Below are 55,464 nucleotides of genomic sequence, written 5' to 3' on the forward strand. Positions count from 1 at the left end.
AGAAAAAATATGTTAAGGAAAAGCTTATATTATCTAAGTCAAAACAACATTTTGTTAGTGTATGAATAGCTTGGTCTATGTATATTTTAATTAAAATATGATAGTTTTCTCCTAATGAAAGTCATACTTCAACTTGACTGCCACTCAATTGAAAACAGTCTGTCGTTATTAAATAAGTTTAAAATTTATTAGATAGGTTTTACTATTAATATAGAAGTTATTAATACTATGGAAACTTGCGGTATGAATTAACAATATATTTAAACTAAATGATAATATTGCATGGATGTTTTTATAGAATCCATGATTGTATGTAATAAAGATCTTATGTTGCAATGCATGTAATTATCTTGCAAAATATATTTTTGCATTGGTGTATTAATACTTTGAAATAAAACCTTTTACCGTACAAAAGAAATCGTTCAAAATTTTCAAATATCAAAGTGTTCATTTATTCAAATAGCTAATTAGGAGTAATATATAATAATATGTCATGTGCGTTATTGTATGAAAAAAAAAAAGTTAGGAGCACTATTTATCAAGAAATCATGGACCTTAAAAAATAAATCGATGTAAATGGGTAAAGAAAATAATGGTTCCAATGTTTTTTTTTTTGCTAAAACATTATTCATATGTTAAATGCTCAGTATATGTATATCAAATTACTAAATTCAATTTTTCATTCACTATATAATATTATACTTTTATATGTATGTTCACTAATATAATATAAACCTATTGGTTCATCTAGTTTTTTTGGTTTTTACGGGCTATTTTACATATTAAAATAAATAAAAAATATTGTATTGTATTTTCGATACATATAAATGCAATTAAAATCATCGTACTCGGTTCTGGTGATTTATATTAATTTTTCATACCGGAATGATGGGAATGAATATCAACAATATCATAAGAACTGTTTTATGACGTATTCGTAAGACGAAGAACACAACAATATTTGTTTACTAAATATAAGCGTACAAATGTTTATATTTGAAACTCCTTCAAAAATATAATATTAATTATCTTAATTTTGGATTAATACTTTAAACTATTTCAAATAAAATAAAAACCTTGTAATAGTTTATGTTGTACATACTTTCGAGTGTATATTATTATTTCTAACAAAAGAATAACGTCGACAAAAATTATAAGCGTTACATTTTTGAATTTTGACTGGGCTCCTAATTTCTAACAAAAAATAATGATGAATATTAATGTTACTTTTAACTCAAACTAACCTATTATTTGAAATGTTAATCAAAATTTACAATATAATTTGTAAGTAAATAAAATCGTTTTCCGCTCTACACCATAACTTTTATTTAAGAATAACATTTTAGCTTTCAATTATTTGATGAAATTAAACATGTATTTTATACAAAGGTTTTTTTTTTAGTATTTATTCACCCGCCGTAAATATGTAGATGAGCAATCGATCATACTCAAAGTGGGTTTCCAAAGTTACAACATAATATTTTAAAAGATATTTACAGGTGAAAAGGAAATAAGCAAATAATTTGAAATGGCTAGTGGAAAGCTATACTACGTTGTTCATATGAGTACAAATGTACAATCACAAATCATCATCAACCAACCTTATCTCAAAGCCACCCTCCATAAGCTTTGTAAAACCCTGCATTTCTCACAAACAAACGTACGATGCTGATTCTGTAGAATCCCACCAGTGTTTCAGAGCATTTTAAACTAACTTTTTGTGAGAGAATCATTGATCACCAAAGTGCCTTGTAACCAGATAAACTGGTATTTTAAGAACACAGGCTTTTCCTTTTTTTTGGTTCCAGCCTCTTGTTTTGCTCTCTCCCTCATGCCTTAGAACGAAATCATTTGTTGTTCCTGAAGCCGCAGGTGTTTACTGAGTGCATGACCAATTTGTTTCCGCTCTTCTGGAGACAATGCTGCTATACGCTCAGCTAGCTCTACGATCTTGCTCGAAGGCTGGGGCCTAGGACCATATGAATATTGCTGCAAGAAACACACCTGCACAGACCATTTTACTTGGGTTACATTGGCATAATGAACATTCATGAAAAGTGATACTTCATGACGTACAACTCTGCTACCATACAAAAGTCAACCCAAGATTATTTCAAGTGACACAAAAAGAATTCTACGATTCTAAAAATCTACAAATCTAAACAACTCTCCTATGTTACATAAAGAGGACAACTTTAGATTTGTGGATTACTAAATGTTGTTGTTGATCAATGCAAAGAGAGCTAAAATCACAGAATGAGAATGATTATGCTTACATGATGAACAATATATGGTGGAAGAGTAAGCCTTTCACCTAACTGATATGGCGGAGTGCACTCAACTTAGTAAGGTAAGTCGGTTATCTCATCCAAAGTGGTTGAATCGTTGAAACGAATCAATAGAGGAGACTCGGGCAGTATAAAATTCTGATTGCGCCGAGTCACATAAGTGGTGAGACGGTGGACGTTGACGGTGGTTAGCATGAGCAGGCCTGAGCATGAGTGTTGCCTGAAAACAGAAAAAAAAACGAAACTATAATGAACATGAGTTAACCATAATACTGAGAAGAGGTTTCTCTTGTAAGATTAGTAAGAGGGGGAGTATGATGTTCAGGGATTGAGACTGACCTTTTTGGAGCAAAAGCGAACAACACATCAACAGAGTCTACGTGATCTAAGACTTTCCACTTTCTAACAGAGTTTTTAGAACCAGACATATAGTTCAAGAAGCCAGAGAAGCTAGGAACTTTTCAGGGGAGGTAGAACAATAGCGAAACCAAACTCATGATGCCTGTCTCAAGTCTATCTTTCAAACCATTGTCGTAGCTATATGCAACCGCTCGTTGGAACTCATCTAACTACATAGAAACTATACGATGAATCAATAAACGATTGTTGTTTTCATGGATTGAGAGGATGGTTTTCAAGGGAGGAAGGCTAACCTTTTATAGTTGCGGGTACACCGCCTTACAGAAGAGAAACTTGCATTCAATGTCAGATCTTGGTGGATGGAGTTAAGAAGGCCATAAAGGCAATGAATCTATAACTCGAAACGTTTTGGTCAATTAGAAAAGAAGATTAACCGAACAAAGCCCATGACACCATCGATTAAATGAAACAGTGAGTATAGAAGAGATGTACACGATTGAAACCCCAATGAACGGAATTGTCACGCTGACCTCTGTCTGCATCTCAGCCTCTCTAATGGCGGAGATCGAAGATTGTGATGAACCCTAAACTCCAGAACGGTGCGGATGAAGGGTCTTGCTTTTCACGATAGCGACATGGGTCCTCGAGGACATTATTGGGCCCAAACAACACACAGCGAAGCCCACATAAATCACGGAAGAAAGTTAATGAAACGCGTCGCCCCTATATTGAAAGACTTTCTGACGTGTCCTCAGCAGGAGAGACTCCAACATTTTTATATATAATTAGATATTCTGAGAATACATTTACTTTTCGTCTCATCTAATATAAAATATTAAATAATTAATAATCTATTGACAATTCATATAATGGAGTCATTTTGTGGAAGTATTTTTGCCGAAAACATTGTAAAGAACAAAGAGTGTCCACGCCTAAAGGAGAAGAACACTTCAACATGTAGGGAAAGTGGCAGCGAGAATGACATACATCACAAACTAACCTGGTCATATGAATGTTGCGTATCACCTCCAATTTGATTGGTTCAGCATCAACTATTTGCTTTAGACTAATTAAGTCTCCGAGTGTACATTTGATATGAAATGTAATACAACACTCATCACATCTATAGAACCATTTCTCTGAATTTAGTTCTTCCTCACAAATTTCACATAAGTATTGGTCACTCGTGTCTTTTCCGTAGCATAGAAACAGAAAATGATTCTTATCATATTTGTGTTTCACCTTATTTGGTAAGAAAGGACACTTAATGTCCAAAACATATCCGCACTCCTGGCAGCTCAAAATGAAAGTTGCCTCATCTCCACAAGCCTTACAAGTTTTATTGCCTGAAAAGTCGATGTACAACGGATGATGAGGATGGCTTTCATGAAAGAAAGGTTCGGATATAGAACCACATCGCATATCAAGGGTTATATCATCCTTAGTTGTGTACCGAAAACCCTGAAAGAAGTGTTGACAAACTTCACAAAGCCCTAATATTGTTTCCATTTTGTCACATGGGAATAGAGTAATCTCCATCTTGTAGAAGGAATCTATTTTTTTTTTTGGGAGATGGGCACATTTCTGATGAAGAATATAATTATCACACTCTGTGCAACTGTAGAATGGGCCACAAAATACAGGATATACACATGCTTCACAAACTATGCCTTCATCATCACCATCACTTTCTTCTTTGAGCTTCAAAACATGGTTTTGGTGACCGGAATGCTTTATAAGTCCCTCTTCAACCACTTCGTATGACTTGAGCTCGATATTAGTTTCTGATATACCTTCAAGCTCAATCCCATCCCAAATCCCGAACTTTGTGGCACATCTTAGATGAACTGCAAAATCTTGACACTTCAGACAAGAATAAGCTCCGCACGTCCATTTCATCTCTTTTTGACACACTCCACATTCCCAATCATCAGAATCAAGATAATGATTGTAATAAATGCGGTGGTCATGATGATTGATCTTTATGACTTGTGGTTTATCAACACAATTTCTATGGATCATGAAATTGCATTGAGGACATACATAAGGATTTGGGTCATCATCCATCCCACAAGCATTACAAACAAAACTTCTTTGCGGCATAAGAATGATTGGATGCTCATGAGCTTTAGGGTGGTGAAGACTGAAAGGAGGTGGTTTCTTTACACAGTTGATATCCACGCTGAAATTGCAAACTGAACAATGATAAAAGACGTTATGAAGCTTGTTCCCACACAAGCAACATTTTCCACCAGTGCGACTTGGAACACGCGTGTAACGCTTGAGAGGGTGTTGAGGATGGCAAGAATAGTTGATCTCTGATATGGATTCGGCACAATATTGGTGAAAACTCAAATCACATAAATTACATACAAAAGGAAACCGGTCATCAAGTACTTGACATAGATGACAAGTAAAGCTAACCATCTCAGGAACAAGGGATAATGGATGCTCATGGATCTTTGAATCTCCAATCTCTTTCTTAACTTCTTTTTTTACACATATCAAATCGATGGCAAAATCACATATAGAACAATAATAATACATTTTTGGCAAATTAATTCTACAAACTTTGCATTCTTCTTGCACATTATTGTTCTTTGCACATACCTTAATTTTCAAAGAATGTTGTGGATGATAGAGGTTGCAAATCTCTAGGCTAGAATTAGCACACTCTTTGTGAAAGAAGATTCCAGAACGAAAACAACGATAACCATCACCATAGTAGTTTTCACCAAGATTGCAACCATCGCATTTTAGCCCGCGAGTTGGATATAATGCATAAACTTTCTTAAGTATTTCCATAGATGATATAAATATATGTTTTTTAATTAATTAGTATTTTTAGAGTTTTCTTACATTTGATTTATGAATGATGAGAGCTTTCTTTATATATGCATACGTTCAAGTAGTTTAAAATATAATACTAAGATATGATCACCATATTATATTATTCTTTGTTTACATGAAAATTATACTCAAAGAATTTTGCTTGTGTTGACATTGATCATCATGATTTGTAAGACGCAAAGAATAAATTCTAGTAAGGTAACTATTTATTCTTAACTTATCAAGGAAAACAAACTATTCCATTTTTCAGGATGGAAGGAATGCCAAACGTGCATCATATTCTTTTTAAGAGTATATTTACACTCAAGTTATTCTTTGCTCATCTGTAGAGATGTCAATCATGGACCTGGTCCGTAAAGGACTGTGGCGGACAGTATTGGACCGGGATTTTGTAGGTCCGCAAGTTAGTAGGCCTCACGGGACGGGTTGTTGCGGGACTGGGCTTTTTCGGGATGGACTGAAGCAGGCCATGCGGGATTACAAAGACCCGTATTTTTTTCTTCTTAATTTCTTGTTTACTTGAAAAAAAGAGAGTGAGAAGAAGGTGATTCGTGTGACTTTTCCTGAGAAAATGAAACGACGATGACGATTCGAGCTCTGGAGATTACGATTCGAGCTCTGGAGATTACGATTCGAGCTCCGGCGATGATGATTCAAGCTCTGGCGGGCCTGACCCGCCGTGATCCGCTTGAAGACAATACCGCTGTTGTCCAGGACGTGACAGGACGGGACAGCCTGTTTGCCATCTCCATTTATCTGACAAAGAGAACATTCTGATTTCAAAATGGGTTTCTAACATAGGGGAGTTAAGACTCGGCAAAAATCTAAATTCGAAGAACTGAACCAAATTCGAAACGGAAAAGTAGTACCGAGCCCAAACCAAAATTGATAAAATATCTGAACGACTTTAAAATGTTTCTATCTAGAGAACCAGATCTGAATCTGACCCGAACGAAAGTATTTCGAGTACCCGAATGTGTCCAAAATACATTTATATACCTACATATTTTAATTATTTTAGATTTAATATATAAAAATATAGTAGATATAAGTTTTCCAAAATAATTAAAAAGATATAGAAATAGTCAAAAGTAAATCTCTAAAATAGTTAAACAATACTCAAAACACCAAAAATACTTGAAATATCTATTGATTTTCTATCCAGATATTCAAGCCAAACAAATTTATATGTTAAGTTTAGGTATTTTGGCATATCTTATTCAAATTTATATGTAATATATTATTTTGTTTTTGGATTTTGAGAAATTTGAAGTATATAATAAATTTTAAAATTTTAAAACTTATATAAACAGATTATCCGAACCCGAACCAAATCCGAAAAGATCCGAACACTAACCAAAAATTTATAAATACCCGAATGAGGCTGAAAGTCTTAACTCCGAAAACCTGAGACGCGAACCGAATCCGAATGGTATCCGGACACCACCCCAACGGTAGTTATGATACAGAAAAATCAGTATCAAGCTATTAGGGCTAAATTATTTGGTTGCCATGAAAAGTAGATATAAAGCCAATTATTATAAAACTAGGTGATAACCCGCACCATGTGCGGGGTAAAATGTATATAGCATTACTTATTACATGTTTACATATTTTTAAGTTATAAACACATGGAATAGACTTGTATTTTATTATATTCTTCTTCTTCTAAGTATTTAATTATAAATCAAATTTATTAAGTATTACATATTTATATTTATATGACTGTATAAGTTTTTTTCGTAATCACTGTTAAATTATGCAAAAAATTGCTTAAGTATTACATATTTATATGGTCGAGGTTTGTATCGGACCTGCAAATTAAAAATAAAATAATGGATAATATATTGGTTCAATTTTTAATTAATATCGGATCCAATATATGATAGTAAATTGGATAATAAATTCTTAGCAGATCTATTCTAAACCGATAGACTTTATTCTAGTTAAACTTATATAATTAAGTATCAGTAAAATAATTCAAACTTATAGAATTAAATATTAAACTAGATTTCGACCCGCACAACCGTGCGGGTGTTTATTTTCATTTTATATACATAAATATTTTTTACATCATTTATTGTATATATATTTATTTAACAAATTAATATATGAATTAAAAAAATATTAAATATTATTTTTGTATTAAATTTATATTCAGTTTTGACCCACCGACCTTCAAAACTAAGTTTTCTATTAGCAATATTTTTACATTTATTTCTTTCAGATAATATATTATTATATATACAAAAGTCTAAGATATGTTGATTTTTATACATGTATTATATAGTTTTTGAATGTTAAGTCGTTATACCATCGTATTATATTTTTAGCATAAATATTTTGTATTTATAAAACAGTTTTTACAAATTTATCAATTTAATATAATGTTATCATATTTAGTTCAATATAATAATCTCATTTAATATGAACTATTATTATTATAAAATGATAAAAAAGGTAATTTTTTTTTGAGCAAAAAAAAAGGTAATTTTTTATTTTATAAATGATAACTATATATATATATATATGTGTATATATATATATATGCATAATAATAGTTCATTGCTAATTACGAAATTAGTTGAAATAGTCACATAAAATTTTTGAAAATTAACATAATGCTATAATATTTTCAAAAGATTTGTTAAAACAATTATATATATATATGTATATATTTATATTTAAAATAAAAAGTTATCATGCATAAATGATTTGTATTATTAACTTTGTTGAAATACATGTTAATTTATATACATGTATTATATAGTTTTCTAATATTAACATGTGTTACCTACATATTACATTTCGAATATAAATACTTACAAAAAATAAAATATATAAAATTAATAATTTAATATAATTTAATCATATTTAGCACAATATAATAATTAATACTTTCTCTTTAAATGATTGATTATGATTATATATTTGATAAAATGATAGAATTTATATTTTAATATTATAACATATATAAATGTATGATATTATTTCATAACTAATTTCGAAATTAATGAAAATATTTACATATAATTTTGAAAATTAAGATCTTGTTTAAATCTTTTAAACAGACTTGTTAGAACTTTTAAAATATATATTTATATTTAAAATGAAAATATATCAAAATATATTGTAATTAAGTTAGTTCAAAGATTCTATATATTATTAGTTTTAATAAAATATATTTAATTAAAAATTAAAGGATGGTCCAAATTATAAAACAATACATGAAAGAATTCATTACTTCTAATTTAATAGATAATATAGACTATAATTAGAAATTTGAAGAAAATAGTATACAATTTTGTTTATAATAAAATATTAACTAACATTAATTTATAATAATATTAGAGTACTAATCACGAAATTAATCAATGATTCATTTTATAATAATATTTAAAATATCTAATATGATTTTGTAGATTTTTTTCTCAATATATTTTTATAATCAAAAAATAAGACAATTTTATAGGTGAGTTGTTATATATGTCAATTATTTAATATGTGATATCTTAATGATGTTATTATGTTAATTAAAATTAAATGAAATATATTTTTTTAGAGAAGGTCCATTTAAAAAAAAAATCACACATAAAGAGAAGTTGTGACTTCTGTTTTAATATAATAGATGTTAATAAATAGAAAACAATATAGGTCTTTTCATATTAAGTTATAGTTGGTTAAATATCTCCCAAAGTAAAAAAGAAAATCTCAGGAAGTTTTCTATATTATTACAAGATTGATAGATATATAATTTTTTTATTCGGATATATTTTAGTAAGTAATATAAATTTAAACGTTTAAAAAAATTTTAAGAACACATACCTATATATCATCTATAAACTTATGTATTAAAGTTGACAATTTTTTTACATAGATAATTATTATTTGATTCACAATTGGAAACAATCAATTGATACCAGTGATACTAAAGCACGTTATTGGTAACATTGTCTTTCATTTATACTTAGTATTTTAATAATTCCGGGCGAGTTCATAATGGTGTACATTAATATTTTCCTGCTGCAAAACATTAATGCAATAATTCATAGTATATTAATTATAGAACTTGGTCTTGTATAAATATACAATGGCAATCTTCGTAATTTTTCTAATAAGAGAAGAGTTTTTTTTTTAATATAGACTGTGAGAAGAGCTAAGGTGACACTTCAGCATACTAAACAATGTTACAACATAAATACTTTAAAATATTTTCTTAAATATATTTTAAAACTTTTCCTCAAAATATTTTTTTAAAAATAATAAAAACATATTTAAAATATATTTTGATGATTTAATCAAACTAAAACTGTAAAAATATTTTTTTAATCAATTCAAGTATAATACATATCTCTTAAATTTTGAAATAAAATTATTTATAAAATTTAATATGGTATGTAGTTAATTAAAAACATATTAAAATAGATATATATTTTAGTATAAATTTTTTTCAATGAAATTTTATAATCATATGATTTAATGATCATTTGTATCTTGGTATATCAAAAATTTAAGTCAGTGACCACACAAAATTTCAATGTGAATCTTTAATTTTTTAAAATTTATATTCGTTTTTAAAAATTTTAAATATATTAAATATGAAAAATCTATATATTTATTATTTAATAGTTTAATTTATTTTCATAATAGAAATTAAACAAAAAGATGAGAATTCACAAATTGTTATCAAATGTTTATTATTAAAAAGCATTAACTATCATATAAATTTTGGTCATATTAGGTAATTACGTAGCTTTAGTTTAAGGAAATAAAGAAGAATAGTTTTATAAATTACAAATTAATTTAATGGTTAATTAAATAAAATTATAATTTATATTTAGATGAACCAACCTATTTATCTATGAATTGTAAGAGTCATTCTAGTGATGACACATAGCAACACTCATATTAGGTAATTTCGTAGTTTAAGGAAAGAAAAAAGAATAGTTTTATAATTACAAATTAATTTTATGATTAATTTAATAAAAGTATAATTTATATTTAGATGAACCAACCTATTTTTCTAAGAATTGTAAGAGTCATTTTAGTGATGACACATGGAAACACTCAAATGTTGTAATGCTTCTCTTTTAATATATACACTAGACCTTGATCCGTCCGACCGGACGGGTATTTTATTTTATGTTTTTAATTTTTTTAGTTTATATTAAATGATGTATTTGTAGTATTTAAACATAAATTTATATTAAATTAATATTTGCAGTTATAAAAAAAAATTAAAAATTTAACAAAATATTATGATATAAATTTTATCCTAATTAAAATAATATAGAGGTGGGTCATAACTTTTTCCATTTTCAAAATCTTAGCATCCCTTAAAACAAAGAAAATAAATTTATAAATACATAAAATATATAAACATATTTGGAACTATAATATCTACTAAAATAAATTTGTTAAAGAAAAATAATCTTGCGCTGTTGTTGTTTATTTCTAGAGCTTGACCCGTGACCGTATAAATATTTGCTTTCACTTTAAATTTTTTCTTTGTACTAATGGTATAATATATATTTGTAAATTGATGTTAGGAGTTTTCAAGGCTCCTAAGACAAATGTTGTAGTATAAATGATTGTCGAACCAGTTCTGAGGGATATCAAAGCACCGAGAATGCAAGTACTCACTTAATCTAAGTGCAACCAATGATTTAGATGGGTTTTAAGTTATGACTAAAACTAAAAAGCAATAACAGAATGATACTTTCTTGACTAAGGAAAAAGAGAATTCATGGGCATAGGGATTAGACCTTGGGTGATCAAGTATCGAACTAAGGATGGCAAATGATCAATCAAACTATCAACCTTAAGCCTAGACACAATTCTAAGCAAGCTCTATGTCTAGATGAATCCTCATTTGCTAACACATCTCAAACATCAAATGTCTTTGGTTGAATAATATGAAAGCAATCATTACTAACAAGTCTATTAGCTATCTTAGCACCTTTAACAACAAATGTCTTTGGCAAAGTATACTAAAAGCCTAAGAGAGTTGTCTCGGGCATTTCATCGAACACCTTTCGGGTGAGAAATGTCTAAGGATCAACAACTGAGTGGCCAACTCATAAGATGCATTATGATTACTCTACTAGCAAGGAAATACGAATGATCTACACTAAAACATCCTAGCTCTAACCTAATCACCCTTAATCTCCCTAACCCATGAATTCAAAAGGTGATTACTCACTAATCTCCATGATTCCTCTTAAACCCATATTGGATTTCAGATTAATCATGTAAAGAAATAGATAAGAAATCAACACAAGAACATAACAATCAAATTCCAAGAGATGAACTTCTCAAGAGAGTTTTTGTGTATTTCTCCAATATAAAAGATAATCTGCCTCTGGTGGCTACAAAAGATGTTTAAAACATAGGTTTTTCCAAGTGCAAAACGTCCAAAATAAATTGCAAAAAAGTCCTTAAAAAATCGTGATTTTCGGCAGCAAAATAACGCGGAGCGACTTGCAGGTGTCGCTCCGGGAAGTCGCTCCAGGGCCGATTTTTGGTGTCTCCGGGCGAGAGGTCGCGAGCGATTTTGGTGTGTCGCTCCAACGGGTCGCTCTGGATCGGGAGCGACCTTGGTAGGTCGCTCTGAGAGGTCGCTCCAGGGTCATCTAAGACTGTTCGGAGTAATGAGAACGCGAGCGACTTCATGGCGTCGCTTTAGGAAGGTCGCTCTGAGAAGTGGGACATAGCGACTTCGTGATGTCGCTCCAGGAGGTCGCTCCCATGCTCGGTTCGTCCAATGGTCACCTTTTCACCTCTTTTGAGCTCCAAATAACCTCATGTGGTACTCCAGTACCTAATAGAGACTCATGTATGCAAAATGTAACCTAAACATGTCTAAATCCTAATCTATATGATGAAAATGCTCATGGATGAATGGATAAAACAATGTAAATATGCAAGATATCAACTCCCCCAAACTTGTTCTTTTACTTGTCCACAAGTGAACTTTCTAGAACTCATAGGGAGAGAGGTTGAAGGAGGGAGCACATAGCCAAAAGAAACACAACTAGCACACTCTCTTATTACACTCTAGCTTCTCTAGGTCTATCTTAACTCTTTTTGTTCTTACACTCATCATCAAGCATCCACACATTCAAATCAACCAACTCTCACATTCATTAAGCACAAAACATCAGGTGAATTCTTGCAAATGGTCAGTTGGTCCAAGTCATTTGGTTGGGTAAGGGAAGGCTTTTATTCAAGTGATTCAAGAGGTTCAAAACATATGATCTTTAAGGTGGTTTACTCTCAAAACAAGTAGCCTTGACATTGCACATAATATATCTAAGAAAGGGACCAACTCATGCATACAATGCTCAATCTCCATTGTTCTACCATTTTCCCAAACATACAAATCACACAATCATTTCCCAATGTCAAACCCAACTCACATCTCTCACCAAAAGATCCTAAGAACATCAACTCTTTCTCTTTGAAATCTACAAGGGATTTTTCACAACCTCAAAACATTTCTTAGCTCTTAACAACTTTGCTAGCCCCTTTTTTTTTTTTTTTTTTTTTTTCTTTTCTCTTTTTTTTCGTTTTTCTTTTTCCTTTTTTTTTTTTTTAGGCTGGGGGCCAAGACTTTTCAAAATTTGAGCTAGAGGCTTCTCTACTTATCCCAATAAAACAATTCACTTAAGCACAAAGAGTCTATTCTTTTCTTTTTTCATTTCTCCCAAATCATAATCACAACACTCACCCACCACCTATAGCTAGACAATAGAGTGCCCAATCTAGCAAGAATGAAGATCAAGCATTGTCGTTCCCGATACTCTCAACATTATGCACATGTAAGACTTTCCGAAGAAGGCCTTACTCATCAAACAATGAAAGCTTAAAAGGAGGGAAGGGTTTTAGGAGTGGTCTACCACTAGAGTTTGTCAAAATAAGATTGGCATAAAGGATGTGACAACTCAAGTGTGTATAGCCATGACTCAGTACACAAGGGACCATGAGCAAGAAGCATTAAGTTCGTTCAGTTCAAATAAGGTTGTAGTTGGCTTCAAAGATTGAGTTTCAGCAATCAACAAGTTTCAGGAAGAGTTTTCAAGGCTCGAAACATACAAGTTTTTTTGAGAGGTGCAAAAGCTACTCAGGTGCAACGTAGTGTTCTTTACAAGGCATTTAAAATCATTGCTCCTAATGCAAGTGAATGCAACCTATATGCTCTAGACTCCTAGAAATGCAAATGATGCAAACTAAATGATTGTTTTTTTTTTATATGCAAATAGGTATGCAATGCATGACTCAATGAAACAACATCAAAGCAAACATGATCAAATACTTGGTACCTCCCCCAAACTTGAGTTACACAGTCTCTGTGTTGTCAAGTAGAGAGAGAGATACCGAAAAGAAGACTAATATGCAAAAATAAAATGGTATATACAAGGGAGTGTGGTGGGTTACCTTCTATGGGGAATGAGTAGAGGGAGATGCTCCCTCCTTGTCGTCCTCAGGTGGTAACTTTTCAAGGTGCTCATCAGCAGGAGTGGCCATCTCTTCAATGTAGAAGGCTTGCCCGAACACAGTTGGTTTCCTCATTTTCCCTTTGATGTCAAAGTGGAGGATGTTATCTTTACTCAAATGGAGATCAATCGTGTCTTCCTTCACATTAACAATAGCTCCTGCTGTAGCTAAGAATGGCCTTCCTAGAATCAATGGGTCTTGAGCCTCCTCACCCATCTCAAGCACCACAAAATCTGTAGGTATCTCATACCTTCCAATCTTCACAGGGAGGTCCTCTAAGATGCCCACAGGATACTTCACTGAACGATCAGCTAACACCAGAGAGAGTCTACACTTCTTGTACTGAGTGAATCCAAGCTTCTTTGCAACAGACAAAGGCATCAAGCTGACACTAGCTCCCAAATCGCAGAGACTTTTCTCAAATACCATAGGTCCAAGAGCACAAGGTAGTGTGAAGCTTCCTGGATCCTCTAATTTCTCTGGAACATCAAGCCTCTGGATGATGGCATTGCACTCATGGGTAAGAATCATCATGCCTTCCATCTCCTTCTTCTTTGCAGCTACAACATCTTTCAGGAACTTGCTGTATTGAGGAATCAACATGAAAGCATCGATGATGGGCATTGCAACCTGAGCTTCACTCATTTGCTTCTCAAACAGAGCCTTGTACTTCTCTAGCAGCTGCTTCTTGAATCTACCAGGGAATGGAAGTTTGGGTTCATAAGGAAGAGGAACAAAAGAACTTTCACTTGCTGGAGTAACAACCTCACCATCCTAATATAAAAGCGGGTCCTTTTACTCATTACTAGTTTTTTTTTTAATATATGTGGATTAAAAAAAATATCTTAAAACATAAATCATATTTACGTTAAAAAATTAATTGATAATCTACCATTCTTTTATGTATGTACATGAAATATTAGAAATTTTATTATCTTGATGATTATAGTATTGTGTCAAAGCGACGAAATGACGATACTAGAGACACTAGTGCTATTTAGCAATAGAAACGATTGTAGCTTATTGTTGCTAAATAGAACAATTATGGTAACCACTAATCTCTAGCCAAGGTGTAGGTAGCTATTTAGCTACGGATCAACGAAATCCGTCTCTAGCTATATAGCTACAAATTGCTATAGTTAGCTACAAATTTAGTTACAAAGTTAAAACTATGTGTTCTCCCGCTATATTTGTAGCTAACAAAATTGGCTACGGAATTGTCTTTGTCGCGCCAATCCGTAACTATTTTAATGAATTCTTGTAGTGTTTTTCCTTTGAATTTCAAGATTATAGCAAATATCGATAAAATAAAGACCGGGAAATCAGATTAAACCAGAAATAACATGAAACGTAAAGCTGAGAATTTAAAAACCGGTTAAGGCTTTCAATGTTTTGGAGAACAATAACTGAAAACAAATTACAAAGACAATGACAACTGGAAAAGGATACATTGTCTCATCCGACACAGAATCGGGATGATGAGAATGTTATCAATGAGAAGAGGAGGCTTGATCACGCGCTGCATTAAGGCTCATGGCATGATCAGCATTGCAGTAAACAAAGCTCTTCTTACCAGTTCCTGTGGTAGTTTCCACAGTGGAGAATCCCAAGTATTCTTCCTCACACTTCTTCTGGCAGATATTTGCCATGTACTTGAACATCTCTTGGTTCTGGTTCAATGGCTGGTCTACGTATTTTTTTTATCGGCATCCACTATAACCAAAAACAAAACCATATACACAAGCTCAGGTGAGAGTAACTTTTAAATATTTTCTTGGCTCATCAACAACTGTGAGAAAAAGTTAGAAAGTTAATATTATATACCTTAGCTTCCAAGATCTCAGATTTTTGTTCAATGATTTCGTAGGAGCGTGGAGTTAAGGCACACAGGAAAAACAAATCCGATTTCTTTTTCAAGAATGCTTTGTGGCTTTGCCTATACGAGTAAAGAAAGAGTATAACCCAATCAGGAACTAATGGGGTAAGCCAGATCAGATGGTTGCCAAGTCAATGAAAACATAATTTACCTGAAAGACAACACTTCCACAAAATCTGCAACGATCTGAAGTAAGAAAATCCCATGAACACAAGTTTAAGAATAAAGTGGCAAGTAAAATAGTAAATAAAAGATCCTTAAAAAGATTTTTTTTTTCTTGGAAAGCAAGCAAGATACATACACCAGTTTCTTCTTCCACTTCCCTAGCTACTCCATCGCAAAATATCCTCGCCCTGTGGATTTGGGAAAGTTCTCGTTAGAGCATCTCCAAAAAAAACTCTATAACTCCAAATATAGAGTTTTTTGCTCTCCAAAAAGGAACTTCAAAACTTCAAATTTGAAGTTTTGAAGAGTGAAACTCCAAATATAGAGTTTCACTTTTCAAAACTTCAAATTTGAAGTTTCATCTTTTTATTTGCATTTTGGTCCTTACAATTATACATCATATTTATAATTCTTAAATTTTTTTTTTGTTTATTGTTTTAATCCTTAAAACTTTTATATCTCATAAATATTTCAAATTTGTTATATAAACTTAAGTTTTACACATGAAATTAAATAAAAAAAATTAAAACAAGATTTATAATATTTTAAAACTAGAATTAAACAACAAGAATATTACAAAAAACCATAATAAAAACTTATTAAAAAGACACATGAAGACATAATTATTACTCAAATTTAAATATTATAACAACACTAATAGTCTGGTAAATTTGCTCCGGAACCTCCAAAATCTCCAAAATATTGTTCAACAAATTTTGTGTAACCGAAGATGATTGTTGTTGTTGCTCTTGACGCATTTTTCGTATGATTCTTTCTTGTTCAGATCGAATGTATTCATGAATATTAACATCATCGATAGAAGCTAAGTTTTTTAGCAATATTTTATTTTCCTCTTTTATTTCTTTAAAAGCTAACTTTTTTGCTTATTTTGCAGTCGTAATTCAATCATCTCATGACCTTTTTCCCTGCTTGTTGTACTTTCGCTTAAAAGATCAAGGATTTTTTCATTTGATGATATCAAAATATCAGCAGACATATTATGAGGATATCCGGTTTCAACAATTTTTGGCTCGTAATCTACAAATAAAAAATAAAGAGAATCATTTCTTACTTCGAAATGCACTAGTTGATCATATATGGGAGCATTATGGAAATAATTTTATGCAATAATGTAATATTTGCTTGCAGTTTAATATTTAATTATGTACTTTTATTTATAATTTTATATTTTAGTGTAAGATTTTTTTTAATTAATATTTCTGTAATATTTATATATATGTATTAGTTATTTATAGAAGTTTTATGAATTTACATCAACTATGACAAATATAAGGATCATAGTGTAAAAGATAAATAATTTTGAAGTTAGGTTTGAAGTTTTACTTTTGGAGAAGAACACATTGAAACTTCAAATATAAAGTTTTGGAAACTTCAAAATAGAGTTCCTTTTTGGAGATGCTCTTAGAGGCAACCAAAAAAAACAATTAAAACTTCATTTCCAACGTTCTCCTTTAATTTCAAACTTGATATCATCAGTCATCTTTCCAGGGACCAACGTCACTATATGTACTACTTACTAAGCTGACTAGCTATGTCGTCAAAATAACGTTTTGTGGTGTAACATTAAATTGGGTTCACTCATTACTGTTCAATTGTTCATCGGGAGTAAAAGAAATGTAAATCACCTCGTTGACAACACCGGTAGGGAGCTTCCACACATTTTTATTTCTGAAATAGCCACTCTTTTCCTGGACAACGAGGACCTGCGCTTTCATCATAATTTAGTCAAAGTAACGTTTTTTGCAAAACCGAACATCATCTAGAGAACATGCTCTTTTTCATCAGTCCTTTTAGAATTTCAAAAAAGAATGGAACAATTTCCTCTTTTTTACCTCTCCAGTGTTTTTGTTGAGGACCAAAGCACCAACACCTACAACGTGAGAAGCATTGGCTGGGATTGTATCACGTGTGTTTGGGATCCAAGATACAAGCATCAAGTAATCAGGCTCCGCGTGGTGGTATCTAAATCCTTCCTCAAATAATCAATCACCAAAACAGAAACATCATATATATATAAACAAACAAACAACTTACCAAAAAGTCAAAACGAAAGCAAGAAAAGATTCAAAGTCATTTCATATAAAACCCTCTTACACTAACTGCAGCCTCTACAAGATTAGCAAATCGAATAGGTAGATTGATCCAAATCCCCTTCTTCCCCTGCAAATGTATAATGAAGAGTAAAAAAAAAAAACTCAAAAGACTTTTAACTATCAGCATAATCAAATCCTTCACGAGAGTTGTTTTGAATTTGAATACCTCTTGTCTCCAATGCGAAAGCGAAGCCCTAAGCTTTTCAGTGAAAACAGCAGCATCCATTGGTTCCGCGATGGTTACGGTAACGCCATCGTAGTTGTCAGGCTCGCCTTGAAAGATCTTACTAGCATCCATTGGTTCCGTGATGGTTACGGTAACGCCATCGTAGTTGTCAGGCTCGCCTTGAAAGATCTGACTAGCATCCATTTTAATCAACTCTCTTGGATGGTTTAGCGAAATATGCTCCAAGTAATCTAACGTCAACGATCGAATTGAATGAAAATGCTTCTGGGAAAGGGGTCGACCTTTATACCGGGATGGTGATGAGTATACTTTGCTTTGATTTGTTCCAGGAACTTTCTTTTCTTGACTAAGTGATATAAGAAATGTATAAAATATAGTACATTTCGGTTGAGGACTTATGGAGGTATGAGTCATCCATCATCTCTCATCTGCTAAACCAAGACGACCAAGGGGGTGATTGGTAGTTGCTGTAGGTGCTGTCCACAGCCCTATTTATTTCCACAGCACCAAATTCAGAGCAATCAAGCTTTAAATTTTTTTTTGAAACCACAGCTCTTAAAATATCCTACAGCTGTACAAGTGCTCTGCAGAGCCAAATATCCAAAGCAATTTTTTAGTGCTTCAATAAAATTCTACAGCAATAAAATCTAAAGCCACAGCAAAAAGTCTACAGATTTTTTTCTACAGTAAAATATTTAAAGCTACAGCTATTACCAATCGGACCCCAAGACATTCCCCAACAAGAACATTTTAAAACCCAATTGAGTATAATTGCGGATGTAGTTTACAAATTTCCTTTCTGAGAAAATACAAATTTTCCACAAACAAATTATTCCCCTATCTTATATATTAAAACAGAAGTCACAACCTTGATTCATGTGTGATTTTTTTAAAAAATGGACCTAATGAACCTATTCATAGAAATTCATACTATATTTTAATTCAGACTAATAATAAATATAATTTTTAAAATATTTTAATCATAGTATCCTTTGATATCTTTTCATTTTAAATAAAAATATAATTAATTTAAAATTCTAACAAATCTGTTTAAAAAGATTTTTACTAGATCTTCATTTTTGAAATTATATTTAAATATTTTCACTAATTTCGAAATTAGTTTAAAATATTATTATACATTAATATATTCAGTTATATAAAATGAAAAATAAAAAAATCTATAATATTTTAGTTATTATATAATCATAATCAATCATATTATATTAAAATTATTATATTGAGCTAAATATAATAAAATTGTATTAAATTATTAAATTTATATATTTATATATTTTATTTTCGTAATTATAAAATATTTATGTTCAAAAATAAAATCTAATATGTTGGTAAGATGGGTTAACATTATCAAACTATATAATACATGTATAAAAATTAACATGTATTTCTTTAAAGTTAATAATATAAAATCTTTGTAACTACTTTAATCATAATATATTTTCATTTTAAATATAATATATATTTATATATTATATTTTAAAAATTCTAATAAATCTGTGTAATATTTAAACAATAACTTAATGTATTTTAAGTTATCGTTTAGAAATGAAAATAAATAAATTATATCCTATTTTATCTACTTTTATAGTCATGATCATGTTAAAATATAATTATTATACTAAAATAAATATGATAAAATTATATTCAATTGATAAATTTATAAATTTTATTTTCATAAATATAAACTATTTATTTAAAATATAATATGATGATAGAACGACTTAAAATTAACAAACTATATAATACATGTCTAAAAATTAACATATCTTATACTTTTATATATACAATAATAAATTATCTAAAATGAATAAGCATAAAAATATTGATAAAAAGAAATCCAGTTTTGAAATACGGGTCAGAATTTAGCATAAATTAAATACAAAATATTTTTTAAATATATTTTCTCATGAATATATTAATTTGCTTAATAACTAAATGCAAATACAATAAGATAAATATATAATAAGAAGTGGCAAATACATAAGGTTTAAACAATTAATTAATTATAACATGTAAATTATAAAATTATTGTATTTGAAATAGTTATATAAATATTTAAGTATATGATTAACATTAAAAATATATACCACTTATGTTCTAAAACAATAATTTATGTATAGAAAAGTGAAAACAAACACCCGTGCGGTTGCACGGGTCAAAATCTAGTAATATATTAAAAGAGAAGTCACTTTATTGAGGTCTGGTGAAGTGTCACTCATAGATTAAGTTTCAAAAAAAATTATAATAATTTGATTCGTCGATTGTTTTTGATTTTTATTTATTTAAATTAGATCTAAAAATTTAAGGTAAGTCTAAAAACATTTAACATCACTTGTCATATAATCTAAAGAATATTACAAATAACAATTTATGGTAACTAATTCTCGAAATTGTAGAAAAATTAATAATGTTTTATTTATTATTTTTAATATTTATAAACTATAAAATATAATGAACGAATTTTTATATAAGATAATTACAATAGTTTTATACTCTACTTGATGAATTGTATTCGAATATAATTATATAATAACTATTTTAAATATTACAAAATCTAAAAATGTTTATTAATATGATTTTTAAATTATTTATCGTTGTTTACAGGATAAATTTATCAGAATTTTAAAATTATTTATGTAAAGTTATAAATTATTTATAATAATATAAATCCTACTATATATTGATTGAGAAGTCACATAAGTGATTTTTTATTACATGTTGATCATAAATGAACTCTTCAAATTGTTATAATTTGATTGACCGATGATTTTTAATTTTATTTATTATAATTATATTTAAAAGGAAATGATAATTCAATTACCACTTTCCAAATAATTTACATAATATTAGAAATAATTATTTATGGTAACTAATTGTATTTGTGTATAAAGTATCATAATAACTATTAATGTCTAATATTTCAATGCATGTTTTATAAATCATTTATAAAATTATACATACATTTATAAAATTATTTATATTGGCTTATCAGATGTTTTAAATTATTATAAGAGGTTCTAAGTCATTTATAGAAGCTTATACATTAATTTATAAAATGTATTTTGAAAATTTATCCTCTTATTACAATATTTTGATTTTTTTCATTTTTAAAGGTAAAATTCCTCAACTATGTTTACATAGTGTAGAAACCCCTAAACTAAAGATTTACTGGTAGTAATGGTATTTATGACCTGTTAAAGTTTAATTCATTAAATAATTTAATTCATTAAATAAAGTTAGGTTAGGGGATTTTTCGTTAAATACTTAGTTTGGAAGTTTTACCTAAAATAAACTTAGTTGAGGGGTTTTAACGTTAAAATTCATTATTCTTTCCTTATTATCTATTATTTAAATCTTTATAGTGGGATTTGTTTTATCAAAAATTAGTTGCAATCAACTGACGAGATATCTTCTTTCCTAATATCATGCATTTAATATTTAAATATATATAGCAAGATTTGAGTTACCAAAATTATGTATATATTATAATCAGAATATCTTAAAAATTTATTAGAAGATATTCCATCTCATAACTAAATTAAAATTTATTACAGGATATTTTATCTAATAGCTTCTCTTGAAAACTAGGTCATTTAGAAACTTAAACTAATTTTCTATATAAATATCACGCCACCTCCATTAGTTTCATGCATCTATCTTTTAAGTTTTCATATATTTTTGATCGTTCTAATTTAAATTCTACTTTTGTGATCTTGCGCAAGTGTATGATAATCAATAATTAACTCATATACGGGAACACCATTACTGGTAATTTTATGGAGGATTCTTTTTATGCATTTATTTTAGTTATCTTCCTCTCTATGTTGTATCTCTATCTATATTTTTGCATCAATAGTGATTCAACTAACAAAAAGAGACGACTCTGTTTATCCAGCCTGATCATCCCTTTCGAAAAAGGTAATTTTTTTTTTATAAAGTTAAACCACTTATCAAGAGTATAATATAAGATGTGTATGCTAATCAAGTGCAATTTATTTATTGTGCGTGATCCTCTTGGATACGTCTGAGAGCCAAAGATAATCTCGAAGCTTTTTAAAAACTTTGAAACTCATTGACGTTTGTTTTTAATTTGATTTAATATCAATATGTAACATTGAATCTTTCATATTTTTTTTTAAACAACTAATTCATTGCATTAATTAAAGGAGTTTAACCATTACAAGCCAAAGCTAAAGCACTCTTGGCAAGGCCATCTGCGGCCATGTTGTCTTTGCGAGGAATAAACCGAAATATTGAAACAGAGAGATAACAAGATAAATTTTGGATATCCTGCAGGATTCCACAAAGTTCCTTGATTGAGTCCCTCTCACTGATAGCTCTGATGATAATCTGAGCGTCGGAATTGATGAGTAGCTTGTTGAAACCGTAGGCCTGCACCTGTAGCAAGGCTTCCCTGATTGCCAAACCCTCTGCCACTAGTGGGGAGGGGACAAAGTCCTCTGAGGTTGATCCCTTCATCAGAATATTGCGCTCACAATCTGAAAAAATCCAGGCCAATCCAGAAACCTGTTCTGTCTCTCTCTCCAAGCTGCATCTGTGTGCACAATGACAGTATCAAAAGCTACAGCTTGAGTCGGGGGAGTAGGTTTAGATGGTAGATTTGCTTTGTTGATTTCTTGTTCCTGTTCTGATTGTCATTCCCGGGCGTCTGATATCGCTTTCGATAGGACCTCCTTTGCCTCAAAAGATCTTTTCTGGAAAATCTTATGGTTTCTGGAAATCCAGATGCTCCAGCATATCCATGGGAATAGAGATCCAATTCTAATACCTGAAGGTGGTAGGTTCAGGGTCTTCCTCAAAGTCTTCATGTCTGTTGCAAAATCTGTATATCTCATTACGTTCGTCACTTGGTCGATTGGGACCTGGTTCCAGATTTGTCTCGCGAAGGGGCAAGATAAGAACAAGTGGTTTGCAGTTTCTTTCTCCCCGCAGTGGATGCATTGAATATGTAATTATTAATTTAATATTAACCACATACATGTAACATAAGTATTATATAGTTGTAAATATATAATTATTAATTTAATATTAATGTTAATGCCCGCACATGCGTGCGCAGACGGTCCACCTAGTTTTATATAATTGACCAGCTCTTTTTTTTTAATATGAAAACTAATTATATTAACTGCAGTTGCCCGTTCAAAAAGTTCTTTAGTTTAATTAAAAAGGCCTTATAGATTGGATGTGTCAATTGACGAATAACATTGAAGACATGAATGAAAACCGTATACAACAAGGTACTTGCAAGGTTGTGGAAACAAAAAGAGACAAATTCAAACCCAAATTCAAATCTAAAGAACTTGGAAGATCATTCGTGTGTTACGACGGTCAATCAAAACATCGTAAAAGACATTTGGTTTTTATATGCCACGTCCAAATACTTTTTCCTCTTCTTCTTCATTGAACTCTTTTTTGATGAATAATTTACAAATTTCATTTATTTTGTGAGTATATTGGTCTTCTTCGTTTATAGATTTAACTATGGCAAACCAAAGGATATTTCGACTCTCTGTTGGAAACTAATTGTGTAAGACTCACATGTGCAGACACCTAAGATTCAACAAACGAAGTGAAGTATTCCCTAGCATTGGAAATAAAATTAAACCTCAGATTTAGCTAAGTGGTTCAGCGGTAAATAAATTAGCAAAACTTAAATCAATTTGCATATTTTGCAACACAAACTTCTTACTTTTCGTCTCAGATAGGAACAATTATCATTAAAGATACTTCTGATGCATCTACTTTAAGCGTAGAAGTGTGACTTTTAATCTCTCGACGGTTTCAATTGAATGTCTTCACATATGAAGACTGAATGGTTTCTGGGAACCCACCAAACCAGTATAATCATTAGGTGATCTAATCTTTAGTTTTTGCGTTCTTGTTAGGGTTTTTAATGTAAAAACCCCTCAAGTATGTTTCATTTGGGTAGAAACCCCTCAATTAATGATTCAATATATTAACCCCTAACGTTGTGTATCTTAATGAAAGAGCCCCTCCGTTAATTCAACCGTTTAAGCAATACGATGTGTTTTGATTATCTTGTAAACTAGTACATGATATTTTAATTAAGCAACACGAGTACACGACATTAGCTTAGAACAACATGTAGTTTAAGATTAGTCTAAGCTTACGACTTATACTATCTCAAGACGGAGATGACGAACCCTAGTTTCTCAAATTCTGAGATTTCCGAGTTTTAATTGTGAGATGTGAGAGAGGCGAATTCGAGAAAAGCTTATAGACTCTTTATATGTTCGTGTGTTCTGTGTGGAAATTGAAAAGGGACAGTGAAGAATCGTGGCAAACCGAAGAAAAAGGAAAAAAGGGTGAAAGATAAGTCTGTGTGAAATTTTCATGTTCGTGTGTTTTGTCTTTTTATAAGTTCTATATTTATGATGAAATTTTCATGTTTGTGTATATTCTAATAATTTAGTGACTTGATTGTGGATCATATATGACAAAATGTAAATAGTAAAAGATGAGTCTGATGACCTTTAACCGAGACCAACAACATCTCTACGACAACAACTTGGCCAAATGACACAAACAACTTGAGCATAAGACATAAACAAGGTACGAATCGTACACCACCAACAACTAAGAATAACAATTTGACCAAAAGAAACTAACAACACTTCTAAAACTTAGCTCTAATACTCTCCAAGACACTAATAATCTCTGCAATGTCTTTCTTCATATCAAAGTCTTTCTTCAGCTCCATCAATTTTCTTCTCTAAGAAATAGCAAATCACGTACAAGTTGATAACATAAGAATCTAAATAGAAAACATAAGAACCAAAATAGTTTTGTTTACTTCCCTGGACGGAGAAGAATGGAGAAAATTTACAAGAACCCTAAAATTTTCCAGATTTGGGAATTCTGGAAATAGATAAAAAAGAGATATGAAAGCTGTGACATTTTTGGTAATTCATTGAACGGATGCGTTTCTGATTTAACGATAAATTACAACTTTTAACGTCAGATAGACGGAGGGGTTGATTCATTAAAAAAACTGACTTTGGGGGTTTCTATGTCACGTTTTTAATTGAGGGGTTTTTACCCAAATGAAACATACCTGAGGGGTTTTTATGTTAAAAATCCTTCTTGTTATTATTGACAGTAGTGTCGCTGCGAAGTGCCCCAGTGGGCAATCCTGCCGTAGCTACAGTTTTTCCTAGGTGATTCCTTACGGCAAAACTAAGCTTTTTATGTATTCCATGCATGAACACATTCTTCCTTTTTTGGCGAGACATGTTTTGCATTCAAAGGTCCATAACCATATACCTTTTGAGCTTTGATCTTTGATTTTGCTTTAACAACCGTAAGAACATCATCAAAGCTATCATCATGTGATAAAGCTATAACAACGTGGAGGACTTTGATTCCTTTTCACTAGTTGCCAGATGCTCACCAAGTAGATCATTTATCTCACATCTTACCCACTTCATCATCATGAAGCACCCCTATGATCAAAGCATCGTTTGGTGGCTTCATTGACCTCAAATCATCCATAGGTAAGGATCATGTACATGATGGACAGTGTTGGTTGAGCCCAGGCCACAGACGGATAATTCATTAGTCGTAAAGATTTATAGGTTGATTGATGTAGATTTGATATCAAATTGACTTGTGTATTAACTTTGCCATACAAACGTATATATGCAAACCCTTAGGTCGGCTAAACCTAAGATACCAAGAATATTTCCTTTATACATTAGGAAATATAACATTACAATATATATGGCCAATACTCCCCCTCAAGTTGGAGTGTGAAGATCCTGAACACCTAACTTGGACAGTAGTTTCTGAAATTGAACTCTGCCTAGCGATTTGGTTAGAATGTCTGCATTCTGATCATTAGTGCGAATATGCTCAGTAACAATAGTGCGATCTTTGACTGCATCACGAACCGAATGACAGTCATTTTCGATATGCTTCATACGTTCATGAAAAACAGGATTCGCAGCAATGTGTATTGCAGCTTTGCTATCACAGAAGAACCTAGTGGGTGCCCTTTGATCGATGCCTAGTTCTTTTAGCAACCGTCGAAACCACTTTGTCTCACGCAACGCGGCAGCCATAGCACGATATTCTGCTTCAGCAGACGAATGAGATACTGTTTTCTGCTTTTTCGTTTTCCACGAAACCGGAGACCCTCCAAGCATGACAACAAACGAACTCAATGACCGGCGTGTGAGAGGACAAGACGACCAATCAGCATCACAATATATTGTGAGAGTAAGATCAGTATCCGACTTAAGTAAAACACCCTGACCTGGGGAACCTTTTAAATACCGAACCAGACGCAGCGCGGCTTCCCAATGAGCTATTTTAGGAGTTTTCATGAACTGAGATAAGATGTGTACAGAATAACAGAGTTCTGGTCGCGTGTTGAGAAGATAAATTAAGCAACCAAGTAACCTGCGATATCTCTTTGGATCCTCAAGAAGTGGACTAACAACTGTGGACAAGCCATGATTCTGCTCAATAGGTGTTGCAGCAGGTCGACATCCAAGATTTCCAGTCTCTGCGAGAATATCTAAAGTGTATTTTCTTTGTGATAAAAAAATACCTTCTGATCCTCAACAAACTTCAATACCAAGAAAGTACTTCAACTTTCCTAGATCTTTCATGGAAAAACAACGGCTTAAATAATCTTTGAACTTCTGCAGCATGTAAGCATCACTCCCACAGATGAGAAGATCATCTACATAAATAAGCACACGCAACTCTATGTTTCCACGAGTGTAGGAGAACAAGGATTAATCCTCATATGACTGACTGAAACCGAACCTTAAGAGAGCATCGGACAGCTTCTTAAACCAACAGCGAGGCGCTTGTTTGAGTCCATATAGCGACTTGCGCAATCGACACACCTTTCCTGGAAACTTATGACGAAACCCAGGCGGTAGCTTCATGTACACTTCTTCTTCGAGATCTCCATGTAAAAATGCATTGTTGACATCCATTTGATAGACTTCCCACTGTTTTGCAGCTACAAGACGAAGCAGTGTACGAACCGTGTTCATTTTAACCACAGGAACAAACGTCTCCGAGTAATCTTCACCCTCCACTTGCTTATTACCTTGCACAACCACACGGGACTTGTATCTTTGGATCGTACCATCTGCATTATATTTTATTTTGTAGACCCATTGACTCCCAAGAGCAGTTTTATCAGGTGGAAGATCAGTGATGTCCCAAGTATGCTGATCTTCAAGAGCCTCAACCTCAGTGATCATCGAATCCCGAAACACTTTTTGCACCACTGCCTCTTTGTAGTTCTTAGGTTCAGAAGCAGCAGTAAGTGCAGTCAAGTATGCTTTATGACCTGGAGAAAACTGATCATCAGACACAAAGTCACTGAGCGGATAAAATGATGTACCTGGGAGGGCTGGCATCAAGGACTGATGAGAGCACGGAGAGAGCGTGTGATGGGTGTCTGAGTCTACTGGAGCTGCATTGTACGCAACAAAATCTTTGAGACGAACTGACTGCTTCTTTTCTCTACAACCTCTGCCAAGATTCTCTTGAGGCAACACATCAGACGTGGCACTGGGTTCTTGAGGTACTAAAACTTCTGCAGCGGAAACTTCTTCTAAGACAGGAGGAACATGTTCATCGATATCACCTGTAACCTCATTACTCCCCCTATCGACTGGTGTTATTAACCAATCTTCATCAAACTCTTCTACCTGCGGAACTGATTCTTGAGACCCAGTTATCTTTGCCGCAAAAGGGAAGATATCTTCTCTGAAAACAACATCTCGAGAAACGAAAAACTCATCCTTCTCTATATCGTAGACCTTCCAACCTTTCTTCCCAAACGGAAAGCCTACAAACACACACACGCGACTACGGGCAGTAAACTTGTCCTTGTCGCGTGATGTTCGATGAACATGACATTCTGAGCCGAACACTCGCAGTTGCTTGTAGTCTGGTGTCACACCATGGAGTATCTCATACGGTGACTTTCCCTTGTGGATGGAGGATGGAGTTCGATTTATTAAATAAGCAGCAGTTAACACGGCTTCACCCCAGAACTTGATAGGCATGCTTGCTTGAAACATAATTGCGCGTGCCACGTTAAGAATATGCCTATGCTTTCTTTCAACTCTCCCATTTTGTTGTGGTGTAGCTACACAACTGGTCTGATGGACTATGCCATTTTCTCGGAAATATGAGGACATGACCATGAACTCTGTACCATTGTCGCTACGCTTCATCTTAACAGACTTGTTGAATTGTTTTTCTGTGTATGCAAAGAACTGCACCAAGACTTGTTTCACCTCAGATTTTGCTAGCAATAGGAACGTCCAAACTGCTCTAGAAAAATCGTCTACAATGGTCAAAAAATAGACTGCGCCACAAGAGGAAGGAACCCGATAAGGACCCCAAACATCAACATGAATAAGAGAAAAACAATCCTTTGTTTTATTCATACTATCATAGAACACTTCACGTGTTTGCTTGGCTCTATAACAAACGTCACAAGGACGAGAACCAGCTACTTTAGAAGAACAAAAAGACAAATCTGAAAGCACTGAAAACGACGGGTGTCCTAAGCGTTGATGCCACAAAGCTTGATCTGAACCTCCAACTGCTTTATGACTCTTGGCTGAGACGACATCCGTAACATAGTAGACCCCATCACGCTCTTCACTGGCTCCAATCAAAGTCATCGAAAAACGGTCCTGTAAAACACAAATCGTATCTGTGAATGTTGCAAGACAATTTGTCTGTTTTAGTAACTTAGATACTGATATCAAAGTGCAGTTTAATGCAGGAACATATAACACATTATCCAACAAGACTGTGTCGGACAATGAAAACACTCCAACGCTCGTAGCCAAGGTTTTGCTGCCATCCGCGAACCCGACAGAGCAAGGAGGAACGTTCTTGACGTTTGTTAACAACGACAGATTCCCTGTCATATGGTGCGATGCACCTGTATCAAGAATAACATCACCAAGTTCTTTCTTACCAGACAACTTATCTGAACTGTTGCTACCAGACTTTTCTTGAATCATTTGTGTGAGGATCTTCCACTGATCGGACGTTAACCCTGGGATTGATGATGTATTAGAGCTCGTAGCATGTGCAGCTGTAGTGTGTGCCGCAGTTGCTTGTGCACGTCCACGACCTGAACCACCCGAGCCAGCGTTGCGACCTCCTCTACCACGACCACGGCCTCCACTGTTGTTACGATCAGGCCACCACTCTGGGAACCCAATAATCTGCCAACAATCTCGTTTTTCATGACCAGATCTGCTGCAGTGAGAACAGAGCATGTTTCTTGGCTTCAATAGTGAGCTCTCTTGTCTCGCTTCCACATTGTTCGACTGTGAACCATCATGACGTGCCAAGAATCCAACAGCTTCTTGTTGTTGTTCGTGACCACGAGCTGCCACGATCCTCTGTTCCTCTCGTACAATTTTGTTATAGATTTCTCCTAACGAAGGCAGTGGATCCATACCAATGATGGTTGTACAGATGGCTCCGAATCTTGCATCATCCAATCCCATCACAAACTGATGTATCTTCTCTTGCTCCTTTTCTTTTGCAATCGCTGTTGCAGCTCCACAGGAGCAAACGTGGATGGGTTGATATGACTGCAGCTCTTCCCACAGGGTTGAGAGCTTACCAAAGTAATCCAATACGGATTGACCTTCTTGTCTACACGAGGCTAACTGAGCCTTTATCTGATGAATCCTCACTGTGTTCCCCACCGAGAAACGCTCCTTAAGATTAGACCAGAGTTGGTGTGCGTCCGAGATATACGTCACCGTTGAACGCACCTTTGGTTGAATGGAAGTACGAATCCAACCTACCAGCATAGAGTTCACCGCAAGCCAGTTCTCTAGGTCTGGACTTCCTTCATCTGGTTTCTTCAATGTTCCATTGATGAACCCTAGCTTACGCTTTGCTTGCAAGGCATTCAGCATCTCCGACGACCATTCATTGTAGTTGTCTCCATTCAACAGAACAGAGGTTATGACGGCTCCAGGGTTGTCTGAAGCAAACAACGAGTATGGCGAAATTGACCGAGGTTCATTATTTTTTCCACCGGTTTCCACCATTACTAACGACACAAAATTTCCCAAGAACTAGAGACGATAAACTTGTGTTTATTGCTCTGATACCATGTAGATTTGATATCAAATTGACTTGTGTATTAACTTTGCCATACAAACGTATATATGCAAACCCTTAGGTCGGCTAAACCTAAGATACCAAGAATATTTCCTTTATATATAAGAAATATAACATTACAATATATATGGCCAATAATTGATGTATGCTAGATGCGATTAGCTTATTATTTTATTTGTTATCTACTTGTCCTAACATAAGTTCGTAGATTCATGAAATCTACATTCCCGTTAGTTAAATATTTTTTGCAGGTAAGAGCAAGAATAAAAATTATAGACAATGTAACACATCTATACTATTAAAGTAGGATCATATTTTAAAAATTTAAGATTCTACTCTTAGATTTTCATCATATTTACAAAATAATAGAAATATCTTATATTTATGATAACAAATAAAGTTTCTTTACAAACCAAAACAAAATCATAAATGTTAATTAACTATTACCATTTACCATAGGTAAAGTTTTATCATATCCGTAGCAATTTTTTCGACCAGGTTTTTTTTTGTTTTGAATAATTAGATATTTTTAATCCTATGAAATATACTTAATTTTGCGGATAATAAATAAATTAAACTAATATAATGTATATATGAGATACAAATTAATTGATGTGAATTTTTTTGTAGTGTATTTTCCTAATATGAGAAATAACAAAATCATAAACTTTCCACTTTACAATTTTTATAGTTGAGTTTTATATGGTTAGAACAAATATATGCATCTAAGCAAATAAATAAATAAATAATCATTAAAAGTTAAAATCTGCAAAGAATATTTTAAAATATGCAATGTGAAATATCTTTCATTTTTTCAACTTATATAGTAGTGTTTTTATATAATTGGATCAAATACATGCATCTAAATGATTAAATAAAATATTATCATTAAAAAATAAAACGTGCAAAAAATAATATTAAAATATGTAATGAGAAAATATCTTTAGTATATAAATATAATACTTTAGAATAAATTAAAATTAATACAATATTTTTTAAAAAATAACTTCTTTAAAAATAATTTCATAAATATAAATATAATTTTTTTATATCATATCTAATATCTATGGTTATAACATAAGCAATCAATAAATTTTAAATGTATATGGTTATCATATTTTTTTTTATATATATGGTTATCATATATAAAAACGCATAATCTTATAATTAAAAAAATTCTTATAACTAAAAAAATGGTAAAATTTTGAAAGAGAATTAATTCCACGTTTTTTTAAAGCACATGTCAAAATCTAATTTGAGCTTTTATTTCTAGAGCTTTTATTTTATCTGATTTTCATTTGAAGTAAGTTATCATAGGGTCAGTGCCACCGTTCCGGATCTACTTCAAAATTTCACATTTTTTGTTAATATATAAAATAGATATAATATCATGTTAATATATATATATAGTGTTACAAAATATTTTAAAAATGAAGAAATAAAAAATATTAGTTAGTTTAGTAATAATTTAAAATTATTTCTTTTTTCAAAATAACATTTAATAATAATAGTTGTAGTTTCAAAACATTGAGCCGGCCCTGTGAATAAAAGAAGTATTGAAACGAAATGATCCTCGAGAATGGGTGTTACGAAAATTCTCGAAAATTCTCGTTATATGTATATAATAACAATACTTAGGTAGGAAAAGCCACCAAGCTAATCGTGGCAGTATGGGATCTTTGTTGTTTTTCATGCTGTCGAGATTTAACTACAAGAAACGTGAACTCATACGAACTGAAATATATAGTATCTTTATTTTACTTTAAACTCCAAAAGATAGATATTTAAGACGAACATAACAAACAGGAATCCCTTACAACATAGTCTAGTGGAACCAACCAAATTGAAATCCTCAGAAAGGCTTGGCTTTGTTTTTCAAAAGCATCTCACGCAGCTCCGCTGGATCAATCTCATCCGCACGATTAGATGGCCTGTAGTATCCCGTAACTGGATCCGGGGCCCACGCAGACTCTGCCTCTTGATTTGCTCTTTGTTCCATCTTCCCCACCGTAACTCTTGTGGAACCTCCCTTACCAAATCCTGGTACTGTCGCAACGTAACTCCTCCTGAATCCAACAAGAATACGATAAAACTCTATAATAATATTTTCGCGTCTTTTACTCTTTTTTTTTGAACAACCGTCTTTTACATTTCGCCAAAGATAGAAGAGCTAAATGATATAATGAAAATGTGAAAACGTGATAACGTGATCTATATCGGGCATTTTTTTATAGTAAAAACTAAATCTAAGTGATCATATGATATTTCAAACTCTGTAGCCGTACAGATAATAACATATCAGTATTTATAATTAAAATTTTACATCTGGTTTTTCTCATTACATAATTTAACTTGTTTTTTCAGTCGGAATATAAGACAGTGCATGATCTTAAGTAAATAAAAACGGATCATTTTAAATAAAAGTACCTCAAGACAATGGAACCAGAAATGTTGTGGGATGCGGCGGAGCAAAGAGATTTAACGGCGCCGGAGAGTGAACGAGCAGCTGCCATTGTGTTATTTTAAATAGTGCAGTACTTATAAAATATGTATATATAACGACCGAGCTTAGCTTTTAGCTACCGCAAAAGACGTTATGTTTCTTCCAAAGGTAAGTAAAATACCCCAAGAAGATAAACAATCTTTTTGCAGTAGCAGTCGCTGCTAAGCCGCCGTCAGATTCTCCGGTGATGTTTTTGGTGGGAGTCTTTAGGGTTTCTGGTTGCACGCGGTTATATACACCACGGGCGAGAGATGGTTTTGGGCTAATGGGCTTTTCTGTGGGTCCACGAGAGTAAACTGAGCACAGAGTGTTTTGGGGTAACACCTGTCGTAGATATTTTATCATAGGGTCAAGTTCACTTGAAAGAAAAAGAAACGATATGTTGGGGGAATAAACAAGAAATTTCGAATGAAAAGATCTGAATAAGGTCGGTGAGATCTGATGACGATCTCTACTATAAACGTGTCCCTTACGTATCATAGCAAACAAAAAACAGGTGTCGTCGTGCTACATATGATAATAGACTTTCCTTCCGTTGAAAATTGTAATTTTATCGGGTCTGATCAATGCAGGATCTTAAATCGCACTCAACTCCTTCATATTATTTTTTTTTTTTTTTTTTGAATGAACTCATATTATATTATATTTTTCAATCAGTGATATTTACTTTACTTTTATTTTTTTAATTATAAGATCAGTTCCAAAACTAAAATAGTTGCAAAGGTGTTCCGATCGACGGCAAGGCTTCTCTAGTCATCGGCGGTCCAACCTGTGTTTTTCTTGGTGCTGAATATCTATGATCGGAGTCAATCCTGATTGGAGCTCTCGGTTCTGATAATTTTAGTTTCGGAGACATCTAATCTATGTTGGTTTGTCTGATTAGTCTCTGGGAATAAGAAGCTTCTAGCTTCTGCTTCGCCGGCCTATGTTTTTGGGAGGCAGTGGATTTTCAGCACCGCTACCGCCGTCTTTGTCCTCGGATTTATCCCGATTTTGTCGATCTATGAATCAGTGCTTCGTCTGATACTCTGCCTCTCAATCTGATATTGGTGCCGCATGCTAATATGTCGGTCATTGAAGATTGATAGTAGACGTTTTAATTTCTGGTGATTTTGTAGATCTGTGTGGTTTTGCCTTGGATCGGGTTTGCTTGGTGTTGTACGACCCGCAAGGTTCCGATGAGGTGATGAATTGATTTGTGGGTGGTTGAGATCTCGATTGGCCAGATTGGCCGATGATGTTGTCTCAAGACGTTTAATCAAGCGATGATAATGATGTAGTTTGGTTAAAACCGGTGTAGGTTATTTGGTCTTGTTACAGATACGTCGGTTCTGGTGAACGTCCGGTGTTCCGGTGTTGTTTCTCAAGCGGTGAAGGCGGTGAGAAGTTTCAGCATGTGTCTACACACGTTGCAAGGTTTGTTTGGTTACTTGGGTTTGGGTTTGAATGGCCCATTGAACCTTTCTTAGTGTTTGTAGTTGGGTTTGTATGTTTTTGGGCCCGGTTGTCTTTTATTTGTTGGATTTTATGTTTTGTAAACTCTATGATAAATAAATTTATAGATGGCAAAAAAGAAATAGTTGCAAAGACTCAGTTGGCCTTGGCCACATTTGTTTTGGTCGTGGTTTTCTATAGTAGTACAATGTGTCGTAGTCCAAACGTTAAGAACTTTTCTTATGATCCTAAACCAAAAAAAGATAAAATTATATCTTTATATGGGGAAAATTAAAAACAGAGAAAATGCATAACGAAAAAATTCAACATCCCATAGACCTTTAATCTGTCGCTTATGTAGCTTATGATATGGGCTCGGCGCTGGTCCTGGTCGTTAGTGCTTTCAGTTCTTATGTTTCAAAGTTTCAAACGTCAATTTTTTTGCTTATATTTCTTTTTAGAAATTGACAGGGTGAAGGGTGGGGTGAGTTTCTGGAGTTGCAATTTTTTTTGGAATAACCCGGTGTATCGTGGTCTCACTAAAGTAGATCTAGACTAGCGGCGAATGTCCGGCTGAGTATCAGTCGGAATATGTCTGGGTCAGCGGACACTGGGGGGCCCGGATGTCAAATTTTACTTCTAGTGGCCAGTTGGATTCGAACTGGATCCGTATTGGAGCCAAAACTCCCTCAAAACCACTGGACCGTCATCGCCTAGTTTGCATTCTCATCTTCGTTCAACATCTTTATCGTCTTATCAGCTTCACATGTTACCAATCTCGAACATGTCTGATCATAACACGCTGCATATATACCCGCTTCACTCTCCAGTGACCCTGCCATATGCCCAACAAAAATATCAATTAAGACCCATTATTATTGCTTCCGAGGCCTAATTATCATACACTTTCCAACACTTCGAGGGTAAAATTTGGATAAGTTTTATGGTAATTCACCATACTGAGACTTCTATAAATCTTCACCTTACAAGGAGATCAAGAGCAAATGAACATGAAACAAGCTATGAATATAGGTACCAGGCTGTACAATAGCTTCAGTCCCAGAACCATATACTTCCATTATCACCTTTATTCGTACATACATACATAGAAACAATTTTAGTTAAATGGAGGCGAGCTAGGTAGTTATACAATCACAGAAAAGGGATTCAGATAAATTTGTTACCTCCAGTCAACATTACACCATCCTCGTTCACAGCCACTACGTTAATTATAGTCATCTGCTGCGAACTGTTCCACGGAGAAAGACACCATATATCATAATACAAAAAAAAAACTGCCTTAATTTCAAATGAAACTCTAGCTTCTAACAGACTTACAGCATGTTGTGGCAAAATTCTCCCTTTGGAAGGCTAAATTTCTTGGTGTTGTTAGCTGATGCAGAAGCAAAGGCATTTCTAAAAACGAAAAACAAAAAGAGATATTATTAGCTAGTGTTCAAATGGATCGTAGTCTTGATGAACCTTGTGTTCGAAAGATAAAACTGGATGCACAGTCTGCAACACTACACATACTCTTTAGGATGAAGGGCCGTTGCTCGCACAGATCCATCGTTTTTCCTGTATATAATAATCCGACATTACTTCAGACCAAATCATATGTTTGCAGTGATCATCTAATAAGCACATATATCTGAAAAAAAATGGATTTATAGTCCAGACAATGGTTAGAATGATAAGATTTGCCATATCGAAGGTTCCAAAAATTTAAATAGACTGTGGTTTAATGGGTTCCACCTCCGTCGTTAGACCCGGCATCGTCCTTGCGGTTGGGGTTTTGCAAAAGACTGAAGTGGTTTTCTTCTTTTTCATTAATGATACTAAGTCCGTGTCCGCGCTACGCGCGGATATTGTGTGAAGTTAAAATTTGTGTATGACCATAGTTGTGGCTGTTTATGGTTGTTATTGCAATAAATTTAAAGTAATTAGAAGAAGGAATATATGAAATTAAATATTTTAAGATTTATTGTTCATTTTTTTATGCAGATGAAGTGGGAAGTGAATCGATAGAGATGTAAAAGTGGAGGGGAGTTTCTTTTTTTGGTTGTGTATAGTGGTTTTCTGTAGTAATGGAAATTAAATTAACGTGTTGAAAATTAAAAATACAATAAAACATCTATAAATTAATACTCGATAAATTAATAATCTCTATAAATTATTATATTTTGCCGATCTCAACTTAAGCTGGTTTAAAATTTGACACAAATCAATAAAATAATAACATAATATTTTTTTTTAGAAAATTCTATGCAAATATATGATCCCTTTAAAATTAGGGTAATTCTCCTAAATATACTATTTTCAAAATTTTGTCACAAAAATAGAACACAAAGAGAAAAATGACCAAAAATTTTCATTTAATAGGTAAAATGACTCTAATACCCTTTTATATTAAAAAAAAAATTAAAAAAATATTTTTTTGTAGTTTTAGATTATATGTTTTCAAATTCGAACTTTTTATAAAAAAATTTTTAAAACTTTTTTTTTCCAAATTTTATTTTTGCAATTCAAAAATACTTTTTAAAACTTTTTTTAAAATTTTTATTTTAAAATTTTTAATATTTATTTTTTAATATATAAAATTTTAAACCTCAATCTTAAATCCTCAATCCTAAATCATCACCCCTTAACTCTAAACCCTAAGGTTTGAAGGGGAAATAACATGTTTACCACTTTCATGGTACCACTTTTCATTTTTACCACCATTAATGAGATATTTTCAAAAATACCTTCTTCATAAAATGGCAAAAGATTCTTATGCCCTTGTTATTTATATATATAATAAATTATTATTTAAAACATAAAATAAAAAAATAAAAAAAATAAAAAAAAAATTAAAAAAAAAAGTAAAAAAATAAAAAAATAAAAAAATGTAATTTTTTATGTTTTCCAATTATACTTTTTCAACTTCAAACTTTTTTCTAAATTTTCTTTTTGATTTTTTTTTTGAATTTTTTTTTGAATTATTTTTTTCGAATTTCTTTTTTGAAAAACGAAAATTATGTTTGAAACTATTTTTAAAAAAAAATTATATATTTTTTAAGTATTTATATATTTATTAGAATCATAAATTTCACATTCCAAAACCCTACCCCACCCCTCAACTCTAAACCCTAAGTCTAGATTAGTTAATCCTAAGGGTATAATTGTATTTTACCCTTCATTAAAAGTGAGGGTAAAAGTGGTTAGTGTAAACATGAAAAGTGGTACTATGAATGTGGTATTTGTGGCAATTTCTCAGGTTTGAATTAATTAATCCTAGGGGTATAAATATATATTTACCCCTTTAATGATATATTTTGGTTATTTTGATCTTTAAAGTCTATATTTGTGACAAAAACCTTTTTAGTGCTATTCTAGGGTATTTTCCTTAAAATTATAAATTAATAATTTATCTGTATACATGTTTTATATAAATAAGAATGTATTATTATATTGTTTGTTTTATATATTTTTGATGAGATTTAGTAATATTATATTTAAAAGCGCATTTAAGTTTTATGCAATATATATTATATACATCAAATATTATAATAAAATTAATATAAATTCAATTTTTTAAAAATCACAATTAATGTATATACAGTAAAATCAGATATTTTCTTATTTTAATGTAAATATATCTTAAAATATGAAATCTAAATAAGGAAATTTTTGTAAATTAATATCTCTATAAATTAATAAAATTTCAAATTCCTAAAATTATTAATTTATAGAAGTTCTACTGTATGTAAAACTACTTCATAATTGAAATATTGTTCAGCATTATGGTGTTTTGAATTTGGAAATAATCTTTTAAAAGTGTGTTTAGGCTTCCATTAATAAAATTATTGGAAATCAAGTAATATTTGCACTAACTAATAAAACATATAATGATAATTTGAAATTTTGCATTATGATTTTTTAGATATTATTATATTAATTTATTTTGTTATTCATGGTTTGCATATTTGCATGGATGTCCATGCCAAAAGATGAATAATTCTATTTCAATGATTAGTATTTGATAGTATATATTTTGATTATTTTTAATAAAATATATGCTTTCTAAATATATGTAATTTTTTGTAACTTTTATTATTATTTTTATGTTTTACTCTTTATTTCCTTTTTTATATTAAAGATTATCAACTCAGACCGAATATGATCCCTTAGAAAATCTGTATCGTATGATTTGTTTTCTTGAAAAAATCGTATGGAAAAGTTGATGTAAATATTTTTTATGAAGTTAATAAGATTATGTATACATGTACATATATATAATATATTTCACTAAAGACTGTAACATATAAAGTGTATATTGTCATGTTTAGAAATTTAGTTAAATTTGTTTTGTAGTATCTAATTTTGTATGCCATGAAATATTTAAAACCAAAATTTTGCCATGTTGTGTTTTATTTCAAAGTTATAATAGGGCTGATTGATTGGGATGTAATAAGAGACTTTAGCTTTAATTTTTACTTATAACCACAAAAATTACCAATCTTGTTTTATCTAGTCTTTGAAGATAAAGTAAAAACAAATGGTTGTAACAACCTATCTAAAATATTATTTTGTAAGCTCTAGAGAAAAAATACTGTTGTAAGAATATATTTCCATTTTTATTATTTTCATTTAATTATTACAGCTACATTAGATACAACTACATTAAATGCACCTACATCAAAAGAATCATACAAACAAAATTTTATAGTAAAAAATAAACAATACTGAAAGCTAAAATATAATATTTGCATTCATAATTTTTATTTTTTATCTTGAAATTGTAATTTTAATTATGTAAGAGGATAAAAGTTGTTAGCAATATTTTTATTACTCAACTGGTTGTTAATCTCAAATTGTGTTTATTCAGAAATTTTGAAAAATGGAATGGAATATAAGGTTAGCTTATAAAATTGTTGATTGCACTATCTTTCAGTACATTTTTATTTTGGTTATTTAACCTAATTAACCCCATAAAGATTGGATTATTTTTGTTTGATGTTTCTCATTAAGCTTGGTTCGCACACATTTTAACAAAATAATGATATCCTAACTAATATGCACAATGCATCGTAAACACAGATCTCGGTGTTTAGAAAAAACCATGGAATTAACCAATATAAAAATTCAGCTTAATGAGAGTGAAACGACTCCTCAGTTCCCAATTCTCAATGGCATGTGTGACTGCAAGGACCCTTTGAGGTAGCCGTCCTCAAAGTATCCTCTTCGATCCTTTATCCGCCTATGTTCTTGTTCATATGTTGATCTGTGATTGAACGACAGACCATTATATTAACAGAACAAACAGAAAAATCTCACAGCTAAGTCAACATAACAGATCACGAACAAACCTCTGTTTTGAGGTAAGCTGTTTAACAGCAGATGGAAAATATTGGCTGACCAAATCTAAGGTTGTAAGTTTGCAGTTCACTAATAGTAGAAAATACTTATATGCAAGGGATGAACCTCATATCTTCATTATACTTTCTAAGTTCATTAAAATTAACCATAGATTAGGAAATTAATTAGAAGCTCTGAATTAATAAAGATATGTTAGAAGCAATGGATTAGTCCTGTAGCTCCATTGATAATATAACTTGGTGAATGGTTACAGTTGATATGTTTGACTTGCTGGCTATTTTATATGAAATACCATACAGCAATAAATTTACGGCGTTCACCTTGTCCTGGTTTCTTATGTCGGTCCTAGTGATCTTCATAAGAAATTGTCCTTGATTCCTTCATTATCAACGACAACCTTTAAATCTGCGTGGATAGGCACCTATCGGTCAAGCTTCCGTCACTGAACCTGCTTAAAGTTCGTGGAAACAGCAATGAGCTTTTATCATTAGAATGGCCAACAAATAACAACAAATAACAGCAATGAGCTTATTATCTTATAGTGCAAAAGGGTCAAACCATGCGATCATAAAGTCACTGTTATGCTTCATTGTGATGAATGTCACATGCCAGCCAAATACCTGTACATATTGAACTTTGGACCATCACGTTTCTTGAAACAGCTGTTCATAACTTCATATTCCTCAGAGAAATGATGGTAAAATATTTTAAAACAAACCTTAAAGGCTTAATATCCAAAATCTAACAAACCATGAGTTGGTTACCTTTTGACTTCTCACTAACTAAAGCTGTTAACTATACCAGTGCTTACATGAACGTAGATACCGTTAAACTTCATCTCTCGTCTCCGATATAAAACGGTCAAATCACAAACACATAAGTAAAACAAATATCAGAAATGCAGAGCCTAGATTCAAAGCTCGCTGGGTCGTTGGAGGATGAAATTAGTGTCTCATACCTCAATCTCAGTTGTGGGGCTTTAGTTTAAGAAGAATTATAATCTGGAAAATTACAAATAAGATCGAGTATATTTTTTAACCCGACAAACATTCTTCTACCTAGCAAAATGTAAGATTGGTGGATGTTAATAAAATAGGTCTGGCCCCCATCAAATCCGCAGAATCAATCAAGATAATAAGTCAAGCCAAAGAGTCAGTTTTACGAAGCAACCACAAACTGAATTAAAGAAAGCTGAAAAAAATTTCATGTTACCATGAGATATTGACCGAATATATACATGATTACATCAACAGGAGGATTTAAATACGAAGGATTCACCAGGGTAAAGACGGTCCATCATGAAGACTGTTGACCAAACAGTGAACACCACTATAGGGATTGGAAGGATTTGTCCAATGGATACAGTAACTTTCTCTGCGTAATCTCTACACAACTGAGACAAAGAAGGCATCAGAAATTTAAGACTTTAGTCGTTATCAACCGCTAAACATATGAAAACGGATTACAACCAGAAACGTCTCCAACACTAACTCACTCAAATGTCCTATTACTGAATACTAAGTCACTAAGAACATGAGTGTGAGAATCGAGAAGTATATTCACACTAAGCTTATAATCAATTTCACATATATCAGTGGAACTTGACACAGACTGAGTATTATTATTCCTTACCACAATCTTGTAAACTAAGTAATATCTACCTGGCCACCTATTTTCAAGCTAGAGGTGACTTGTCGATGGATTTGATGGATATGAATCACTCGAGAGCGGGTATGGCTAGAGAGTAAAGACCACGTCTCTGGAGAGTAACAGAGTGATTCAGAGCAGCGGCATAAATGAGCTTCGACGATGTTGTTTATATAGGAGTAACAAAGGAAGGTGGAACGATTACGTTTTTATGAAAAAAGAAGAAAATAACAGAAATGAATGAGTATGATGGGTCGACGTAATCACGCAGTAATGGCGAGTTGGATAGACGGTTGGATTTTACGAAGGTGAACGATGACGGCGAGGGGAAGAGTCGAAGATCAATAATAATTGGAAACATTGATTTTTTCTAAAATGGGCCACTTCCTTTTATTTCAGCCCAGTCAAGTTGGTCCTTTTCTATTTTTTGTGCGTAAACAAAGTGATGATGTGGCAGATTCAAATCTCCTGATAGGTGGATTTTTTTTGAGGACGTGGAGGCTCTCTCCTTTTTAGTATATTCAACTTTTAGTATAGTATATATAAATATATATAGATGTTTTTTTTGGTTCAAAAGATATGGTTTTCTTTAAAACAATGTTGAGAGCTCTTTTATTTTCCACACTTCTCACTCCAATTTCACGATTTAATATTAATATAACCCTGGCGTTCGGGTACCCGTTGGCGTTCGGATCGGGTTTTGCGAGTTTCCGGGTTTACGCTCCTAGGTCCCATACTAAAATTTTATTAGTACGGGTCGGGTTTGGATAATAACACTTCGGGTTCGGTTCAAAATTATATTGTGTTCTAAAACCTATAAAGTAATCATATATCATACAGATTCGGGTTATATCGGTTCAGTTCGGATATAACCGAAGTAAAAAACATTTTTTTAAGCAAAACATAAAGAAAAACATCTAAATTAATAACAATTAATCTATCACTCATAAAATTGATAAAATAACAATAAAATGTTAAATCAAGCATGAAAACAAACATCATTTGTAAATCATATGTATTGCCTTATAGAGAGTAGACTTTTTCTTTCAATGAACAAATTATAAAATACTTATTTATAACTAATTGTATACTTAAAGCATTTATTAAAATTTTAATATATATTATTATATATCATATTACCACAAATATTGAATTTAATAATTGAAATACTTATATATATTTCAAAATATTTATGTTGACTATTAATTTCAGATTTTTTGGGTTACTCGTTCGGATTCGGTTAATAACAATTCGGATTCTGATATTTTTTGTATCACCCATCAAGATCCGTTCGGGTATTTTTACATTTCGGGTCGGTTAACGGATCGGATTTTTCGGTTTGGATTCGGTTTGGATTTTGGGTTCCGGATTTTATGCCCAAACCTAATTTAATAAACGAGTAAACCAGAAACTCTATTATTTCCGGTTAACGAATTTTCAATTTTGGTAAAGAAAAAAAAACTTACAGGTATATTAGGGTTTTGAGCTACGCCACCCTCTGCATAAATTGGGCATTCTCTTCCCTTTCTCTATTATCTTCTTCATAGTCTTCTTTCGATTCTCTGTTTCATTTTGACTTTTTTTTACTTAATCGATTTTGTGTTTATAGTTTCTTTGTTTGATGAAATCGCCCGATGAAGAAGAATTCCCAAAAGATAGGAAGTGCCGTATGATACTTTAAACGCAGCAGGCGAACTGAATCGAGGATTGCATCCGGTTTTCTATTTCTCAATCCCCCGTTTAGTCTTCACCCCCATGACCGTACGCAGATCCTAACCCGGGTCCGTTTACGAATCGTGTTCGAAGCTGATCGCGCCGGGTTTGGTTATCTTGACCGTACTTCCCACCGTTTCTGTGTTCGCTTCTGTGTGTTTGATTTTAAACGGGTTTCTGAGGTTTTTTTTTTTAAACTTCTATTACTAACTGTTCGATGCCACGTCGACGATAGCTTATGGGCTATGATCGTTGATGCTACATTGGACAAAAACAGATGTACGTGTTTCGCTTTTCTGATAGGAACCTGTAGATCTTGATTCTTTTGGTCTACGGAGCCATTTCGGCGATTACATTTTTAAATTAGTTTTTTTTTTGTAACACATTGTTAAATTAGTTATAATGATTAGTGGGAAGTAAATTGATGATGATCGTTGCTAAAATATGGAATTACCGTCTGAGTTTAATTTTTTTGATGTGAAAAACGCTGGCTTACTGAGATTTATTTCCCTTATTTAAAAAAAATTGTTGTTTTTCTTTTTGTGAATCTGTTAATGTTTTGTTGGGACAGTGACGATTGATATTAGGTCTCGTTCGTCGTAATATCGGCCTTAAAAAGCCGATTTGCCGACCATTCTGTTATATCACCACCCATATTCTGAGTCCTTTTTTGTATGTTTCTTATCATTCTCTTTTATTTGGCCGATGATTAAATCAATTAAGACAAGCATATGTCTGAATTAATCCCTGTTGATAAGCCTAATCTTCTCAATGAGGCCGATTTATTAGTTCTTTTGTTGTTTTATTTAGTAGGAGGAAGGGTCAAGTGATGAATAATAATGCATAGTTCAGATGAAAATAGTCTCCATGATTACAGTTTTGTAGCATAGTCTTTCGCTCCTATCTGATGACCCTCTCCTATCTTGTTTTCTCTGCTTTTGCCTACGTAAATCTTTGTTAAATTCTAATCTTCTATATTGTCAAACTGATAATGATGTTGTTTTGGTTAACTCCTTCCAAGATTCCGAAAGAGTTAAGACTGCAAGCCCTAACAAAGATGACGATCCAATGCAATATATTCAAGTGAAGTTGCAACAAACTTGAAAGTGCTCAATTTGCTGTAATAGATAAACTTGTTAATGCTTGAAAATATTCTGAAGTGGCTTCGTTTCTTTGGCTTAAACCAAAATTATGTATGCAATTTGCGGTGAGCCTGTTCTTGTGACGATCACAAGTTGATTTATATATGTATCTTTAAGAGGAGTGTACAAAGCTCGTGAGGTTTTGACATATCTTCGTTCTTGTTCTCCAGTACTTGTCAATTCCATTGGACCGATGACAAGATCAAAGAGCAAATCCTAACCATTAGACTTTTAATCATTTTCTTCTAAGAGGAAGATGATCTGACCCATGGGAAAGATAAGGACCGACCACTCGGTTTATTCTCTAGGTTAACCAAGTTTAGAGCATCATTATCCTAGAGACCCTAAATGGATCTCTTATTTTTTTTTTAAATACATTTTAATTGTAAAAGTGAATTAAGAGACCCGAAAATTACATGCTCCATTGCAAGTCTCGTATTTAAGAGTTCTTAATTTTTTTTTTTTTAATTAAACACTAATTTTTTTTTTGTTATTAAACTTAAATTTTTGTAATACTAGTTTCATTTATACAAGTTTCTAACACATGTGAATACTAGTACTTACAAAAACATACAAGTTTCTAAAGGAAACGATCGAAGACAGAGTCTATGAGTATGTAAAAACGAACGTAGTGGTAGTGATGCTTGAAACGTCTTGTTAGAAGTTATGCCGCAAAACTACTTAAAAGAATGTACCTGACAACTTTTGCTGCTGCTTCATATGCCTTCAGCAATTCTTGTAACCTTTCCCTTGTGCGGTTTTGCTCCTATCTTTACCACCAATTCAAAGTCAGCTTCTACATGAGTTGAACATACGTTTTCCTACTATCTTTACCACCGACTTATTGATCAGATGAACGAGAGAGGAGAGCAGATAACATACCAATTGCTCCTGCAATCCATTGCCCATTTGGTGAGAAATACACATGGTTTAGTAGCTAGTAGTAACCTGTTGATGACCAGTCAACCTGGCTGTAGTAACCATTTTTTGTTTAGGTTGTAAGCTAACAGATGGTTCCCAAAGGATTATCGTAAAATCATCAGAACCAGACACTAAACATATAGGGAGAGGATCAGAATCAGGCTAAAAAAGAAGAGGCAAAGCCTGTAGAAAATCATCAGAAGCTTATTATTACCTTTTCCATCTCTTCATCTGAACATGTTACTTGTCTAGTGTGGTCAAAAGCTCCTGTCCGAAGAACATATTCTGTTCATTTCTTCATCTGAACATGTTAACTGCAAGTGCTTTGCCCTGTAATTCTCCTTTGCTTGGATCCCAACAGCAGACTTTTTCGTTTCTATCACCGCTCACAAGACAGTTTGCATCTGGTGACCATGCAACTGCGAGAACATGATGCTCGTGCCCTGAAGAAACGTTACAAGAACTATGTTTATTACAAGGAATCTAAGTATAGAGATATAAACTTAAAAAAAAAAACATCCTCCATACTCAAGTACTACAGTGCTGTAGAAGCCGAGTTCACAGAGTTTCCATGTCACAGAGTTCAAGAAGCCCAATCTGGACCAATCAGCATATCATTTGTAGCCCTATCAGCACAACTAGCAGCGTTATTTGCCATTTGCGAGATGGCTCTTTCAATCAAAAATCCTAAAGTTTCGAGTTTTCTATACGTACAACAGGTTGAGACATCATTACACAACTTCTTAGTTTCCAAACAGAACAAGTAAAGATCAAACACTATAATTCTCATCACTGGGATCAGAACTATCACAATTCCCAAACCAGATCACGATATCTAAGTGAAAACTTCAAAAAAGTAATCCAATGACAGAAGATTTTACCTGTATGTGGACTCTGAACTTGAGAACAGAAGATATGTGCGGGTCTCACGATCAAGACGATGAAAACAAATTCTCGTAAGAAAAGAACGAAACTTGTATGTAACTCGAACACGATCGGAATTTTCTGTGATTTCGTCGTCGGAGAGGAGACCTCCCAAAACCATATCAACCTGACACGTGTCCACAAAATGCGTCTCTTCTTGTGCTTAATTAAGCGACGTCCCTTAAGATAATTCCCATTTTTCATTTATTTTTTATCCTAGTCAGCAACTAAAAGACGCTTAAAAGACGCCGATAATCATGCTCTTAGGGTCTTAAACTAAATCATTTATTTTTCTTTATATACTTATGGCGTAATGCTGTTGCAAAGTACCACTAAAATTAACTTTTGCAAAACAAGTCTCACTGAACACCTATCTCTCTTGTTCATTTTTGAGAAGCCGAAGATTACTCTTCCCATCATGTGAATCCATTCAACATCATCAAACAAGGTTACACTTACACACGTATAACAAAAGGCACCTAGTAGCCTTTGAATTCATCAAATCATCAACTAATCATTCGCCCACGAGTACCACTCGGAGTTCAATCGCCTACCTTTATAACTGAGCCAAGACTTTTACACCTATCCAAAGACATCATTCTGTTTTTGGTGTCTTCATTCATATTTTGACTTAAATGAGTTTAAGGCTCTGTCTACGTATATGCCATGTTTTTAATGGGTTGTCTTTCTCTTTGGGATGATCATTTGGTTTTATAAATGCAATGCAATGCAATTTTTGAAGGTTTAATTGGTATAACCACTGCAAATAAAAGCATGTTACATTTCACCTACATGGTCCATTCCATTTAAATATGCATTGTACCATTTACATGTAAAGTGATGATCGACTTCTGCGGTAAAAATATAAAGAGACGATTGATTGGAGAGATCAGAGAATTTGTTTCCAATGATGGTAACTTTGTGACGAAGTGAAAAAGAAAGGATGAAATATATTTTTGTTCAAAAAAAAAGAAATATATATTTAATATATAGATTATGCAAAAATTGTTGTCTTTACCTTTTTTTTCTTAGTTTATGAACTATAAAGTATTTGATAGTTTTTTTTTCGGATAACAAATTGATATTAAACCAAATTTCCCTTGCCAGAATCTGTTAATAGTGATTTTCGTTGACTGAAAAAAATAAACTAACATATCCTCTCGAGTATTGAAAAATATACGAAGCGCAGTTGAAAAAAGCCATCAAAATTGGACGAAAGCAACAATCATTCTAAACTTTCTGAAGAATTGAGGTGTATTTGACCCGTGCGCTACACCAAGACCAAACTATGCTTGTTCCGATGTCGCTTTGTTGCGTTTTGTTTGGGAGTTTGTGGTTCTTGAATTGTGCTTAAAACCTACTTGTCTTCCTCTTTTCGGTGCTATTGGTTCAACCGACTCCTTCAGCTTCGCCAAAGCTGAAAATGAGAAAATGATTTATATCATCAAAAACCCAGTATCCAATTCAGGTTATCAATGGCATTTCAATGTTTTTTTGCTTTTACAACAGCCTCATACAATGCAGCATTTATTTATAGACTTAAAACTCAAAAATCTAGATCAATAGTATCCTGTCACTAAAACTCGCTTGTAACAAAACAATGGTCTTATAAAAAGGTTTAGAATCTCAATTTAATTCCATATAACAGTTATTTTTCATGTATATTTGTTGTTGATGTTTCCTAGAGCTAAATAGCACAAGGCTAGGAAGTTTACCAGGTTCGTAAATGGCACGGACAGGAGCAAACAAATCGGGTGGGATTGGATAGATTGGGCATGAAGCATTCCCAACTTTCTTCAAGAGACTTGAAAATCGCCTAACCTGAAATTTCATAGTATACCAAAATAAACAAACAGAGCTAGAGTCCAGAACTTAAGAGCATGATAATCAGATAAGCAATTATCCTACGAGGCTAAAGTTCAGTGAGGTGCCTCTAGCTTGTGTTTACAAGTAACTATAGAGAAAAGAATGTTTGTGTTTCAGTTTACCTCATGATCACCTAGCAATGTGAAGCACCGCCCGTCACGACCAGCTCTAGCTGTCCGTCCAGCACGATGGATGAAGGTTTTTGGATATTGAGGCATGTCATAATTAATCACATTTGTTACCAATTCCACATCCATACCACGAGCCAAAGCATCAGATGAAATAAGAACTTTAATATCTCCTTTTCTAAAGGCCTTTATTTCTTTGCTGCATCCAAAAATGAGAAAAGTTCAATTGATATGGGTTCCAAAAGACAGTACACGGTGTTCTTCTACTAGTAATGTATGATGATTCAAAAATATTACCTCCGAACTGCTTGGTTAAGACCACCTGAATACTCTTTTGCTTTTATCATTGAATCACCGAAAAAGTTGAGTAGCTTGCATAGACGACGAGTTGTCTCAACAGAAGATGTGAAAACGATACACTTTTCACCTTCCAATGCTTTTAAGAGACCAACCAAGTATACAGGCTTCACCCCGGTTTCACAAATCTGTTAAAAAAAAAAGACATGGCAAAGCAAAATCTGGCTTATGTTAAAGGCACAAACTTGAAGAGAAAGTGGACAATTAAACATACCAGTCTAAGACATTCCAACTTCTCGGGTAGTCTGTAACGGGTTGCCCCAGTTGTCATAAATAAAGGGTGATGCAGGTCAAGCTGAATAAGCTTGCTTGGGTCCTGTGTCAATGTAGCTGACAACGCCAACTTCGCTAGCCTTGGGTATGGTTTACCCTTGAAACCTCTCTCCACACTTCTGTGAATTTCAAGTACGCATCACATTAAAAAGTTTTTAACATGGTTCGGTTATTATATCTACAGATATGCTTGAGAGATGGAACTCACTGTCTACGGATAGTCTGAAGAGAACCAAAAGCGGAAGGAACAAAAGGTGTAGATGAAGGAAACAGGCCATCGTCAGATGCCTGAGTCAGTTTCAGAACAGTTGGGAGCCACTCTTGATATGACTCTCTAAGCAATCTATCGGTTTCATCAACAACCTGAAAACAAAAAAAGCTTCAATCAAAAAAAAAGAAGTTGGAAACTAAAGAAGGGAAGTTCCAAGGTGTTCTTACTTACAAGGTAACGCAAATGCTCAAGAGTAAAGCCCTTTGTGTTGTTAATATGGTCCATCAACCTTCCTGGTGTAGCTACCAATATGTCCACAGCACTACTTTCAAGGTTCTGTGATATATCCTCAGGATCATAGCATATCCCTGCGTCGAGTTTAGGTGTCTTGATGAGCTGTGCGATGTCACCAGCTATCGAAGATTGACCCACAGCTGATCCAACAGATAACCCCACAGATGGTGCTATGGCATCAAAAACTCCCTTAACCTAATGCCAGAAAGAACGACATCTCAGTACACACCATACTAGACTCTGGTTATGACTGAACTGTAGCCTACCTGCAAGGCCAAATCACGAGTGGGCAAGACAACTAAAGCACGGAGGCATCTAACAGCACGAGACGAAAGGGTCTGGACAATAGGTAAAGCGTAAGAGAGAGTCTTTCCACTTCCTGTAGGAGAGTTAACACAGACGTCTCTTTCGAAACCGCCAGGCCCTATTGTCTCATGCCAAACTGCAACTTGCACTGGAAAGAGTGAAGATATACCCATCTTCTCCAACGCCTCCTTCAACCTATCAGCAACACAAGATTTAAAACAAACAAAATGATGGTAAAACTGATGTAAGAAAATCTAGACTTGATGTAAGAAATAGAGCCACAAGAGACAGAACAATATGAGGAACACATAACAGATTGGTGGGTTGTGCTCAATTTAAACCCTTTCTCTATACAAATTGTTGTGCTTATGCTTAGACATGGTAAGAAAGTTTTGAACTTTAATTGCAGCTTAAAGGACATTACTAAGAAAGGAAGCGAAATGTCACCTGGGATGAAGGGAAGGGAGGGTTTGGAGTGAGCAGCTATCGACATGGCTGACATCAACGGGAGCTCTCATCCATGGAACAACCAAATTGGTGGTCTCTTCTTGGGCCTGAGCCTCACCATCTTTCTCTTCCTCAACCATACTCCCTTAAGCTCGATAGGAGAATATCAATGGCTCTTTGCGACTATGCCTGTCAAGGTCAGACACTAAAGCTTATGAGAGAGAGACGATGAACGACGAAGAATTTTAAGCAAAAACCCCAGACGATATAAACGATGTCGTTCAACGAAATCGTAAACCCTAGGAAAAACATTTTTTATTTGTTTCGAAATTAAATAATTTTTTTTTGAATGAATTTCAATGTATAGATTTTGGACACATTTATACAAAATCGCACGAACCGCACCAAATTTACAAAAACAATAAAAAAAAAACTAAAACTGAACTAAACTTCATAAATAACTAAGCAGTCATACATTTTTTGAACCAAAAAAATATTCCAACTTCTTCATTCATGCTGTAACTACAAGAAAAAAAAATTACGAAACTAGATGAATGACATACAAGGTACTAAGTTACATACTAAACAAATCAGCCAATTTGCAAAGCAATGTGCAGGCACCGAGTTAACATTAAACGTAAACAGAGAAACAAATATGTACCAAGTATCCTCATATTATAAACGTACACATTAAGCAAATATGAGTGTCACATTATAACATATCTACCACAGTAATATAAAATAAAGTCTTATTTTCAGATACTCTCAATTTAATTTTCATTCAAAAGTAAATAAGAAGACGAGCTTAGATGGCTCTGACTATAACACTGATGCTTCTTGTTTAAGTCAGTCTTAGCTATTGAAAAAAAATATAAGTTTCTTAACATTGAATTCATTCAGCACACATGTATATCACGTTTAATCAAGGGCAATTGTCAATAATAGCACATTTTGAAGTTTATGTAACAAAAATAGCTCTAGAAGGAGAAAGTCACAAAAATGACATTCATTAAAGGGTAAAATATTTCTAATACCCTTTGTTTAAAATTAAATAAACAAACAAAAATAAAAAAAATAAAAATAAAAAAATTGATTTAAAATTAAATAAACAAACAAAATAAATAAAATAAAAATAAAAAAAAAGAAATTTTTTTTATAGTTTCAGATTATATGTTTTCAGATTCGAAATTTTTATAAATTTTTTTTGAAATTATTTTTTTCGAATTTTTTTTTTAATTTTCTTTTTATAATTTAAAAATACTTTTTGAAACTGTTTTTAAAATTTTTATTTTTTATTTTAGTATTTATTTTTTATAAAATTTAAACCTTAATTCCAAAACCTCACCCCTTAACTCTAAACCCTAAAGTTTAGATTAATTAACCCAAAGGATATAAGTGTATATTTACTATTTAATAAAACCTATTTTTGTAACTTTGATCTTTGAGTGCTACTTTGGAAACAAAAACTTGGTTTGGTGCTATCTAGTCTTTTTCTCTTTAATCAATACCCAGAAAACTAAATTACAGAAGCTGGAAAATACCCAGAAGACATAAACTACGGAAAGTGAAGAAATTAGAGAATACCCAGAAGACCAGGCTTTGGATGCTTGTACGAGAGATGGAGATATTGACGGAGAGATAGAGAAACGGTGGAGAAAAATTGGAGGATCTACAAATAAAAGAGATGAATAATGAATATTAGGAAACGACGGCGTTTCTTTAAAAGGGTCTCCATATATTTTACCCGAAACCCCATTTAATAAATGGGTTTAATGAGGATTACCCATTTAAGACCCAATAAACTAAATGAATCTAAATAGATATTTATTTATAGTCAAAAACCCATTAAAAACTTGCTAACAGAACCATTATAACAATTCAAAACTATCAGGGACGAAAACAAATCTCCAACACGGAGTGAGTGACAGACTTTTGAGTCGAAACGTGGAGTGAAGCGTAGAAAATGTGGCACCGGAGCTTTAGCACGACGCCTGATCAATTGACGAAGAAGAAATGGGATGCGTTGGTGATCAGTGGCGGCTACAACAGTTTGGTAGCTGCAGCTTACCTAGCACGCGGCAGTCTCTCCGTTGCAGTTCTCGAGCGATGCCATGTCATCGGCAGGGCAGCAATGACGGAGGAGATCGTTCCAGGCTTCAAATTCTCACGCTGCAGTTACGTCCAGGGACTAATTCGTCCATGCATCATCAGCCTGAAGTTTTTAATGGATTCTAAACACACACATCATGTTGTTCTACAGGTATATATGGTGAACCTTGCATTTCAAGCAACAACCAAGAACCTACAAGTCTACAAAGTACAAGCATACGGAGCAAGCAATCTCCGCATTTTCACAACCGTGGGTCGGCCCGCAAAAGGCCTATAAAGTATGTGGGGTGGGTTTGGGCAGGGGTGTTGAGAACCGCAGATCATGGCGGGTGATCCCAATTGAATTTTGAGATTAACCCATAAAATGTATTTTTTGCACTTGACTGGGTGGACAGTTGACCGGAAGAGAACTTCGATTCGCCCGGCCAACAGGCGGGCGACGTGCTTATCTTGTGTGACAACACTACAGAGCGAGTGGCTCTTCTAGGCGGGCTGCTGTATGACAACACTACACGATTATGAGGTTAATTTGAATATGAAATTCAATCCTGGAAATACAGCATCCCACTTTTTTTTTACTACTCAAGGTTTCGATATATTTCGAAATCGAGAAATTTCTACTAGGGCGGGTGCTATCCGAGAACAATTAGCCGATTTAGATTTGCGAATATGTATAAGTAGGTTTGACATTTTATCAAGATTCAAAAATCTAAAATGGAACTCGTACAAAAAAAACTGAACTGAAACCGATTCAAAAAATTCATGGATTTATATATAGGTAAATTTTTTTTAAAGATTTGTATCCGATAAAAATTAACTTCAATAAACTCTGTTACGATAAGATAGAACTCGATCTGAAAATACTTAGGTCCAAAACTAAGATTTAATATGTTATTTTTTATACATTTTTATTAATAGCTTAATCGTAGAAAAGTTATATTTTTAAACTTTATCATTTTGTGATATATATTCAAGTAGCATGAAATTTTGAATATATTTAATATTTTAAAAATATTTAATTTAAATTATTGTCTGATATCTAATCTATTAATTAGAGTCATATATTTTATCTATTGTTGACAAGGCATAGTAGGACCATTTAATTAACTATTTAATGTGACATGCATATTTGATTACTTACATTAAATCTTAACAATCAATAAATATATTAATAATAGATCAATTTCAGTTAGAAATTAGAATTTTATTTTTAGTTATAACAAAATCTGTTGAGAAAAGAACTAACAAAATCCTACCAAAAGTTTTAATATTTTTTTTTATAAAATTGCATTATAATTTCATAAATGTAATGTAATCTTATTACAAATTAATAACAGATAAAATTTTATCATAATACAAAAGAAAATGAAATTCGATGCTATTTTATAATTTTTTTAATTATAGTCTATGTTATACTAAAATAGACGTTCTCTATATATTAAATAAGACAAAATTATGCTAAATTGGTAGATTAACAGATTTTTTTAAAATGGTTTCATTTAAATAAATTATCATTCATCATCAAAACCAGGTAAAAATTTGTAAACTATGTAATATTTTATACAAAACTAAAATTATTAACATATGTTAAACTTTTATATCTACATCTACATATTATCATTTTATTTATTTTGAAACTCACAACAATTAGTGCGTAATTTTCTAAATTTTTCTTGACCAAGTATATAATTTTAAAAATAAATATTACAAATTCTTTTTTTTTTTTATAAAACTTTATTTATTTATTTATGCTCAAGTTTACAACTATAAGCAAATGACACCAGAGCCACAACACACTGTAAGCTAGAAAGACTACTACTCTACGAAAAAAGAACGCCACGCTGCAAGAAGAGAGAGTTGGCCAGGAGGAACAACTTGTCTCCGAGTCAAAGGATCCAACCTGAGTCTGATGGTTTGCTGAGTCTCTGCTATTAGAGTACCCGGAGGCTTCTCTACTGCTGAGTGAATTCGCATATTTCTCTCCTTCCAAATCAAATACAAAACGGCTTGATGGACAAGTCTGACGATCAAAGTCACATTAGCGTCCCTCGCAGGCTCTTTCAGACAAACCAAAACCTCCTCAAACCCCTGCGGAGGAGTCAGCTGCAGCCTGGAAACAAAGAAGGACCAGATGTGGCTACTGTACCCACAATCAAAGAACAAGTGTTGTCTGTTCTCATCAAAACCCGAACAAAGAACACACCTCGCAGGAACAGACAAACCCCATCTTATAAGCCTGTCCCTAGTAACCATTCTGTTCCTGGCTGCAATCCAAGTAATGAAAGCGTGCTTTGGGATTCTTCCAGCAAACCACACAGCCTTATGCCAAGGAACTTGCGTCGGAGAAGGGTGCAGCACTCTCCAAGTTTTGCTGGCTGAGAAACTCCCATTACCCCTACCAATCTCCGGATACCAAACAAATCTATCTTCCACCTCCGAACTCAGAATTTCCTGCGCATTAGGCAGACATGCCTTCACTAAGGAAATTATAGGGCTCCTGCTTCTACTTCGATCTAACCTCCATCCTTCATTAGTTAAAGCATCAGCAACCACTGCATTAATACTCAGGCCAGTGACTATAGGTCCCCTCTCCCCCACCAAATCAATGAGTGGTCCAGCTGAGGTCCAATGATCAAACCAAAAACTAGCAGTGTTGCCAGTACCCACTTCACAAAGCACCATAGGTCTCGCTATTGCTCTCAACTTACAAATAGCTCTCCTTATCCAACTTTCTCTATGAGTAGGATTCAACACCCAGAAATTATCATTCCTGATCAAGTGATTGCGTACCCACGAAACCCACAAAGAACCTCCAGCTGTGAAAATCAGCCAGATAAGCTTCAGTCCCAACACTCTGTTCCAATCCACTAACCTCTTCAACCCCAAACCTCCTACTTCCTTTGGTGTACAGACTGACTCCCAGGCTATTTTTGCCCCTCTGGCCGAATTCGGAGCCCCATTCCACAGAAAAGCTCCACACATACGCTCCAAAATACTGACACACTCTGAAGGAATGATGAAAATAGACGCCAAGAATGAGATTGTCGAATAAATCACCGCTTGAATAAGCTGAAATCTACCCGCAAAGGACAGATGTTTAACTGTCCAAGAGCTGAATCTCGCAGCAATTTTATCCAACAGAGGCTGAAAATCCGACCTAGTCATCTTCTTCGGTGATAGAGGAACCCCCAGATACCTCAGCGGAAGGGCACCTTGTGCAATCCCCATCTCTACTGCCAGATCCCGACATCTGCTCTCACTACCCCCATCTAGTAACAGCTCCGACTTTTGTCTATTGAT

The 55,464-nt window shown here is 33.0% G+C and overlaps 5 protein-coding genes, 1 long non-coding RNA gene and 5 other non-coding genes across 25 annotated transcripts in view; 5 read left to right on the plus strand and 6 right to left on the minus strand.

The window, feature by feature from the left end:
• Window positions 1-10,778, minus strand: part of LOC108869472 — a 12,401-nt gene extending 1,623 nt beyond the window's left edge. The window contains exons 1-3 of one of the 8 annotated variants that reach the window (XM_033274189.1): window positions 3,141-10,778; window positions 2,942-3,039; window positions 1,424-2,857 (exon numbers count right to left, since the gene is read on the minus strand). In XM_033274189.1, the coding sequence (XP_033130080.1) occupies window positions 3,492-5,453 (1,962 nt within the window). In that variant the 5' untranslated portion in view covers window positions 5,454-10,778 and the 3' untranslated portion in view covers window positions 1,424-2,857; window positions 2,942-3,039; window positions 3,141-3,491. Of the gene's footprint in view, window positions 1-1,423 lie in introns of those variants that run through there. The other 7 variants (XM_033274186.1, XM_033274176.1, XM_033274182.1 and 4 more) reach the window with 7 other exon arrangements.
• Window positions 10,779-15,297: 4,519 nt separating this feature from the next.
• On the minus strand, window positions 15,298-16,260 carry LOC117125728. Its single transcript, XR_004451908.1, has 2 exons — window positions 16,172-16,260; window positions 15,298-16,056 (listed from the first exon to the last, which is right to left on the minus strand). It is a non-coding gene; the product is annotated as an uncharacterized LOC117125728 (long non-coding RNA).
• Window positions 16,261-17,279: 1,019 nt separating this feature from the next.
• LOC103870214 (nudix hydrolase 7-like) lies at window positions 17,280-19,359 on the minus strand. The gene is made up of 4 exons (XM_033281231.1): window positions 18,316-19,359; window positions 18,151-18,216; window positions 17,889-18,029; window positions 17,280-17,759 (listed from the first exon to the last, which is right to left on the minus strand). The coding sequence occupies exons 1-4, from the start codon at window positions 18,748-18,750 to the stop codon at window positions 17,631-17,633; spliced, it is 771 nt and encodes a 256-aa protein (XP_033137122.1). The 5' UTR covers window positions 18,751-19,359; the 3' UTR covers window positions 17,280-17,630.
• A 12,894-nt stretch (window positions 19,360-32,253) lies between these two features.
• LOC103870223 (late embryogenis abundant protein 41) lies at window positions 32,254-33,261 on the minus strand. Of its 2 annotated transcripts, none has more exons than XM_009148347.3 (2): window positions 32,956-33,261; window positions 32,254-32,591 (listed from the first exon to the last, which is right to left on the minus strand). In XM_009148347.3, the coding sequence occupies exons 1-2, from the start codon at window positions 33,039-33,041 to the stop codon at window positions 32,381-32,383; spliced, it is 297 nt and encodes a 98-aa protein (XP_009146595.1). In that variant the 5' UTR covers window positions 33,042-33,261; the 3' UTR covers window positions 32,254-32,380. The 2 variants fall into 2 exon arrangements, with proteins under 2 accessions (XP_009146595.1, XP_009146587.1); XM_009148339.3 differs by having other exon boundaries at window positions 32,254-32,594; window positions 32,956-33,256.
• Window positions 33,262-35,178: 1,917 nt separating this feature from the next.
• LOC103870240 (protein pleiotropic regulatory locus 1-like) lies at window positions 35,179-45,907 on the minus strand. The gene is made up of 9 exons (XM_033275395.1): window positions 45,853-45,907; window positions 45,633-45,692; window positions 45,464-45,516; window positions 45,277-45,411; window positions 45,211-45,219; window positions 45,024-45,094; window positions 35,804-35,881; window positions 35,650-35,714; window positions 35,179-35,300 (listed from the first exon to the last, which is right to left on the minus strand). Exons 1-9 carry the CDS (start codon window positions 45,905-45,907, stop codon window positions 35,179-35,181), a joined length of 648 nt encoding a protein of 215 aa, XP_033131286.1.
• On the plus strand, window positions 43,103-43,167 carry LOC117129188. The gene has a single exon (XR_004452811.1). It is a non-coding gene; the product is annotated as a small nucleolar RNA U49 (small nucleolar RNA).
• LOC103870274 (DEAD-box ATP-dependent RNA helicase 1) lies at window positions 43,391-51,753 on the minus strand. Of its 7 annotated transcripts, none has more exons than XM_009148397.2 (13): window positions 51,640-51,753; window positions 50,056-50,244; window positions 49,569-49,803; window positions 49,240-49,497; window positions 49,006-49,160; window positions 48,739-48,916; window positions 48,465-48,652; window positions 48,162-48,366; window positions 47,889-47,994; window positions 46,131-47,590; window positions 45,778-45,875; window positions 45,464-45,692; window positions 43,391-45,219 (listed from the first exon to the last, which is right to left on the minus strand). In XM_009148397.2, the coding sequence occupies exons 2-10, from the start codon at window positions 50,193-50,195 to the stop codon at window positions 47,460-47,462; spliced, it is 1,596 nt and encodes a 531-aa protein (XP_009146645.1). In that variant the 5' UTR covers window positions 50,196-50,244; window positions 51,640-51,753; the 3' UTR covers window positions 43,391-45,219; window positions 45,464-45,692; window positions 45,778-45,875; window positions 46,131-47,459. The 7 variants fall into 7 exon arrangements, with proteins under 7 accessions (XP_009146645.1, XP_033141595.1, XP_033141601.1 ...); XM_033285704.1 differs by lacking the exon at window positions 51,640-51,753 and having other exon boundaries at window positions 43,391-45,098; window positions 45,211-45,299; window positions 50,056-50,853; XM_033285710.1 differs by lacking the exon at window positions 51,640-51,753 and having other exon boundaries at window positions 43,391-45,124; window positions 45,211-45,299; window positions 50,056-50,853.
• On the plus strand, window positions 43,398-43,544 carry LOC117129186. The gene has a single exon (XR_004452810.1). It is a non-coding gene; the product is annotated as a small nucleolar RNA snoR2/U65 (small nucleolar RNA).
• LOC117129134 lies at window positions 43,608-43,687 on the plus strand. The gene has a single exon (XR_004452737.1). It is a non-coding gene; the product is annotated as a small nucleolar RNA snoZ7/snoR77 (small nucleolar RNA).
• Window positions 43,752-43,852, plus strand: LOC117129142. The gene has a single exon (XR_004452746.1). It is a non-coding gene; the product is annotated as a small nucleolar RNA Z43 (small nucleolar RNA).
• Window positions 44,004-44,102, plus strand: LOC117129141. The gene has a single exon (XR_004452741.1). It is a non-coding gene; the product is annotated as a small nucleolar RNA snR60/Z15/Z230/Z193/J17 (small nucleolar RNA).
• Window positions 51,754-55,464: the final 3,711 nt, after the last annotated feature.

The sequence above is a fragment of the Brassica rapa genome, chromosome A01, assembly GCF_000309985.2.
Source record: "Brassica rapa cultivar Chiifu-401-42 chromosome A01, CAAS_Brap_v3.01, whole genome shotgun sequence".
Taxonomy (NCBI): domain Eukaryota; kingdom Viridiplantae; phylum Streptophyta; class Magnoliopsida; order Brassicales; family Brassicaceae; genus Brassica; species Brassica rapa.

What these genes read in the sequence shown, in the direction of transcription:
- LOC103870240 (XM_033275395.1), bottom strand. Translation starts at nt 45,907, where the DNA reads ATGGCAAATAACGCTGCTAGTTGTGCTGATAGGGCTACAAATGATATG. An exon ending in GAATTTTGCCACAACATGCT is followed by an intron (nt 35,715 to 35,803) that starts GTAAGTCTGTTA and finishes TCCGTGGAACAG; the next exon opens with TTCGCAGCAGATGACTATAA. An exon ending in TGGTGTAATGTTGACTGGAG is followed by an intron (nt 35,301 to 35,649) that starts GTAACAAATTTA and finishes GGCATATGGCAG; the next exon opens with GGTCACTGGAGAGTGAAGCG.
- LOC103870223 (XM_009148339.3), bottom strand. Translation starts at nt 33,041, where the DNA reads ATGGCAGCTGCTCGTTCACTCTCCGGCGCCGTTAAATCTCTTTGCTCC. An exon ending in TCTGGTTCCATTGTCTTGAG is followed by an intron (nt 32,595 to 32,955) that starts GTACTTTTATTT and finishes TGTTGGATTCAG; the next exon opens with GAGGAGTTACGTTGCGACAG.
- LOC103870214 (XM_033281231.1), bottom strand. Translation starts at nt 18,750, where the DNA reads ATGACTCATACCTCCATAAGTCCTCAACCGAAATGTACTATATTTTAT. An exon ending in TTTCGCATTGGAGACAAGAG is followed by an intron (nt 18,217 to 18,315) that starts GTATTCAAATTC and finishes ATACATTTGCAG; the next exon opens with GGGAAGAAGGGGATTTGGAT. An exon ending in TCAACAAAAACACTGGAGAG is followed by an intron (nt 17,760 to 17,888) that starts GTAAAAAAGAGG and finishes ATGAAAGCGCAG; the next exon opens with GTCCTCGTTGTCCAGGAAAA.
- LOC103870274 (XM_009148397.2), bottom strand. Translation starts at nt 50,195, where the DNA reads ATGGTTGAGGAAGAGAAAGATGGTGAGGCTCAGGCCCAAGAAGAGACC. An exon ending in CTCGTGATTTGGCCTTGCAG is followed by an intron (nt 49,498 to 49,568) that starts GTAGGCTACAGT and finishes TTCTGGCATTAG; the next exon opens with GTTAAGGGAGTTTTTGATGC. An exon ending in CTTCAGACTATCCGTAGACA is followed by an intron (nt 48,917 to 49,005) that starts GTGAGTTCCATC and finishes TGAAATTCACAG; the next exon opens with AAGTGTGGAGAGAGGTTTCA.